General features: G+C 37.8%; 1 protein-coding gene across 1 annotated transcript; it reads left to right on the top strand.

Annotated features, from left to right (window-relative positions):
* The first annotated feature begins 39,620 nt into the window (after positions 1 to 39,620).
* Positions 39,621 to 65,661, top strand: ITM2B (integral membrane protein 2B). Its single transcript, XM_039218030.1, has 6 exons — positions 39,621 to 39,928; positions 59,315 to 59,443; positions 60,941 to 61,147; positions 62,647 to 62,757; positions 63,182 to 63,332; positions 64,914 to 65,661. The coding sequence occupies exons 1-6, from the start codon at positions 39,812 to 39,814 to the stop codon at positions 64,997 to 64,999; spliced, it is 801 nt and encodes a 266-aa protein (XP_039073961.1). The 5' UTR covers positions 39,621 to 39,811; the 3' UTR covers positions 65,000 to 65,661.
* The last annotated feature ends 6,428 nt before the right edge of the window (positions 65,662 to 72,089 follow it).

Here is a 72,089-nt window from a genome sequence, read left to right as displayed (position 1 = left end):
CATTTCTTTACCCATGGTGACTCCAGAAAGGTAGCTAGCCAAAATAAGCAACAGACCACTCCATCTGTGACAGCTGTATTTTAAAACCCAACGGATTTTATTGTTCCCATTTTACAGAGGGAAAAATGAGATTATGAAAGTTTAAGTGAGTTGGTTAAAATTGCAGAATCAGTGAGTGACAGACAGGACTGAGGGTAATTCAGGGATATAATTGCAGTTAAGAACTTGTCCTATCTTTCAGGAATAGATCCCATGGTCATCAAAAGCTTATGAAGAAATGCAAAAGTTCCTGATCCTGGTGGGAAGACCGCAGAACAAAGAAAGCTATTTGTCAAAACTAAGCCTAAACCTGTGGGAAGAAGAGATCATCACGAACTCAAGTAGGTAATAAAGGGTCCTGTACACCATGAAGGATAATGAGGAACTGGGGTAGGCGAAAGGGGGAAGGAGAGTCTCAGATTTAAGGACCCAATGAACCAAGATGCAGGATACTTGGGGGCATAGAAAAGAGCTGATGGCAAATCGGATTCATTTCATAGCCATCTCTACTAGATGGTTCGTGGCTCAATGCCGGGAATTAACAAGATCTGCCAAGGGCAGGAGACAAGGAAGTGAGGCAGAGCACAATTACCTTTCCCAGACTCAAGAGTCTGTGTGGATAACTACAAAAAAACATATATCTGGATAGGCCAAAGTAAGATCAGATTATTTGTGCCTGGAAAGCCAAGCCAGAAACATTGAATTTATTTCAGTAGTCTACGAGGAGCCTTTACAGGTTATTGAAGAGGGAGGAAATATGAAATCTTCAGGAAAATAAATATGTTGGTGGTGGTGCTGTGGTACAAAAGATAAAGCAGAAAAAGACTGGAATCCTAGAGGAAAAGTAGGAAGCCCTTAGCTTGATGTAAATTAGTGGCTTTTCAAACTTCCCTTAGTAGAGAATCCCTAAAAATGAACTCTTGGGTTGGTTGAGTGTCCGACTCTCAACTTCAACTAAGGTCATGATCTCACAGTTTGTGGGATTGAGCCCCTCGTCAATCTCAATGTGGAGTGTGAAACCTACTTGGAATTCTCTCTCTCTTTTTTAAGTTTATTTATTTATTTTGAGAGAGACAGAGACAGAGACAGAGCATGCACATGTGCACTCATGGGAGAGGGGAAGAGAGCAAGCAAGCGGGAAAATTCCAAGCAGTGGGGTTCAAACTTATGAACTCTGAGATCATGACCTGAGCCAAAATCAAGAGTTAGACCTTAATAAATTGAGCCACCCAGGAGTCCATACCTACTTGGGATTATCTCTCTGCCCCTCCCCTGCTTGTGCTCTCTCACACACCTTCTCAAAAATAAATAATAAACTTTACAAATATATATATATAATAATTATTATTTGAAATCCCACTGTATGAAGAAGAAAAAAATAATGGTCTTTTTATTACAACAATTTATTGTATAGCTTTAAACACATACACTTTTAATAAAGTCAAATAAAGATAAAGGAAGCTGATAAAATAGAAAAGTTTTAACTCTAAGGATGATGCAATAGGGTTGCATCTTGTATTACCTTTAGTATCCAAATATCTAATTAATTCATGAATTTTATTCAGGTTTTATAATAGCACAAAAGTTCTGATACACATTGATAAGTACCTGTGTATGGTAAATTTTGTTTTTGTATCTTATAATTTGTCTGCAATTATAGGGTACTCTTCCATTGGACTAGTCTTGAAGGTAGTGTTGTAGGATTTTTTTTTCCTTAACAAAAGTATAAATAGCAAGAAGCCTCCAAAGCAAAAACAGTGCAGAGTAAGATGATCGTGATCGGCCACGGTGTAGGCTTCCTTTGCTACTGCATGGTCACTGTGGCGTGAAGAAAACAAGTGCATGGAAGAAGAAGATCCTGAGTCTGGCCGGGCATTTCAGGAAGCATGGTGTGCCTGTGCCATGGTAGTGGACTCATTTGTAATTTTATACGAGCCGTGCATGGTCCAGAAGGGGAAAAAGAGCAGTATACAGTTTCAGCTTTCCCAATACCAAAGACATTAGGTTTTGCACTTGTGTGTGTATCTGCTGGCATCACAATTCTTTTTACTTGGATTGCCCCCAAGAAGAAAAACTAAGATGGGGAGGGAGGAATGGGGAGGAGAGGAGGAAATACCAGGTATGAGATATTTTTCTAGCCCTAAAGAGTCTCTGTAATTTCTTTAGTAATAGGCATGGGTTGACATAGATCATTTACAAATCAAGGGAACAAATTCCATTTCATGATACAAACATATCCCATATTACATGCCTGATAGTTGAAGGAAATTTGTGTTTAGCAGGAAACTTTTTTTTTAAATTTTTTTATTTATTTCTAGGAGAGAGAGAGAGAGAGAGAGACAGCGTGAGCAGGGGAGGGTCAGAGAGAGAGGAAGTCACAGACTGAAACAGGCTCCAGGTTCTGAACCCACGAACCGCGAGATCATGACCTAAGCGAAAGTCGGACGTTCAACCGACTAAGCCACCCAGGCGCCACAGCAGGAAACTTTTAAAGTGCTAATAATACCCAGGTGCCTGGGTGGCTAGGTCAGTTGTGTTTGACTGTTGATATTGGCTCAGGTTTGATCTCATGGTTCACAGGGCTTGATGCAGCCCTGTGTCAGGCTCTGAGCTGACAGTATGGAGCCTGCTTGGGATTCTCTCTCTCTCTTTCTCTCTCTGCCCCTTCCCTTCTTGTATGTGCACATGTTCTCTCTCTCTCTCTTCCAAAAAAATAAACATAAAAAAATTTTAAGTGCTAATAATACCCTTTCTTAGATTAAAGAAGGCTCTTGTAATCATTGATATTCCAGAGATTTCAGGACCATAAGAAGCAAAGAGATCCTGGTCAATAAGGGGTCATTTACATTTAAACATATTTAGGGTATGTCTTTTGCTATTGTCAGAAGTTTACTTGTTTGTCGGGGCACCTGGGTGGCTCAGTCGGTTGAGCGTCCGACTTCGGCTCAGGTCATGATGTCACGGTTCGTGGGTTCGAGTCCTGTGTCGGGCTCTGGGCTGACGGCTAGCTCAGAGCCTGGAGCCTGCTTCAGATTCTGTATCTCCCCCTCTCTCTGACCCTCCCCTGCTCACGCTCTCGCTCTCTCTCTCTCTCAGAAAGAAATAAAACATTAAAAATTTTTAAAAAAAGAAGTTTACTTGTTTGTTTTCTGTCTTTTTCAAAACATTTATTTATTTACTTATTTTGAGAGAGAGAGCATGTGCAAGCCAGGGCAGGGCCGAAAGAGAGAGAGAGAGAGAGAGAGAGAATCCCAAGAAGGCTCCATGCGCTCAGTGTAGAACCTGACTTCCTGACTTGGGGCTTGATCTCACAACTGTGAGATCATGACTGGAGCCGAAATCGAGAGTCAGATGTTTAATTTACTGAGCCACCTAAGCACCCCTGTCTTCTATGTCTTGGACAGAAAAGCAATCTTTAGGAGTAGAAAAAACATTTACACTTATTGGGATATCTAATTGATATTCCATTTTTTAAAGTTACAAAATTAAAAAAATAAACATACAAAATTAAAAATGTCGTTTTCCTTGAGTTCAATTTGTAATCTTGTTACACAAATTGAGAATAATTCTCTCACTTTTCTTTGATTAATATTTGCTTAGCTCATGGTAAAGAAATTAAATTAAACAATCAGTATCATTTACAAACTTGGATATTTACATCCCCTTAAACATTTTAAACTGCATATATAAATTTAAGAGTCCATTTTTATTCTAAATGTTTTAAACGCCTGCAGAACAAATGTATAACACAATGAGGAAAACCTTCCCCAAGTACTTAAATAACTCTTATAAATCTAATGCATTAAATGCATACATGTGGTTAAATTCTCTTAAACATTCTAATTACTTGGAAAAAAGATGAGTGTCAATACTGACGGGAATAGGGTCTTGGGAAGGAGACAGTGATGTGATAGAGACAAGCTCATGGAAAGCCTTTCAGACTGCCATAGAGCATTGGGACTAAGAGGTCTGGAACACAGGTTCTCTGAAATCCAGGTTATGGAATCCCCACCCCAACCTACTCCATCTCATCTGCTATGAATATTTTGAAAAGTCTCCCTGATTCCTGTTGTTGTTCAAGTGTCCCCAAACCTACATGCCTTCACCCAACCTCCATCTTACACGCTTGACCGCTTGGGTGTAGCTGAGTGGAGTGCAGGGGAAGGCTGCTTCAAGAGATGTGGATTTGGTAGCAATTGTCTAGGGCTTCCCTCGTAAGCAATTCCTGCAATAAATGTTTACAGAGTAGAGCACCACTGCTTGGGAGGTCCCCTGTAGCGAGGGGGCAAAGAGAAGACACTCCTGAAAAAGAAATTATGAAATTCTGTGTCTAACTATGTCTTGGACAAATTAATAAAGTCCTAAAACTTACCTTTTGCACTTAGCAATATGAGAAACCAAGGGCTGGGTTTCTACTCCCCTCTTCCCTCAAATATGTTTCCTTATTTATTATCAAATATCTTACAAGAGAAATCTAGTGCCAAAAATCTACATTTGAATCCTGACAAGAATGTAATGAGGGTTTAACTAATAGCCTAATATATACAGTTTCATTGCAGGGTTCGGATAGAGACTTTTTCAAAGGGGTCTCCCCTCAATGACACAAAAAACTGAATGAATCTTTTTTTTCTCTTTTTAAAAGGGAACTGCCATCTGCCCAGCACTGTGTGATGCACTGGGGAGGTTGTGGGAGGAACTGAGATGATATTCCTTTCCTCCAGACTGTACACTGTAGTTGAGGAGTTGAAACTAACCCACACATAACAACAACTTAAGACCACATACAATCAAATGCTAGGTTGGGTGTGACATTCTGTAGATGATGTGGGAGATGAGAAAGGGGAAGTGTCTGGAAATGGTTGCCGAAGGCAGGTTGGACTTCACAGAGATGCAAAGGCATCAGCTGAATTTCCAAGAATGGGTAGAACTCATACCCCAACCCAGACACAATTTCCTCTGGGTACCTTGAAAGAAAGGTCCGTTAGGGAAATGTTGAAAATTATGGATAAGCTGACTATATTTTCCATAAAAAAAAATCAGAACACATGGTCTGACACATGGTCTAACAACAGGAAAGAATATTTTTAATTGGGGCTGTTCCAGAAAAATCTACAACATATGGTTATTCCATTTATGGGCCAAGAAAATCCTAACTACAATGAAGGGCTGAACTGACCAACCCTAGGTACACAGACATAGCCACTACCATATGAGAATCTCTCAACTATTTCCTCATAGTCATCAGAGTTTATATTCTTCACTTAAAGTTTCTGTTCATCTTTTCATAGAAAAGGTCAGTACTTCAACAATAAAAGATAAGCTGGAAAATTCTGAGAAATATTCAGATTTCTTAAATTATGTTCTTTCATATTCTCTAAATTTACTTAAATAATTTTTGTACTAGGCAGGGCATATGAATAATGAATACAGAAATGTTTCTTGTATCTGGGATAATAAAATAAAATCCTATGTAAAGCATCCTTCTCTTTTTCTTATGAAAAAGGAAATATCCATACCCCTTGAAGTTCCTAGACTTGTTATCAGAGCCTTCATTCATGCTTATAACATATTCATAACATATAGTTAAATATATTTTAAACTACCAAGATTGTTATATGTAATTTTTCATTTTACATCCCTGATGTCTCATTTTTTTTTCTCATCAATAGTTTGCTATCTAAAGTAAAATACATGCCAGAAGCTTCCTTATCCAGTTTTGCAACTAAAAGTCATAGCAATTATTGGAAAAGAAACAGTTTTAAGGACTTGAACTCAAGTCTTGGCAGGTTAAAACATCTTCCATTTCACCTTTTAGCCCATTGCCGAGCTCTGAGATCACTTGCCAACTCATCCTCAATATTATGAAGGAAATGAACATTTTTCTCCTTTTATGGTTAGTGAATACATTGGCCAAGATGATATGGTAATCATTGCTGAACGACAACAGCAAAGCCACACATTTGAACATTTCCCTTGCTTCTAAATCAAAATCTTAAATGTATCTTAAAATACATTGATTTCTGATAAAGCAAAAATACATGTTTTTAATGAGATTTCCTGGACAATAGACTTGTCTTTTTTTTTTTCCCCCACAAACTTCCATTATTATGTCAGGCCTCAAAAAACTTGGATATGCTTAAAGACAGAGCCCAACTTTCATTAGCAGAGTTGTTAAAAAGGGGGAAACACCAAAAGAAACTACAACAGAAAGGAAATGTTTTGCAACCATTAAAACAAAAAATGGTTTTGGAGCACCTGGGTGACTCACTCATTTAAGCATCTGACTTAGGCTCAGGTCATGATCTCATGGTTTGTGGGTTCGAGCCCCTCATCAGGCTCTGGGCTGACAGCTCAGAGCCCGGAGCCTGCTTCAGATTCTGTGTCTCCATCTCGCCCTCTGCCTCTCCCCCACTCACATTCACTCTCTTTTTCTCTCTCTCAAAAATAAACATTAAAAAAAATGTTTTCAATTAAAAATAAATAAAAAATTGTTTCTAGCCTTAAGAAGAAATACGATCTGACACAGGCTACAACGTAGATAACTTTGAAGACATGCCAACTGAAATAAGTCAGATATAAAGAGACAAATTCTATATGATTTCGCTTACATAATGAGGAACCCAGTGTAGTTAAATTCAGAGGGACAGAGGCTCTGGTTGGCAGGGGCTGGAGTTCAAATGGAAAGAGTAGTTAGTGTTTAATGTGTACACAGTTTCAGTTTTGGAAGATGAAAAGAGTTCTAGGGATGGATGTTGGTAATGGCTGCATGATGGTGTGAACCGATTCAATGCCACTGACATGTACACTTAAAAATGGTTAAGATGGGAGTGCCTAGGTGGCTCAGTCCTTGGGTGTCCGATTTTAGCTCAGGTCATGACCTCGTGGTTCGTGGGTTCGAGCCCCGTGTCAGGCTCTGTGCTGACAGCTCAGAGCCTGGAGCCTGTTTCGGATTCTGTGTCTCCCTCTCTTTCTGACCCTCCCCTGTTCACGCTGTCTCTCTCTTTCTCTCTCTCTCTCTCAGAAATAAATAAAACATTTTTAAAAATGGTTAAGATGATAAATTTTATGTAATATATATTTTACCCAAACTTATATATTTTAAATCAAAAATTTAATTATGAATAAAGTTCTAGACATTCACATTGCTAGTTTTCTACCTGGATAAAAATTCTCTTTCCTAGCCCTCAAATGTAGGTCCAATGCTGACAGGTAAATTATCCATAAATCTTTGGAGAATTGACTCAAACCCTAAGTACTCAATAAAAACAGGTGGGCGGGGGGGGGTGGTGGTGGTGGAGGGTGGGTAGTGCTTGTAATAGAGCCAGTCAGTAGAGCCAGTCAGTAGAGCATGGTCTTGATCTAAGGGTCATGAGTTTGAGCCCCACCTTAGAGGTAGAGTTTACTTAAAAAATAAAAATATATAAATAAAAATGTAAATAATAAAAAATTAAAACAGGTTGGTGACATGGTCTAACAGTAGTTTCATTGTCTCTTTGTATAAGTTAATGTCAATATATTTAAGTATCATTTTTAATATAATAATAATAATATCTAAATTTCTTAAGTATTTACTATATACTGAGTACTGGTCTAAGTATTAAAATCTTGACAACCCTATTACATTTTATATATGAGGAAACTAGTCTTAGACACATCATTTGCCCTCTGTCAACAGCTAGTAACCCGTAGATCTGGGATACTAATCACCCATTCTGGCTTCAGGGCTCATGCTTTATTTTTTTTTCCTTAAATAGTTTATTGTCAAGTTGGTTTACATATAACACCCAGTGCTCATCCCAACAAGTTCAGGGCCCATGCTTTAAAGCACTAGTCTAAAGCTAGGTTTTTGGAAAACAGATGAACCTAGTGTAATAGTTACTACTGTTCTCATGGGTAAAGCTCCTTGCTCTATCTTTCATTTCTTCAAACACTTACTAAGTACTTACTATGTTCCAGGTAATATGCCAAGTGCTGAAGATGAATAAAACTAATAGGATATGATCTTATGATCTAAAAGAGAGAAAGAAAAGTAAAAGGCACACAAAGAACCCGACGACTCAGCAATTGCACTACTAGGTATTTATCCAAGAGATACAGGTGTGCTGTTTTGAAGGGCACATGCATCCCAATGTTTATAGCAGCACTATAGCAGCCAAAGTGTGGAAAGAGCCCAAATGCCCATCAGTGGATGAATGGATAAAGATGTGGTTTATATAGAGAGAGTGGAGTATTACTCAGCAATCAAAAAGAATGAAATCTTGCCATTTGTTACTATGTGGAACTAGAGGGTATTACTCTAAGCGAAATCAGTCAGTCAGAGAAAGACAAATATCATATGACTTCACTCATATGAGGACCTTAAGATACAAAACAGATAAACATAAGGGAAGGGAAGCAAATATAATATAAAAAACAAGGAGGGGGACAAAACATAAGAGATTCTTAAATATGGAGAACAAACAGAGGGTTACTGGGGTAGGATTATAGGAGGGAGGATGGGCTAAATAGGTAAGGGGCATTAAGGAATCTTCTCCTGAAATCACTGTTGCACCATATGCTAATTAACTTGGTTGTAAACTAAAAAAAATATATGAATCGAGCTAATACTATCTGTAGCCATGCCTAGTACAAATATGAAGAGAACTTTATAATGTTACAGATATTATGCTTATTATATACATACATATACATATATATCAGCATCTGTATGCTTTAATGAATCAAATAGAAACAAGATCATAGTAAAAGCTCTAAAGAAAACACACACACACACACACAGACACACACACACACAATAAATACCTTACTTCATTTCCTGGAAGATGAGAATGGCTACTGTCACATAAATGCAATTCATTTTATGGAGTTTCCAGGAAAGTTATTTAAAACACATCCTTTTTACTTTTGCCCCTTTCTCTGATCTGATGTTTGGGATGTGGGTGTGATAGCTGGAACCACAGTGGCCTTAATGACACCATGAAACAAACTCAAGGATGAAATCTATATACTGAGAGTAGTGGGACAGAAAGCAGGATCTCAAGTCCCAGTTCACATCCTGAAGCTACCATATTAGCCCTAGACAACTGGTTGAGAGAAAAATAAACACCTATGTGATAATCCCTACTTTTGGATTTTCTCTTACGTGAAGACTTCATTATAATTTATATACTACATTATCCTTCAGACATGAGAAGACAACAATTCCCTTAAGTTAGAAATCCTTGTGTCAGTCAGCAACTGATTATCAGAGATGTAAAATAAAATCTTATTAAATTTAATAATAATAAAGATAATGGCAAGAATAATAATAGTCCCATTTTGCAGATAAGAACATTGAAATCAAAAGACATGAAGTGACTTATCCAAAATGTCCAGCTCCTGTGCAAAATATCCAGAGTCAGAACTAAACCTTCCAACTCCCAACTCAGGTTGCCTCCAACATGGAAAGGAGGTCAGCTTCCTCCAGCATGAATGAGGGTCCCTCTCTGTCAGTGCCCAAACACAGCACATGATATCTCCTTGCCCCAGACTCCCTTTCCCCTGCCTCTCTCCTTCACAAGGTGATCTGTGAGAGTATCCCAGGATAGACTGCTAACTCATGCTTGAAAAGACATATTCCAGCAAACAATAAATGCACAAATATGCAAGGAAAGGTAAGAAGCTACAAGCAAAAATTACTCTAAAACAAAAGTCAACAAATTAAGGTTCCTGAGCCAAATCTGGCCCACTGTCTGTTTCTGTTTAAAAAGTTTTATTGAAACACACACACACATACACACGTACACACAGAAAGTGTGACAAAAAATACTGTCCACATGACCACAAAGAGAAAGGGCTCATTTCTACTTGGCATGGACCACTTTGCCTATTTTTTTCCCTTTGCATTCTCTGAGGAACATTCCAACTCTCTTTTTTTAAGTAAGCTCCTTGCCCTGTGCTGGGGCTTAAACTCATGACCCTGAGATCAAGAGTCACATGCTGTACTGACTGAGCCAGCCAAGCACCCTGAAACATTTCAACTCTTTAGTTTCAGTGGGGTGATACAGAAATAGACGTAGCAACAGAGAAAAGTAAAACAAGTATCTGAAGATACTTGAAGATACAAGATACTAGAGGACAGAAAACACTCTAGATGGTGTACTTTCACTGTAAGGAAACCAGCTAGAAAGGCCAGGTGAAAAGAGTAACCTAGAGTTACTAGATTACCTAGAGGAGAGTAACTGGGACTGGGGGAAAAGGTAATAAGAAGACAAAGTAAACAATAAGCAGTATTTAGTGTACATACTAAAATAGTTGGTTAAACTAGCAAAGAATTCGAGGACATGTGCTTTATTGCCAACGATCCTCTAGCAGACAGACAAAAGGCACAAATAAGAAATACATTTTTCAAGCAATAATTCATAGGAACAAATTAACATAACATGAACAATATGTAAGTGTTAATCAGGGACCAGGCAAAGGAATAAAGACAATAAGATCCCAGAGGTTTGGGGTCCAATCTAGAAATCAAGAAGGGATGAAGAGTAACAAGGGCATTGCAAACTGGGAAGAGCAGTGTCATAGCATGGAAATTGGAAGAAACAGAGTCCCATAAGTTCACTAGAACTTCAGAGGAAGCAAGCATTGACAGTAACTGTTCTGTAGACGGTTATTTACAGATGACCTGGAAGAATTTGAAGGAACACAAAGTGCCTATAGGTTCATGGACAAACATCAAAAAATATATTTCTAAAGTTGTACAAATATGAATTTTGCTGGTTATAGAAAGGGGAATCATTGCAGTTGTGCAGACCCAGCAAGCCAAAGGCTGCACTTCGAATATTTAAGAGGTCAAGTATTTACCTTATTAAAACATAATTAGGGGCACCAGGCTGGCTCAGTTGGATGCGCATGCATCTCTTGATCACAGGGTCATAAGTTTGAGCCCCACGTTAGGTGTACAGATTACTAAAAAAAAATAAATTAAAAAAAGTACAAATTAAAATGTCATTAACAAAAGAGCTCAAATTTGTTACAGAGCACTCAGTGTGTGGGAAAGGGGTGAGAGAGCAAGATACCCCTTAAACAGAAAGTCTGCTCTGCAAAGTCTAATAATAGCAGCTGTCACATATTCTATGCGTCACAGTGCACCGGGCACTTTTCTAAGGGCTCACTGAGGGTCTGCTCATTTCATCCTCACGATCCTGCAGGAAGTGGCTAGTGGTGCTGCTACTCCCAGATCCCAGGCCCCCTCACCACCTGGCTATACCAGTTTTCTATTGCTTTTCAAATAATTATGTAAAATTCTGTGTGTTCCTGAAACAGAGGGACAATGAGTTATACAAATGCAACATAACAAACATTTTCCAACCGTGATCTATCCAGCCTCAAGAATCTGTTTTATTTTTATGAATTTAAAATGAATTTAATGAATTTACTTATAACCTGCCATGCCATGAAGGATTTGTGACTAAAACAAAAACAGGTTTATAGGAAGTAGGCTGTGAATTAGGTAGACTCTACATATGGTACCATAAAAATTGCTCTGGATTTCGAAAATTGTCAGAAATGAGTCATAGAGAAGTGATTAGACTGGACAGAGTTTATTCCCCAGACCTCTGTTTGTTTACAGCTCTGGAGACTTAGAACCAGCCAGAGCCCTTTTTGGGAATCATGACATATGCTCATCTGGGAACTCAGCAGGTATCAATTCACATCCCAATCTGTTCCCTGAAAGATAATGAATGACTTTGTAATATCAGGCATCAAAGAATAAATATTCATTTTCTGACACTCTGAAGAGAAGATAAATTGAAAATGTCAGTTGCATTTTATCCTAACTAGATGGAAATTTGTTTTATTCCTGTCAACCTGTTAAATAAAGAAGCCGCCCTATTTGACAAAAGCACTAAGCTGAGAGCAGCAAGCGTTATAGGGCAGTGAACAATGCCCCCCTTTAGAAACGACTGGTCGTGCTGCGAATGTAATAATAATGCCTGGTCTTTGATATTAGCATCTCCTCCTCTTCTTGATGCCAGTGTTGTTTCAGAGCTATGTTATAAGCTGAGTTCTGCCTCCTCCAAATTCACATGTTGAAGTTCTAACCACCGGTATGTGGGACCTCTCAGACAGTGACTGTATTTGGAAACAGGGTCTTTGAAGAATTAATCAAATCAAAAAGAGGTCATTAGGGTAGGCATTAATCAGTATGACTAATGTCCTTATAAGAAGAGGAAGTTTGGACACAGATAAGCACAGTTCTAATGAAATGAAGATCCAGGAAAAAGATGGCCATCAACAAACCAAGGAGAGAGACGAGGGAATAAGCCAACTGTGCCATCTTCATCTCAGACTTCTAGCCTTCAGAATTGTGAGAAAACAAATTCCTGTTTTTCTAAGCCACCCAGTCTACGGTAGTGTGTTATGGTGATCCTAGCAAACTAATGCACTGTGCTCTCCACTAGACCATAAGTTTGACAAGGGCCAAAGTGTCTGAGTAATTCTCTACTCTTGTGCCCCTAGTATATATCATGGGCTTGGTGTGCAGTTGTTGCTTAATAAACATTGTTGAATGAATAGCTGAGTGTAGCAAGAAGTCTTGGCCCATCTTATTGGAATGTAAGGATACAACCATTACCAAAAATTAGCAAAAGAAACTTTCTCCTTTAGTCAAAAAAACTCCTTTATATTCATATTTTTGGAAGGACGCCCATCCATTCTGAAAAATAGAGAACACTATAAAGGAGGGGGAAAAATCACCTAAAACGCTGCCAATTAGAGATGACCACTTTAACATTTAACACTTTCTGGCCTTTTTTTCCGCCTAAACATATACATATTTTAACACAGTAGAGTGATCCTACACCACCTACCATATGTCCTATTTTCCCTACAGTGTTAAAACTTCTTAATAAACATTTTATATGCTTATGAAATGTATCATATCATATGTATCTTTCATAATTGAAATCCTCGTCATTAGACAAGACAAAGCTTCTTCTTTGTGTGAAGACACTTTACTCCACTTTTCTGAATTCTTTAAAGGATGACATCATAGCACTACATAACTGATTCAAAGGGTATGGCCATTTCAATCAATGGTTAGGGCCTTTCATACACATTCTTCTATTGCTTTGTGGAAGAAACGAGCTGATTTCTATTTTATAAGCAGTCCATGAGATTTCCCACCATGCTTTACCTTTAAGTATGATTTTTTACAAATCTTGTGAATTTGATAAACTAAAATGGCATCTGGGAGTCATTTAATTTTTCATCCTTCAAATATTAATGAAGCTTTCTATTTTCCCATGCATTAGCCATTTATAATTGTGCATTTTGAATGTACTGCATGTGCCTTTTGAAAAGGGGCTTTTGAGGAAGTAATTTCTAGCAAGGCCTCTACTACAATATTGCCTGCCCTTCCACAGAGGCCTCTACTTCTAAGTTAATGAAACCAACACATCCTAAAGCTGTCCCAGAATCTTATGAGCTGCTACACTGTAATGAAGTCTTCATTGTTCTGAAGAGACAGAGAAACTTGTTCCAATTATTCACCTCTTACTAACCAAATTTTGATATATCAAGTGCAAGTGCATGTGAATATATTTAATCTAGCTGTCTAAGTATGCAATCGGTTTTCTTTGTGGAACGAAAGTTCTCACTTCAAAGAAATGGAACTTTTAGAAGGAAGGCAGGTGATTGATTTCCAATACAATGTTGGCATAAATGCATCTATTCCTCAGGCACATTTACTGAATTCAGGAGACAAAGGAAATTAAGAAATACATATACTCTCCAACTGATTTATTCTAGAATTCACACCCATAGTGAAACAAAATCCTATGCCTTGGATAAACCTGTGAAGTCTTCTAATCACATACTTCTATGTTCAGACAAGGAAAGCACCAACAGTGAAATGTTTGTTAAAGCAGTGGTTGGTGGCAGAGCTCTGTTTTAGAAAGAGAACAGTTAGAATTTGCAGAGAAATTGCGGATGCTGCACAGGTTGGGGGAGCCCGCCAAGTATAGTGAAGTAAAGATATGCAGGTTTGAATCACTTAGTTTGCTTCCCTTCCACACCCTCACTTAGCTAATCTGTACCCATTACAGATGCGCTCCGTCTCAGAGCCACAGAGGAAGAGGGGGCCTGGGCCTTTCCAAGGAGAGTCCCTGCCCCTCCCTTCCCCATCCTCTCCCCTCACACCTCCGGACGTCATCTGTCTCTTCGCTCTCTTGTGTTGTCATCCATCCCTCTCCATCTGTTCTCAGACTAAAAATACATTCAACTTTCCTTTTCCTAAAGAAAGCTTCATTCTAGGCTTTCCTAGCTGACATTACCCTATGTGTCTCCTTTTCATACTGCTTGAAATGGACACTTTGTTTTTCTTTTCCACCAATTTCCTACCCACACACATATATTGAGGTAGCTGCTACTCTGACTCTACCCCCACCTCTAATTAGGTTTGCCTGTTCTTGAACTGCGTATAAACGGACTCATACAGTGCACCCTTTTGCATCTGGCTTCTTTTATGCATTTATTCTTCTTTAAAATTATGGTAAAATGTGCATTACATAAAATTTGCCATTCTAACCATTTTTAAGTATACAGTTCTGTGGCAGTAAGTACATTCACATTGTTGTGACATCATCACCACCACCTGTCTCCAGAACTTTTTCATCTTCCCAAACTGAAAGTCTGTACCTGTTAAACACTAACTCTCCAATTCTCTCCTCCCCACCAGCCCCTGGCAACCTGTAATATACTTACTGTCCCTATGAATTTGCCTATTCTGGTGTCTTCTGTAAGTGAATTCATACATTATTTGCCCATGTGTGACTGACTTATTTACTTAGCATAATGTTTTCAAGGTTCACCCATGTCCTAGCATGTATCAGAACTTTATTTCCTTTTTGGGGCACCTGGGTGGCTCAGTCGGTTAAGCATCCACCTTTGGCTCAGGTCATGATCTCATGCTCATGGGTTCGAGCCCCACCTTGGGCTCTGTGGTGACAGCTCAGAGCCTGGAGCCTGCTTCAGATTCTGTGTCCACCTCTCTGTCTGCCCCTCCCCTGCTAGTGTTCTGTCTCTCAAAAATAAATAAAACATGTTTTTTAAAAAAAGAACTTCATTCCCTTTTAATGAATGATATTCCACTGTATCTTTGTATCACATTTTGTGTATCTGCTCACCCATGGATGGACATTTAAGTGATTTCCACTTTTTGGTTACTGTGAAGAGTGTTATATGAACATTGGTGTACAAGTAACTGTTTATATCCCTGCTTCAATTATTTTGAGTAAATACCTAGGAATGGATCCTATTGCACTTCTGTTTAACTTACTGAGGAATTGACACACTATTAGTCCAGTGGCTGTGCCACTTGACATTCCCACCAGTAATGCCTTTCTCCACATCTTCACCCACACTTGTACTTGTTAACTTTCTTTCTTTTTCTTTCCTTCTTTTCTTTTCTTTTTTGTAATAGCCATCCTACTGAGCATGTGGCGGTATCTCCTTGTGGTCTGATTTATGCATTTATTCTTAAAATGCTCTCTGTTTCTGATTCCTGTCTTCTTATTGGCTCTTTATTCATTTTTCATTCTCCTTGGCGGACTCCCCTAGCGGCCTCTTCGTTGTGAGTTTCCCCGGTTCCTCTCCAGCCTCTCCTGCTTTCTTTGCACATGGTCCCTGGAGATTTCATCCACCCCCGTACTTCCATGGTGGAAATATCAAACCCATACTGAGAGCTCTTAAATCTGTATTTTTTCCAGTCAAGACCACTCTCTGAGCACTGTATTCCCTTTAAATCATCACCTTTGGAAAATAAAAGAATGTGAAGTTTGAAACTTAGTTGAAAACATGGACACAATTAATGTTCTTCGATGCTGGTAAATGAGATTAGGGAAGGAGGAAGAAAGGAAAGATTTCTACATTGTTTTAAAAATTGTAGTAAAAAAACACTTAAAATTTACCATCATAACTTTTTTTTTTTTAAAAAGACTATTTTTACAGCACCATTAGTTTCAGAGCAAAATCAGTAGAATATACTCCCATATAATCCCTGCCCCCAAATATGCACAGCTCCCCATTTAAAAATACCTCACCAGAGAATGTAAACTGGTACAGCCCCTCTGGAAAACAGTGTGGAGGTTCCTCAGGAAACTAACACTAGAACTCCCTATGACCCAGCAATAGCACTGCTAGGAATTTACTCAAGGGATACAGGAGTGCTGATGCATAGGAGCACATGTACCCCAATGTTCATAGCAGCACTCTCCACAATAGCTAAAACATGGAAAGAGACTAAGTGTCCATCAACGGACGAATGGATCAAGAAGATGTGGTTTATCTATACCATGGAATACTACATGGCAATGAGAAACAATGAAATCTGGCCATGTGTAGCAACATGAATGGACCTTGAGGGTGTTATGCTGAGTGAAATAAGTCAGGCAGAGAAGGACAAATATCATATGTTTGCACGTATAGGAGGATTAGGAGGAACTTAACAGAGGACCAAGGGGGAGAAGAAGGGGGGAAATGGTGGGGGAAAGGGAGAGAGGCAAACCAGGAGAGACTCTTGAATGCTGACAAAAACTGAGGACTGATGGATGTGGGGGGGAGGGGGGATGGGCATGGAGGAGGGCACTTGTGGGGATGAGCACTGGGTGTTATGTGGAAACTAATTTGACAATAAACTATTTGTAAAAAAAAAAAAAAAATACCCCACCAGAGTGGTGCATTTGTTACAATCAATGACGACCTATCTTTATATGTCATTATAACCCAGAATCCATAGATTACATTAAGCTTCACTGTTGGTGTACATTCCGTGGGTTTGGACGGATGTAGAATGTCATTTGATATTTGGTGCATATAATGACATTGGTGCATATATATGTCATTATATGCACCACTACAGCATCATACCAAGTGGTTTTACTGCCCTAAAAATCCTTCGTGCTCTGCTTATTCATCCCTCAGCTCCTCCTAACCCCTGGCATCACTGATCTTTTTACTATCTCCACATAGTTTTGCCTGGTCCAGAATGTCATGTAGTTGAGGTCACATAATACATACCCTTTTTAGATTGTTTTCTTTCACTTAATAACACATATTTATGGTTCTCCCATGTCTTTTCATGGCTTGATAGCTCATTTCTTTTTATCACTAAATAAAATTTCATTGTATGAATATACCACAGTTTATTTTTCTGTTCACCGACTAAAGGACATCTTGGTTGCTTCCAAATTTGACTAGCTATGAATAAAGCTGCTATGATCCTTTGTGTGGACATGAATTTTCAACTCATTTGGGCAAAATCAAGGAGCGCAATTTGCTGGATCATATGGGAAAGACATGCTTAGTTTTGCAAGAAAATGCTGAAGTGTTTCCCAAAGCATCTGTATCATTTTGCATTCTCACCAGCAATGAATTACAGTTCCTTTTCCTCCACCTTCTCACAGCATTTGGTGTTGCTAGTGGAAAAAAAGAATTCATAAGTCGGATTTCATTAAAATTAAAAATTTCTGCTCTGCAAAAAACACTACCAAGAGAATGAGAAGATGAGACTGGGAGAAAATATTTGTAAAAGATAAAGCACTGTTATCCCACATATACAAAGAATTCTTAAAACTCAACAGTAAGAAAACAAACAACTAGATTTTTAAAAAGGGTCAGAAAATACCTCACCGAAGAAGATTTAGAGATATAGAAGCATATGAAAAGATGCTCAACATAATATGTCATTAGAAAATTGCAAATTAAAACAAGATGCTAAGTGCAGTGACACACTTACTAGAATGGCCAAAATCCATTGCAACCATTTTTATAGAGCTCAGTAGTGGTATTGTTTGTATTGCTGTGCAGCCGATCTCCAGAACTCTTTTCACCCTGCAAAACTGAAACTATGCACCCATGAAGCAATAAAACCACATTTCTCCCTCCCCCCAGCCCTTGGTAACCACCATTCTACTTTCGGTTCCTATGTATTTGACCACTTTAGTTTCTCACTATAAGTAGAACCGTACTGTACTTGTCTTTAGGTGACTGGCTTATTTCACTTAGTATAATGTCCTCAAAGCTCATCCATGTTGTATCACGTGACAGGACTTCCCGTGTTTTTTTAATTAAAAAAAAGTGTTAATGCTTTCACTTAGGAAATCTATGCTGTGTTGGTCCTTTACCTCCATTACCCCCAAACATTCATTCCCCATCCTTCCCTCCTACTGAGTCCCAAGAGGCTGACCTCTGTGGATTGCCTCACCCTTGCCCCATAATTTCTGGTTGGGTTTGGCTAATGGAGACTGCAGAACATGAGGTATTTTTTTGTTCTCCCACATAGCACTCCCTTCCTGCCTCACCCTTCTTTTAGGCAGCGCCTGCTCTTGATTCTTCTTCCCCAGCACTAGCTCACTTTAGGCTCCCTTCACGTCATTCCCTCCCTCCACCCTCAGCTCCCACCCACCTCCCTGCCCCCTTCAGGCGTTGGCTGGGACCAATTTCCTGTTGTTGTCCATCCCTGCCTGCTTCACCATCCCTTTTTTGTTCCTGTAACCTCACTCATACCTTGGCAAATAAAATCTCTTTATTAAAGTCTCCTCATTAAACCCTTCTGAGTATGCCATCTGTTCGTATGACTCCTGCTATGATCCTGAATCAGACTCATGCAGCTATATAAAAAAAAAATTAATGTGTAGAATGCTAGGAAGTGAAAAATAAAAATCTGTACCTACCTCATATCCCATTACTCCCTTCTATTCCATGTACAGTTATTGCCATTTTATTTGTTGTTTGGGTTTTTTTTTGCAGGGTAGGGGTAGTGTCGACCTTACCTTGAGCTCACCTTTTGGGTGAACTCTGACTCATCTCAGATAAAATGTTAAATCCTTCTCCCTTGCTGGTAACTGGTTCAAAAATCCAGGCCTAACTCATCAGCATAGGGTATTTCCCTTTCCCAGAGGAATGGCCTGAGAAAGGACTTCTTGAGTCACTGCCATGATCCAGTTCAGACCAATGAGAATCCCAAGGGAAATTTGCTGGGGGGTTTCCTCCTAAGAGTACCATGCCTGAAAGTGAAGCCCAGAACTTCTAGAACCAGTTTGAGGAGTCAGCAGAGGAAGCTGAGTCAGGAGAATCAGAGCAACAGTTCAGCAGGTTAAGCTAATACTAAGCCCAACCAGCTTCCATGCATCCAATTATGGTATCTGATAAATTTCATGGTTTTCTGTTTACTTGCAACAAAAGGATCGTAACCAAGACTTGTATGTACTGTAGAGCACACATACCCAAATGGAATCGTATCACAGGTATTATACAGCAAATTGCTTTTTTCACAAAATCATGGAATCCTGAACATCCTTCCACGTAAGCACGTGTAGATCAGCTTCTTTATTTTAAATACTGCATAGTATTTTGTCAAAAGGAAACATAGTTTGTTCCTTCTTTTCCTACTGAAGGATGTTTAGGTTGCTTGCAGTTGCTCCCTATTACAAACGTGGGCAAAATAACACATGCTTTGGTGTGCCTGTTTTATTATTTTTTAGTTTTTTTAAATTTTTAAATGTTTATTTATTTTTGAGAGAGAGAGAGACAGAGACAGAACATGTGGGGGCGGGGGGGGGGGCAGAGAGAGAGAGAGACACACACAGAATCCAAAGCAGGCTACAGGCTCTGAGTTGTCAGCACAGAGCCTGACATGAGGCTCAAACTCAGGAAACACAAGATCATGACCTGAGCCGAAGTTGGATGCTTAACCGACTGAGCCACCCAGGTGTCCCTGGTGTGTCTGTTTTAATATGTACATAAGTTAAATTCCCACTAGAATTGCTTGGTCAATAAATCTGAGGATTTAAAATGTTCGCAAATACTGCTATAGTGCCTTCCAAAAGGTTACACCAGTTTACATTCCTACTAAGAATACATGAGTTAATTATTTCTTTACACCCTTGCCAACATTGGGTATGATAAAAAATTTAAACCTTTGGTAATCAGATAAAAATTACATATAATCAGTGTATTAATATTTTTATTTATGAGTGAGGTCAAGGCATTTTTGTGTTCTTTTCCAGTAAACTACTTATGTCCTTTTCCCCACTTTCGGATTTAATTTTATTTTTCTTATTGATCTGAAGTAGCTCTTTTTGTATACTTTTAAAATAGCTATTTATTACAGATGTTATAAATTTTGTTCCCCTACTTTTGTTAATCATTTTCACTCATTTGTGGCACATTTTAATGAGAAAGTTTTATGCAGTATAATGTATTAATTGATGTTTACTGTCATTATTTAAGACTCTTGATTTATGTATAGAGTCCTTCCTTCACTCCAAGATTATTTAAGTTCTCTAATGTTTTCTTCCAGTAATTTCAAGGATTTAAATTACACCTAAATCTCTGATCCAGGTGAAAAGTTTTTACTCTACACAAACCTACACTCTTAAGTTATTTTGTTGCTGTGAGTACATACTAGTATTATCATTTTCAAAAAGCCAGTCACAGATATATCTTTCTATGAAAATCTTAAAAACAAAAGAAAAAAACCAATAACAGATGTAATTTGAAAAACACCGATATGGTAAAAGAATGAAACTAGGCTTCCCATATTTTACTTTGAAATGTGAAAGAGCACCATAAATGAGCCTCTCTCTGCTATGTCTAAATTCTTCTTCCATGTGTACACACTGTTCAGCACATGAAGACTTCCAGCCTGTTATTGGTGACCACCCCTCCCTAGGCTCGATATCAATCCACAGAAACAAAGGAAAAAAAGAAGTCAAGAGAAAAAGTAACAGATATAGTAAGAGGCAAGCATAATAAGATATAAGTAACCTGTTGTAACCTGTTAAAAGCAGAATCAACAGTTTCATCAGGCAGCAACTCTTCCTGACTCATTGGGACTGCTGAATAGTACGATTCATTTCTCGACTTCCACTCCAAAGAAACTATTCCAGGCCCGCAGCCTCTCTAGTCCATAGCCTAGACTGTCTCCACTTTGCACGAAGTTAAGAGCACAGGTTCTGGAGGGGTGTCTGGGTGGTTCAGTAAAGCGTGGGATTCTTGGTTTCAGCTCAATCACGATCTCACGGTTCCTTGGAGCAAGGAGCCTGCTTGGGATTCTCAATCTCTGTTTCTCTCTCTGTTTCTCTCTCTGTCTCTCTCTCTCTCTCTCTCTTTCTCTCCTTCCCTCTCAGCCCCTCTCCCTCTCTCTCCCTCTCTCAAAAATAAACTTAAAAAAAAAAGCACAGGCTCTGGAGGCAGATTGCTAGATTCACACTGGACTCCGGCACTTATTAGCTGTGAGACCTTGGCACATTGCTTGAATATTTCTGGGTCTCAGTTTTCTCACCTGTAAAATGGAGATAATAAAAGTAGTACTAACCTTGTGTAGATATCCTGTGGATACATTACCTAATATACCTAAAGCATTTAGCACAATGCCTGGAATATAATGGTGCTGAGTATATATTAGCTCCTATCTTTATCAGAGACTAAAGTAAGTGTTTCTGAGCTACAAGTCCATTGTAGAAGTCCAAAGGAATATCAGAAAGTTAGGAATTATAGGACATTCCAATTTTCCTGTTGTTTGACACGTTTGCAAAGATCATGCAAGGTTTCCCTTTCTACTTTGTTAAGCTATAATATATGGATAATTAGTTTCTTGTTGTAATTAACTGCTAATTGTAGAATGCAGTAAATATGCAATTTGAGGGCTACTGTTATTAAAGGGGTTCTTATTCACTTGACTTAAGACATGTTATTTCTTCTCCAAATGACTCAGTGCTCTACTCACTACGATTATGCTGTGAAGTTAGAGAGAGTTACTAAATCATTTCAAACCTATTCATGCTAAAAAATGTCTTACTTGGTAAACAGTGTAGCTGAGGTACATTTTACGATAATACTTCTTCTCAGCAGCTCTATGTAGTAAGCGTTTTCTAAAATTGTCCTATGAAGTTTCTCTCTTATAGAAAAGTAAACTAAAACTTTCCAAGATTATATTAAAGCAGGGATCATTAGGGCTTATTTTGGGAACCTGCCCTACCATATCTATATGTCGGTTTACATTTTTTTTTTTCAAAAAAATGTATTAATGCAATTGAAATGCATTTTATTTATTTTGCTATTTGGTTTATCTACTAGGCTTTTATTACATTTTTTGTTTTCAAGATCAACAAAAAGATGTAAGTAATTTAATTAAAATAAGTAAATTAATTTAATTCTTTAATTAAAAACTTCCTGCTGTTATGGGTGTAGTATCTTCTCATAACTCTGAGGTTACTGATTATAGCTAATTTAAAATCATATTTGCTCTAGTAACTATTTCCTTGGGCATTCATGCTTTTATTTATTGGGTTTGGTGCCTGATGATTCCTGGTTTGCTGTTTGTAATTCAGCATCCCCTGTCTGTGGGAGCTGGTTCTGTTCCTGCAAGGTTGTCTCTGGTCATTGTGGATAGGCCAAGGTAGAGCTCCCCATTTCTCTCCCATTCCTTCTGCATTTCACTTCTCTCTGGAGCATTGTTTCTCAAACTTTGTTTCATGATTGTCCTCCAAAGTAACCTTTGTAGACATTTCCCCCCCAAATCACCACTTAAGCCCAATGAGACACCACAGAGATGGCCATCTTATTGCAATATCTAAATTCCTCTTTCCCCACCCTCCCTGAGAGTATTATCACATACCTCAGCTGAAAATGCACGCTTTGAAGAATGTCCCTGCCTTTCCATACCAGCTATGCTGGAGGGAAATGCTCTTGCTGCTTTCTGCTTAGAAAAGATTTGCCCGGAGAACTTTCCTGCTCCTTTATCCAATGTTTCTGAATTTAAAACATTCCTCTCTCTAAAGTCTCTGATATACTAGGGTTGTTGTTGTTGCTGTTATATATTTCTATTTTAAAAAAAAATTTTTTTATAGTTTATTTATTTTTGAGACAGAGAGAGATAGAGCATGAGTGAGGGAGGGGCAGAGAGAGAGGGTGACAAAGAATCCGAAACAGGTTCGATTCTGATTGACCTGATCGACCTGATTGACCTGATCAACCTGATCGACCGCCTGATGCGGGGCTCGAACCCACGAACCATGAGATTTGACCTGAGCCAAAGTCTGACGCTTAACCAACTGAGCTACCCAGGTGCCCCATATATTTCTATTGATAGACTTAATTTTTTTAGAGCACTTTTAAGTTCACAGCAAACTGAGCAGGAAATGTAGCATCCCCACAGAATCCCTCCTACTTCACACCCAGCCTCTCTTGCCTCAACATCAGTATGCACATTGGTTACAATCCGCACTCCTTTTTAAACTGAGGTTCAGGGGCATCTGGGTGGCTCAGTGGTTAGGCATCTGACTCAGTTTTGGCTCAGGTCATGATCTCATGTCTTAGTGGGTTTGACCCCCACATCGAGCTCTGTACTAGCAGCATGGGGCCTGCTTGGGATTTTCTGACTGAGTTTTGTTATTTTCAAGCAATAGAATGAATTCCTCTTCATCTTTATAATTTTTATAATTTTGAGGAACTGGGCCAGGTGGGCAGAGAGGGCTTTCTTTGTGCCCTCCATCTCCAGTCAGGCTCCTAGAGAGTTAATTCTACCATGATTTTTAAAAAAAAAATGGGATAGGGGGCACCTGGGTGGCTCAGTGGGTTAAGACTCTTGATTTCAGCTCTGGTGATGCCCTCACACTTTGTGAGATCCAGCCCTGAGCCTGCTTGGGATTCATTCCCTCTCTCTCTGCTCCTCCCTTACTTTCTCTCTCTCTCTCAAAATAAACAAACAAACTTTTTAAAATGTTTATTTATTTTTTATTTTGACAGAGACAGAGAATGAGCTGGGGAGGGCAGAGAGAAAGAGAAATGAAGAATCCCAAGCAGGCTCCATACTATTAGCACAGAGCCCCATACAGGGCTCAAACTCGAGAACCATGAGATCATGACTTGAAATGAAATCAAGAGTGGGACTCTTAACCAACTGAGTCACCTACGCACCCTTTAAAGTAAATAAATAAAGTTAAAAAAATTGGTGGGGGCCATGGAGGAATTAACTTCCATTGACTGTTATTGTAAGCTATACCAATGATCTTCTAATTTTAGCTCAATAATTCTTCTAAATACTAAAAGGCAAGCAAAGTATTCTTAACTAAATATCCAACATTAAAAAAAAAGTAATCTCTATGCCCAATATAGCTTGACCCAGAGATCAAGAGTCGCATGCTCTACCAACTGAGCCAACCAGGCACCCCTAAATATTCAAAGTTTTCAATAAATAATATATATTAACCTATGTGTGATAAAGTAGAATGGCTATTTTTATGAGTTCTTTTTTTAGTGTATTTTATTTTTGATTGTTGAATTTATGATATATTTAATTTATATAGTAAATTAAAATTGCTTATCAATACTATACATTTAAGCAATTTTATAGAAAAAGGACCACAGAGCCCATTACATCCTATTTCTATTACTCCGTATTCACTTTTAATCTTTCAGTATACGTGAACATATATTGCACAGTTCTAATATTTTATGCATACTATTTCTGTAATGTTTTGTTACCCAATATGTATGCATGTCTACTTATATTTACAAGTCTATAATATGCCATTTTTACTACCCATGTAATTATTGGCCAGAATGGAATCATCATGTTTGCTGACATCTTGTTAGTATTAAGAATGGTTTTCATTGTGTGGAAGAGTATGAACACCATCACGCAGCTTTCTAAAACACTTAACCCAGTTCATAGCGCACCATCAGCCCCACCAACACTGGGTTCAAGATTTTAATTCATTTGGAAGTTCTTAAATTGAGACTTTTTTTTTTTTTTTTTACATTTGTGACCACATTTTCCCACGTAATGACTTCCTATCTGTATTCTCACATGTATGAAAGTGTTTGTGGTAGATTGTATTTGACTAATCTGTCTGGAACAACCAAATGGTCCCATACCTTCTTATTTGACACTCCTCTCACCGAGCAGTAAGAGCTCTGCTTCTTCTCTAGATTTAGAGGCTTTGTAATTCTGGCCAAAGTGACACTGTGTGACCTCCAAGGCTGTAGAAAGTTCGGGTTCTAAAGAAGTGTATCAAAAAATACATCTTGTCTTAAAACTCAGCCACCTAGCTGTGAAGAAGCCCAAGCAGCCTATAAAGTGGCCAATGTGGAGCCAAACAGAGTGCCTCAACCCATAGTTCAGTTACATAGACAGACCCAACTTGCCAGCCATGTGAGTGAGTCATGTTTACGCACTAGCACCAGACTAGTCACTCTTGCTAATGCTGTTGGCAAACAGGAATATGACATCCCTGCTGAGTTCTGTCCAAATTAAAGATTTATGAGCAAAATAAATGTTTTGTTTCAAACCACAAAATTTGGGGCTTGTTTGTTACCCAGCAACAGATACAATGTGCATGTCTCTTTTAACCATGTATCAAGTGTAATTTGAAATGTTTACATGTACAGGCATACCCGGGTGGGGGTGGGTGGCCGGGTGTACTGTGGGTTGGATTCCAGATCACCGCAATAAAGTGAAAGCAATAAAGTGAGTCAAATGAATTTTTTTGTTTCCTAGTGCATATAAAAGTTTTGTTTACACTGTACTGTATTCTATCACGTGTGCAATAGCATTATGTCAAATATAAATACATATTTTAAAATTATTTTATTTTTAAACAATGCTAACCATCATTTGAGCTTTCAGCAAATTATAATGACTGCTCACAGATCATCATGAAAATATAATAATAATGAAAAAAATTAAAACATCACGAGAATTGCCAAAATGTGACACAAACACACAAAGTGAGCAAATGTTGGAAAATGGTGCTGATAGACTTGCTGACACAGGGTTGTCACAAACCTTTGATTTGTAAAAAAAAAATTCACTATCTGTGAAGTACAAGAAAGCAAAGCACAATAAAACAAGGTATGCCTGTATTTGTCTAATTCTTTATTTGGAATAAGTCCCCCCCCCTTTTTATTTTAAATCAAAAAGAAGTACAGAGAGGTGAGAGGCAGTATAGAATAAAGCATGAGGGCACTCTGGAATTAGACTGCTTGGGGTCAAATCCAGGCTCTGTCTATCACTAGATATTTGTCAACAGATACCTTGTCATCTGTTAAATGGGACTGATAATGACAACCATTTCAAGAAGTATTATGAGGATTAAATGAGTTAATGTATGTAAAATACTTAGCTCAGTGCACAGCCAACAGTAAATCCTGTTTTATGTGTTAGCCATTCCTAACAGTTATACATTTTTACATATGACTCTATTCTGGTGTTTTTTAAAAAATTGAATTGTGACATACACATTTTTTTTTTACCTTTTTTAAAAAACATTTTCTTTACTTTTATACTTGGTATCAGCTGGGATTTTGGTTAGTAAAGTAACAGAAAACTCAATAAAAACTGAATTAAGAAGGAAGGAAGCGGTTTAACTAACTTAATGAGAAGTCTTGGTTGGACAAGATCTGCTACTGACCAGTGTATCATTTCATTGATGCCATCAAAGATCCAGATTCTATGCAGCTCTTGGATTTGCTAACATTGGCAACAAAGTGTCTAGGTAATTCCAAGCAGGCAGGTCCATAGGAAGTAGGCAGGCCATCTCCTCTTTTGATTCTCTTATAGGAGCAAGAAAGGTTTTCTTCACAGACTTACGTTCACTGGCAAAATTTTTTATGTACCCAATTCAGAAAAAAATCCCTTGCCATGTATCGTTGGAGTGGGAAGAATGTTGGACCATCAACCACAATGTTTACTGAACTTTCTAGCATATACAACTTGTTTTGGTAAAATATACTCCGTTTCATCAGTAGTTCTGATTTCTTCTCTGACTCAGGTATTTATTATTGTTTTTTACTTTTTTTATATCTTTATTTTATTTTCAGAGACAGAGACAGAGAGTGAGCAGCGGAGGGGCAGAGAGAGAGGGAGACACAGAATCCGAAGCAAGCTCCAGGCTCTGAGCTGTCAGCACAGAGTGCGACACGGGGCTTGAACCCACAGACTGTGAGATCATGACCTGAGTCGAAATGGGACACCCAACCGACTGAGCCACCCAGGCATTCCTGACTCAGGTATTTAAGAGAATGTTCTACACTTTCCAGATGGCTGGTTACTTAAAAAATTTTTTTTATTATTGTATTATAGATGAAATGATATGTAGAATTATGGTCTTTTGTTTATTATTCATTTTTGAATCTCATTTTACTTCTCAAGGAGAAAGTCTATTTTTTTCTCTCTGTTAATTCTACTCATTTCATTGTTCAGCTATGTAATTAATTAATTGTTTAATTGATCTGCCATTTTGATAGTGGGACTTTAAAGTCTTCAATTATGAATATATTTCTATTTATTTCTTCCTGTATTTCTGCATTAGCTTTTGTTCTAGGCATTTGTTTGCTTTATTTCTTGACTACAGATTTCATGTTGGTATCTTATGTGTTATTATAGTTTTTACCATCACATAGCAATCTTGTTTCTCACTTGTATTGCTTTAGTTTCAAATTCGTTTTACATAATACCATAATAGGAACTCTGCTTCTGCTTTTTTCTCTCTCTCTTTCCATTTTCTTTCCCAAATTTATTTTTGTTTTGTTTTTGGACAAACATGTTGAAACTCAGACCATCTCTAAATAGCTGTCTTATCTTCCACTTTGATAATGAGGCCAATAATAAATTTTAGTTTAAAAAATCACAAAAATACCTATTGCTTATATTTTTATGCCTATTCTAATTTCCTAAAACTTTGAGAGCCTATGAGACCCTGAAATTTGCATGTTTAAATAAACTTAACTTTGCAAACCAGTTTGTGTTTCATTATGGAGTATCATCAATATCATTATGGTTAATACTATATTTTCTGATAATGAAGGTGTTTAGTTGAATATAAAGATACTACTTCCAATTTTTGCCAAAGTCAGTAATGCCACAAAGGTTATTTTATCATCCATTTTTCCATTCAATAGTATTTTGAAGGCATTACAAGTAATTGTATATGGAATTCTCCAAATAATGAAAAACATTTGGATTGTCTCTAAACAACTGCAGGCTTTTAAATTGTTCTCTAAGTGGTCCCGTAAGGACTCCTAGAGGAGTTCGGGTATCATGTATATGAAAGAGAATGGAACACATGTTTATAGTTGGCTTAAAAAAGGCCCCAAAGAAATCAGATCCCAGAGCCTATAAATATTAACTTGTTTTGAAAAAAAAGTCTGCAGATGTGTTTAGATTAAGGATCTTAAGACAGGGAGATTATCTGGTGGGCCCTAAATGTTATCATAAGTGTCCTTATATGAGACAGGCAGAGGGCAATTTCACACACACACACACATACACACACACACACACACACACACACACACACACACACAGGATGGGGAGGACTGAGGGAAACAGGCAGAAGAAGAAGAAGAAGGAGGAGGAGGAGGAGGAGGAGGAGAAGAGGAAGAGGAAGAGGAAGAGGAAGAAGAAGAAGAAGAAGAAGAAGAGGAAGAAGGCCTTGAAGTTTTGAATGATGAGGCCACAAGCCAAGGAATGTCAGCAGCTACCAGAAGCTAGAAAAAGCAAAGGATGGATTCTCCCCAAAGCCTCTGGAGGTAGCAAGACTCTGCCAGTATCTTCATTTCAGTCTAGTGATACTGGTTTAGGACTTCTGGACTCCAGATTTCTGACAGAATAAATTTCTGTTGTTTTAAGCCATCAAGTTTGCGATATTTTTTAGAGCAGCCATAGGAAATGAATACAATCCCAAACAATAATATATTTTCAGATATCAGAAGATAACTTTAGTAGTGTCCTATGCAATGACAGCAGGGTTCCTGGATAGAGTAGTAAGGGCCAACCTTGGTATCCAATATGAAACCAGAAGGCTGTATGGAAGTAACCGAGTGGTAAATAAGTTGCCTTCAGACCCAGGAGAATATTCTGCTAGGTTCCTAAATAGAATCAGCTTAATTATCTAGTTAAAGAGAATATGGAAACACTCTAGCTTCAATAAAACCCAGTTGAACAAAACACTGTGTATATAAAATACCAATTGAATGAAACATACAAATGGAATGCAGCTATACAGGTAAGGTGGGTCCTTTCTCTGCTCACAGATTCCCTGTTTGACAGTGTGTCTTTGTGTTTGGGTTACTTTAGAACCAGCTGGGGGGCCTACGGGCACTGGAGACAGATGCAAGTCCTTCCTTGTTTCTCCATCACTTTTTTTCTTTTTTTAAGGTTCCTTTCTTGGTCTTGCTTTGTTTTTAAAACCAGGAAAGCAGCTTGCATTTCCAAGGTCATTAGCTCTTCTCCTGGTCGCTTCTTTTCAGCACCATATTGTTTTGTTTTTCTTTAACCTAGGAAAAAATGCGACCACAAATGTAATGTTTATCTTTCAAAATAGCAGCTGAAAAATGCACAGGATGTGTGAGACTAAAACCGCTCTTTTGGTTTCCTCTCTTTTTTGTGTGACTTTCCTCAGGTTCCTCCCAGAGGGAGCCTGCTATAAGTAACATTTTTCTGTTTGGCTTATGGGGAAAAGTTCCCCCAGTGAGAGCGGCATCACCTTAGGAACATAAGTTGGTGTACTCGGTGTCTTTAGGCTCAGGCTTAACTGCATTTCAGTGATGTGTTATCTTCTTCATTGTGTCATGACTTCAAGTGAATTAGTCTTCATTCTCTCCTCAGTTGTCTGAAAATAATCTTGGGTCGTAGATCCCAGTGCTACTGAAATATTGACTTTTCTTGGGAACTCTATAAGAAAAACTTCTTGGAAATCTATCTTCGACCAATTTAGCTGTTTACTTTCTTTTTCGGTGAATTCCATCAGACAACAGGATTTAGTAGTTCAAATTGTTGCCTCACAGGACTATTTGTTCTTAATGACACATGTCCTTTCTTCCTCTTCGAATTTCCTACACCCTCTTTGCTCAATTCCCTCTTCCTTTATTTCTACATCTTTGCACAGTCTTCTACAACCATCCACCTGCTTGCTATTGATTTGGGACCTTTCTCACCCCCATTATTTTGGATTTGACTTTTATAAAGTATAAAGGGACCGTGGCAAGCGTTTTTCAAAAAACTGATTTGAATTGCTCTGATTAGATGCCATTAAGACTCCTTGTCTGCAGTACACATATGTTTGTTTCTATTACATTCACTCTAACCCTTCATAAAATTAATTCTGGTCTCTCAGAATGATGGCCATGTTATTTCTTGGTAATGACTACAACACACTGTTTTATTATGCCTCCAACATATCATCTTTCTCTTTGCAGAATGTAGTTAATTCATCTACAGAAAGAAATGAGTTTCAAGGTTTAAAAGTTGAGAGAAAGGCAAAACTGGTTATGGTGTATCTGGAGAAGCATGCTTCATGGGTAGTTTGGCCCACAGCACTGAAAGGTGAGGTATTGAAAGAGTCACTACCAGGGATGCTTGGGTGGCTTAGTCAGTTGAGCATCCGACTTCAGCTCAGATCATGATCTTGTACTTTGTGGGTTCAAGCCCCGTGCTGGGCTCTGTGCTCGCTCACAGCTCTGAGCCTGGAGCCTGCTCTGGATTCTGTGTCTCCCACTCTCTCTGCTCCTCTCCTGGCTTGTGCTTTGTCTCTCTCTCAAAAATAAACATTAAAAAAAAGAGTTACGACCACATGGTCCCCATCTGAGTAGTGCATAGCCACATCGAGGTAGCACTCCTCTTGTTATCTTTTTTTTTTTTTTTTTTTAAGATAAGCCCCATCATGAGGCCTGAACACAAGACCCTGAGATCGAGTCCCATGCCCTACTGAGCGAGCCAGCCAGGTCTCCTATTGCCCCCTCCTTTTGGTGACTTAAGGAGCTTCAACTGAGACTATACTACCTTAGGAAAGTTCCTAAGTATACGGGCATTTCTAGAATGACTAGAAATTTTTGTTTCTTTTCTATTGATGGGAGGTTTATTTGCCCTTCTACCTGTTTTGTTCTTTCGGGGAATGTCTTACTGCCTTGGTCCTTCAGTTCTTCTATGCCTAAAAAACTGGCCCTGAGTGAGTACTGAGAAAGGGGAAGAGAGATTCTTTTTTTATTTCTTTGGAGTTTTCACTGAGGAAACCAAAGGCAGACCACTTCCTTGGTATATCTTTTAGCATCTTATCAGATTTTCTTTTATGATATTTTTTTCTCTCTGTGTGGTCTCTTAATGCAAATGGTAGTTAAACATGCTATTTCTGGCTTAGGTCAGGTATTTTTTTCCCACAGTGGATTTTATAGGCCTTTTATGCAATGTGATCAACCATCCCCAAGCATATCCTAAGGAGAAACTTCCGTGTTGAGTATACTTCACATGCCTGAATTTCCCCTGGCCTTCAAATTTGTATATCCTGAATCAGCTCTTATTTTATCTATCTGAAACATCCTTTAAGGGAAATTACCAATTAAAAAAAAGAAGTTTTTCCATAAATATTTGGATCTAGATTCTTTCAAGTTTTAAAAAAATCAAGCTTTGTCTCCCTTTGCTTAAAATAAGCTGAAGGTGAAGTAGATGAAAGATTACACAGAAACTGCCTCTTTAGATGTTGTCTGCCTCAAAGTACAAACAATTTTTCTCTTGAGTATAAGACCTCTCTGTTATGCAATAATTTGAAGCATAACAGAAGAAAGTGGATTACACCAGATTCAAAGTAAAAATCCAAATAGGTTTCTCCAGCTCTGGTGGGCTTATTTGCATTTCTCATATTCTTTCTCAGGTTAATTAAAGTGGTCTGGGACCCAGGCAGATTTGTCCAGTATGGACTGGGGAATAAATAATTCCTTTTGTATCTGAGGGCTTTGTAGGGAGGAATCTGTAACAGGGAGGCTCTTAAGCTCATTTCTTTAAGACCTCTTTTTCTTGTCCCTGGTGTGGGTCACATAGCACAATGTATTTTTTACATTTTTATGTCACCAGGAGCTGCTTTTGTTATAAGCTCTCAATTTCCTTTACCATTATCAGCTTACTAAAGAGATAAATATTTGCAACAGTTTTTAGCATCAAAATAATCTTAAAAATTTTTTTGGATAGAGAGTATGAGGGCAGAAAAAGAAACCAGCTTATTTCACCAGCCCAAGGATCTTGCAATTATCACCAAATTTAAGAAACTCATTTCTCAAGTATGTGCCCTACCTAGGAGTGCAGTCGCATGCAGACTGATCTAGGTAACATAGGTCAACAATGTCAGTCGGTTCTAAGTGTTTCTTCGTCAGTAACTCATTGTGAGGCCTTTCCTAGGTCTTTGTGTCTATCAAGAGTGAGGAATACAGGGGACAGTTTGAGGTAGGCATAGACTGTCTGTTGCTCTAGGACATGATCTCTGAGTAAAGAGGAAACAGCCTTCTCATCAATATCTATGGCTGAAAGCCATCTAGACTGGAACCTACCTAAAAGTTTTGAAGACTAAGTGTGACAAAAAGCCCTTACTATTTTGTGCTGCTAATTATGCTGCTTTATGAATGATTTTTTTTTGTTGGTTTGTTTAGTAACTATTGGCAGATGCAGTATATCTTGGGGTTCTAAGATGGAAAGGTCACTTTAGTGATCTTTGACCACAGTTCCACTGTCCACAATTCTGCAGGAGACCAAAATCATTCAAGTTTTTCTTTGGTTTTTGAATATTTTGTTTAATAATCATAAGAAAAGTAATTTTGTGGTGGCTTTTAAAAATAAGTCTGTCTAAATAACCATGACCTTCCCATTAGATTGAATTGCAAACTGGACTTCAATTTGCAATTCTTGGACTAGGCAGAAAAAGAACTATCAGAACTTCTTGACGTTTTTTTCCAGGACTTTGATTCTATTAGTTAGAACACTGAACACAAGGCAAAGTCCTCTGGCTATTCAGTCTGAAAACATGAAACTTCACATTTATGGTTGTCAGAAATTTAAGTGGTCCAAGCCAGCCATGTTTGTTTTTTGATTTCCTGCCCAGTGCACTTTTTCTACTTTGACTTAATTTAAAAAATTTTTTTAAATGTTTACTTATCAATTTTTTTTGAGAAAGACAGAGTACGAGCAAGGGTGAGGGGGTGCAAAGAGAGAGGGAGACACAGAATCTGAAGCAGGCTCCAGGCTATGCTCTGTCAGCACAGGGCGTGAGGCAGGGCTTGAACCACCAAACAGCAAGATCATGACCTGAGCCAAAGTCAGATGCTCAATGACTGAGCCACCCAGGTGCCCCTTGACTTAAATTTAAATTGCACATATATTTTTTTAAAAATTGCACGTATATCTTAAATGTAATTAATGAGTATGTGTGAAATATAAGATATAATATACAAACATATTTAGAGATGTGGAATGTCAAACCCTGATTAGAATATCTCACTCATTCTCATACAGATTCTAGACAAAAGAATTTTTAAATTATTTAGCAGTTAAGTTTACAAAATATTTCTGGGAGATAATGTATATTACCATATGTTCCACTAATGAGTGCAGCTATACTTTAAACTATTTTCAGAGTTAGGATTAAGTAATTTTCTACATTTCAACAAAGTATCAATAAAGTATAGAAAATAATTTCAATAAAGTATAGAAAACAATTTCAATAAAGTATAGAAAATAAACATTTTCTATATTTCAATAAAGTATCACAATGTTAGAAAATTTACCAGAATTCACATAAAGTTAGCATTGTTTTTATCTCCATGTGGGGAAAATGTTAAAAAACAAGGGAGAGAAAAATTTTTAGTGATTACAGGGAGGATTTTAATTAGATCCTAAGGTAATTAATACATTTTTTAAAAAATCAGTGTTTTTTGTTTTTGTTTTTAGAGAGAGAGCTAGAGTGAGGGAGAGAGAGGCTATTAAGCAGGCTCCACGGTCAGCTCGCTGCAGGGTTCCATCTCATGACCCTGGGATCATGACCTGAGCCAAAATCAAGCTGGATGCTCAACTGACTGAGCCACCCAGGCAGTCCTAAAAATCAGTGTTAAACGAATGTGCCTTCAGGTGCCTTTTATGTGTGTTCTATTATATGTATCAGGTTTATCTCCTTTTAGGACGGTGCACAAAAAGATGGAATTAATGGTCTGGAAATTTAGTCAAGCATCTAAGAAACCCACCGAAAGAAATTTCGTACTACTAACTTCATATTCCTTTTCTGTTATAACAAAATGGCATTAAAAATGGCAAACTTTCTCTGTTAATTAAAATAATAATTTTAATTGAAATAGAAGGAGGGCAAATTCCTATACTGAAAACCAGCCAGAATAGAGTGACAGAGCACTGGGGACATAAGTCTGGCTTGGTAACAGAGGGCCTTGAAATGCACATTGTGTGGATAGCAGGGGGTTGTGAATTATATATGCAGTGATGACAGAAATATCAGTGCCTCCTCCCACAATTCATGTTGCCAAAATAATGATTATGATAGTAGCAACAGTCTCTTGGCCTTCCCCGGGTGAAGCCCAGTATGACATTTGGTAAGATTTAACTGGAGTAGGGCAGGCTTTTTATGATATTTGGCCAGGCTTTGTGCTTATGTCTTTTACTTTACTTGACTTATACACACACATGCTTTCTATTATATATGATCAATAATGTCGGTTTATACAGTACCACTTCTTTGAACATAAATAAAAGAGCCCTATGACCCAGCAATTGCATTAGTAGGTATTTATACAAAGGATACAAAAATGCTGATTCGCAGGAGCACATGCACCCCAATGTTCCTAGCACCACTATCAACAATAGCCAAGTTACGGAAAGGGCCCAAATGTCCATTGACTGATGAATGGATAAAGAAAATGTGGTATCTGTATACAGTGGAATATAACTCAGAGATCAAAAATGATGAAATTTTGCCATTTGCAACAACGTGGATGGAGCTAGAGTGTATTATGCTAAACAAAATAGGTCAGTCAGAGAAAGACAAAAATCATATGATTTCACTTACATGTGGAATTTAAGAAATAAAACAGGTGAACATAGGGGAAGGGAAGGAAAAATAAGATAAAAACAGAGAAGGAGGCAAACTGTAAAAGACTGCTAAATACAGAGAACAAGCTGAGGGTTGCTGGAGGGGAGGTGGGTGAGGAGATGGGCTAAATGGGTGATGGGCATTAAGGAGGGCACTTGTTGGGATGAGCACTGGGTGTTGTATGTAAGTGAGGAATCCCTAAATTCTACTCCTGAAATCATTATTACACTGTACGTGTTAACTAACTTGGATTTAAATAAAATTAAAAATTAAAAAGAGTATTAGAAATTTATGTAATTTATTCTTATTAAGGAAAAAAAAGAGGGAAGATGTTTCAATGGCCTGGAAACTTCCTTCTTTCTTATTCACCCAGAGTGCCAATCAATCTTTACAGAGCAATCTTTTTGTTTTGTTTTGTTTTGAACAGGTTATTTGCATAAATTTTCAGCAATTTTCTCAGAGAAAAATTCCACACTACTCATTTTCATACTATGGCGGGAGATGTATGGCCCCATCCTCCCTATCCAGCTGTTATACCCACATTACTTGGCATGTACCTTCCACTGGAGGCCCTTTACTCAGTGCTTCCTCGCGGTGGTCTTGGTGTCCTTGTTCATGCTGTTTCCTTCACTCAGGCCGCTCTTCCTCCTCCTTTCCCTGCATCCAAATCTTTTTCATTCTTCTAACTGAAATCCTGTCCCTTCTATGAAACTTCACCAGCCCACTCCACATCATAATGGACTTCAACCTCATCTTATGAACAGCTGGCTTATTCGAGTATTTCTGGTAAAATATGAGGCATGGTAAAGTTTAAGCAAGACTAGGGTTCAGGTCGTTTGAGTGGATGCTGACCACTGTGCCTCTCTGTGCCTCTCTGCTATTTCTCACTCTATCTCTGTCTGTCTCTCTCTCTTTTTTTTTTAACTTTTTTTTCATCTTTTCTCTCTTTTTTTTCTCCCTCTTTTTTAAAGGTGAAGGGACATAGTTCAAATGAGGATGTACTCGGAAAGCCATGCTGTGGAGGGGGAAGCCATTGATGACCATCTATTGATGGTCCCTGGAGGATGGAAGCATCCAGTGTGGGGCATATCCAGTTGGTCCACCATCAACACAACACAATCCCACATGCCACAATCAATCAGGTCAAGAGCACTGCATTTATTGTTAGGGCAATTCCCAAAAGTATATTATAGCCTGAGATTCTGAGAGGAAAAAACCAAAGCCCTGTAAAACTAATTAAGTCAGTTCATTAAAGAAAATGACATGATATAAGATAAAATAACTGAAAAACATATATGGTATCGAGGTAGATAGGTGATAAGAAATATAAACTTGGTAGGTAAGACATTTAAAAACCAAAAATTATCTAAAGTTATGGAGAGAATAGTGCTTGCTTAAATCTGAAGAGAGGCAAGTTGAAGTCTTACCAGTGCCAGGAAGAAATACTTCTTTTTCTTTTTTCTAAAATTTTTTTTAGAGAGAGAGAGAGAAAGAGAGAAAGAGAGAGAGAGAGCACCCTTAAGTGGGGGAGGGGAGAGAGAGAGAGAGCGTGCACCCTTAAGAAAGAGAATCTTAAGCAGACTCCACACTCTGCATAGAGCCAGGCTGCACAACCCTGGGATCACGACCTGAGCAGAAAACCAGAGTTGGAAGCTCAACCAACTGAACCACCCAGGTGCCCCTGAAGAAATATTTCTTAAATAAAATCTGAGACAAAGCCACAAGATGCCCAGCCAAGCCCACATTGGGTTAAGAGAGAAGATATCAAGAGCACATTTCAAAAGGCATACTTGAGTGATGTTGTTTCACTGGGGGCCCAAATTTGCAAAAATTTCCAATCCTTTTGCTAAATCTGAAAGAGAATGAATTGAAAGCATGGAGATGTAAACAACCTAAAAAAAGAAAATCCTTATCCAAGCACTTAGATAAATCTAAATGATCTAAGATTCTTATATACTTTTTAAAAAATGTTTATTTATTTTTCAGAGAGAGAGAGTGAATGAGCAGGGGGAGGGACAGAAGAGAGAGAGGGAGAGAGAGAATCCCAAGTAGATTCCTTGCTGTTAGCACAGAGCCCAGTGAGGAGCTGGATCCCAAGAAACCATGAGGTCATGACCTGAGCCCAACATCAAGAGTCTGATGCTTAACTAACTGAGCCACCTAGGCACACCTGATCTTGAATTTAGCTCTCTATGTTTTGTCTTCCCTGCTGGTCTTGTTTTTTTTTTTTTTTTTTTAAGGTTTTTTTTTTTTTAAATAATTTTTATCCTCAATGTGGGGCTTCAACTCATAACCTTGAGGTCAAGAGTCTCATGCCTTATGAACTGAGCCTGCCAGGTGTTGTCTTTCTCCCTGGTTAAACAGAAAAAACAAACACCAACATCAAGGTGAAATGTAAAGCAAGGATCACTTTTAAAATAGAGTCTCCTTACTCTCTCAAAATTGATATGAAAAAGGAAAAAGAGGTCTTCTAGGACCCCTTCTACTTACAGAGGTTAATGGTTACTTACCAGATGTTTTTAGCTTTCTTTTGTTGAGTCATCAACTATTCTCCTCCCCCACTCCTTAGTTTCCAGGGTCAACAGGGAACCTTTTATTAAATCATGGGACTGCATTTGCTATGTTTGGTCTTGATCCAGCTTCTTTATTATCTCTGCTGTTGTTGTGCACTACACTGTTTTGTAGACACACCAGATAAAATGGGGAAACAAAACCGGGAGACTATTCCCAGACTATTTGCCAACTGATTTTAAACTGTTGCTGGGTGCTGGTACGCAAAATAATAAATGGTGTTTTATTCCTAAGTCTTGTAGAATAGAAATGGGGTGGGGGTGTATTAATTTCTGATTCTGTCAAATGCCTTCATTCTTCATTTGCCTCAGTTTCCTAATTTAATAGTGTCCAGAATTTTGTTTTTTTTCTTCCCTAATTTTATATAGTGCAAATGCCTTGAATATTTTTCCATCATCCCATCATAACAAAAAGAGAGGGAGGAAGGATATATGTATAATCATTTATAATCTTCCAGATCTTGTTCTCAGAATTCCTTAGTTTTCAATTGTAGTGTTTCAGGAAATCTATGAAACCATGCCAGTAGTTCACAAAGTAAACCTCACAGAGTTGATCCCTCAACAAGTGAGGGTCAGGGAGTATCAGTAAGTTTCTGCAAGATATATGCCTAGCTGGGGTCAGAACTCACCAGAACTGGAATTCAACTCTTGGCCATTCTCAACGGAACTCTTAATTTTCACTGGAATTTCAGAATGCCTAAGCAGACTTAAGGGCAGACTTAAGGTTTGGATTGTGTTTCTCTGTCCAGTATGACCTTTGGAAACATATGATCTAAAAGATTTGACAACCTTGGGCTGTTTCACAGGGATTTGGGGTCTGATTCTACAGAGTCTGAAATCTAACCTCCTTCTGGAAAACAGCCACATTCCCAAGGCCCTCAGCCTCAACCTACATCCTTCACAGTTGACCGGGGTCAGATCTGACACAGCTGAACATTCTACACTGTATCCACATCTCAGGTAGAACCAGGACAGAGTGGGGGTGGGAGAAAGGTACAAGATCAACCATTTGTTCAAAGGGCTACACAATCATTAACCCGGTAACAGTTCTGGCCAGCATCCTCTCTCACATTAATTATAAGAAAAATCTTTTCAAAATGTAATTTTGCCTTATCTTTAATGTTTTTTAATTTTGCAGAAAATTATTAAAGACGCATCGTTGGGGGCGCCTGGGTGGCTTAGTCGGTTAAGCGTCCGACTTTCGCTTAGGTCATGATCTCGCGGTTCGTGGGTTCGAGCCCCGCGTCGGGCTCTGTGCTGACTGCCGGCTCAGAGCCTGGAGCCTGTTTCAGTCTGTGACTCCCTCTCTCTCTGACCCTCCCCTGCTCACGCTGTCTCTCTCTCTCTCTCTCCTAGAAATAAAATTAAAAAATATTAAAAAAAAAAAAGACGCATCGTTGAGTACCTTGCCTTTGAATCACAAATCACCCAGTATGCACGTGGGTTTTGTTCAAATCTGCACCAGAATGGAACATTTTGTTTTAGCAACGTGAGAAGTAGAAATACAAATCTGCCAAGAGTCTTCCCCCAAATTGCTCTGGGACTAGGCAGGGTAGATATTGACCTTCCAAGGGAGGGGGTGAAGACAAGGCAAATCTGAGTCAGGTAACGCCCTTGGGTGAGGTCCCAGGAAGATAAAAGTAGTCAGATCATAAGGATAGAGTGTATTAAACATTTCGGCCCTCCACTGGGCCGGTTCCATAATATAGGGAGGAAATGGAGGTGTGGACGCCCAAAAATTCCAGTCTTTAGACTTGCGGAGGGGGCAGCGAGCAGGAAAGGGCCTGCCTGTTCCTGCCTGAGGTTAAGCCACTGTTCGCGGCGAACCCAGCAAAGTTCACCTGATTTCGTTACAAACCTGCAACATTGAGGCCGGAGGCAAACTGGGTGTAAACGAACTCAGAACCGGAAAATCCAGGCCCGCACCCAACTAGCGCCCGTGCCCCAACTAGCGCCCGTCCCCCCACCTCCCCCGGCAGGATCCTGCGTGGGACCTAGGGAGGGGGCAGAGTCTGGCGCGGCGCCCGGCCCCGCCCCTCCCGCCCGCCTCCGACCCCGCCCCTCCCGTCCGCGCGGCTCCGACCCCGCCCCCGGGGGCGCGAGCCGTCTCCGCCTTCGCCCGGGAGCTGTGAGGCTGCGGGAGCGCTGCTGCAGTAGCCGTCTCTGCTGCCGCGGCGCCGCTCGCCTCCCCTCCGCCGTCGCCGAGCCGCTCCCGGCCGTGGAGGCTGCAGCCGAAGCCAGGAGCCGTCAGCCCTCGCCTCGAGCTCGCCGTCGCCCTCCGAGGGCGCCCCAGGCCGCGCCATGGTGAAGGTGACGTTCAACTCGGCTCTGGCCCAGAAGGAGGCCAAGAAGGACGATTCCAAGTGCGGCGAGGAGGCACTCATCATCCCCCCCGACGCCGTCGCGGTAGACTGCAAGGTCCGAGGGCCGGGGGGCGGGTGGTCGGGGGACTGGGCGCTCGGCGCGGCCGGTAGAGCTGCGCTGGGCCCCTCACGGCTCTGCGCGTCGCGGTGGCGCGGGGGGGCGGGCGAGGGTCCCCGGGAGGGTCCCCGGGCTCTCCTTCTTCTGAGGTTGCCCCCTTTCTGGTCCGGCCGCAGCTTCTCCCTTTGTAAGAAAGTGCGTGTGCAGGAATCGGTGCTTAACACGGGATCGGGGGCTTGCGAGGCCTGGAGAGAGGGATCGAAGATTAGTGCCGAGTTCACGGTCGTTGTGCAGTCGGGGGAAGGTGCGTGGGGTCGGGACTGAGCTCGTTCCACCTGGAGACCAGCGGCGACATGCAAAACAACAAAAACAACAACAGAGTTTGGCACTTCCTCCCAGTGTAAATAATATGCCTAAAATGGCTGACATCATTACAAGCCTAAACCTCTGTTGCTTCCTACTTTCGTTTCCAGGCTGAACAGCACTTGGACTAAGTCCAGCTGCTGTAAGCCTCTTAATTTTAAAGGCATTTTCCTTACCTTCTTTTTCCATGGCCCTTCGGTATTGGCAGGTGAACTTGGGGTCTGGAGATGGGGGCTGAAGAGCGGGTGACGGGAGAAAGCGAAGTGAAGATCTTTTCAGAGTAGCCTTTGGCTACTGATTTTATAGTTAAAATAAGTATTCCTGGTAAAGATTCGTAAATACTGTGTACGTGTTAGTGTAAAACCGACAACTGGTTTTTAAATTATATAAGCGTTTTTATGAGGACCCCTTATGCTAAGTGAAACTAAACGGGAAAAACTAGTCCACGTCCCTTATAAAATTCTCCTTTATTTCGCATAATCTCTTTTTTTAGTCCTCATTAAAAATCAGGAATGGGACCATAATTGTGGTAGCTTTTAGCGGCTTACAATAATAATTCACTTAGAATATGATTATAATAGTCTCAGAAGTTAAAAAGGAAAGGCTCATAGCCTATTTTCTATGAGATCTTCTTTGGGCTGCAAAAATTCAGTCTTGTAGAAATTAGATGTAGAACTTATTTATGCTGCACAACTTTTTCCTTAGCATTTTTCAAGACCTGTTATCAGTAGGGCACACTTAGTTTTAACTTAAAACAACCCAATAACTGTGTGCAGGTAGGAGTAATGTGTTATTTTTCATACGGTTTTAGTGAAAGTTACTATTGAAAAATATGGTACTGACATACTATAAAAAATTTGAGATTATGTGAATCTGGATGTGCCTGTACTTATCTTTTTGGAAATGTTCTAGTTAAAAACAAAAACATCAGGGGTTGATTTTTAAATGATTTTTGCCTTACCTTGAAATAGGAACAGTGAACTGATTCCCTAAAAGGATTAGGAATTTTGGTAATGATATTGTTTCTCTGAATCCATTGCAAACAGTCTTGGTCTGAAAGGAAAATGTTTGGAATGTGCAGAGGGTAATTCCAGTAGCAAATTATTATCTTAGCTCTGTGCTTATCTAACATCGTACCTAAAATAGATTGTCAAGTGCCCTGTCATAACAGTCTCAGATACATGTAGAGATTTAATCGTATTATGTATCTTTTAAAAATCTTATAAATATAATTCCTCCCATTTAAAAAAACGGAGGGGGAAAACATCAAGTGATGTCACTTCAGAGAGCTCTTCTCTGTTTCTCTGTGTTGAAGGAGATTTGAAACTGAGTGAAAGTCAGAACTAATTTACTAGTTTTAAATTTGATTTTTAACATTTTGTCATTTCTGAAATGTTAACCTTGTTTCCAAATTCTTAGGATTTCTCAGTTTCACCATACGCTAATTTTGTTTTCACAGCAGTTGTGAAAAAGTAGCCATTGGTAGCTCTGTGCTTTGTTTTCTCTTTTCTATTTCCCAAGATCCTATATCCAAATAGAAATACTGGAACCAAGCTGTGAGGGTCAGAAGATTCCTTTGTAACCACACAGCAGTCAGGGATAAATAGGTAAAAAAATGACTAATTCTTTTTCTAGCAATAAGCTCAAAGACTTCTTTTCTTCCGTGAGTGACAAAATATTGCTCTCCGTTGAAAGTAGAATCCTTATAATCAGTCACTTAACGGTAAATGAAGACTTTGCTTAGTAATAGACATTGTGAAAGAACTCCTGATCTGCATCTTAGCTTGGGCTGTGGTTACATAATGTGCTCTAGCTCCTGGGGGTGACTTTATGGTAAACGGTAACCACTGAGTTTGACTGCCTGGCTTCTGCACAGAATCACCCTTCCTTTTCCCCCTAGGGCATTTCCTTGCCTGCTGGTTGGTTGAGAGAATCAAATAAAGCTAATTATGGACCAGAACTCCTGAACAAGACATTTTTCATACCTTTAAACCCTCTTGGATCACAATATCCAAAAGACATTTGTTTCTCAAAATGTACAGTTAAAGGTCACCTGCCCTGATGTCATTTGGATTCTGGTTAAAAAATGCAGATTCTGTTAGTTTAGAAACTACCAAAGAATTCTGATCTCTCTTTACTACTAAGAATGTTGATCACTCCAGTCATCTGTCTTATGTAACACACATTCCAGTACTTTAATGTTGCTTCTGTCTTTTGCTATTTCTTTAGCTTTTTTTCTTATTGCAGGTTCCATTGTCCCATTTTTCAGTCTCGTCTTTTCAGTAGCTGTCAGCTCCCAACAGCCATGTCTATTGATTGTCTGAACTAACTTGCTATTTACTATTCTTTCCCTACATTTTCCCCTTAATTTTTCACCTTGCTCTGCCTGTCCTATTTGGCTCAAAGCTCAGAGATACAGAAATAGCAGAGTATGACCTCTGTTCCATGTAACAGGTGAATTTGAAATTGCATGCATGTTTTATGTTATAGGCAGTAATTCATTCACTTATGTTTGTGTCTATAACTTTGAGCTTTGGAAAACTGTTACATATGTGCAAATATCAAAGAAAATACCTAATGTACTGAGTTAGAAGTCCCAGTTTTGCTTTTATATAACTGCTTGAGCTTGGGTTTAAGTTTTTCCTTTTCTTTATCTGTATGATGAGAGGGTACAACCACATGACTCTTCCCATTTTACAAGTTGATGAAGATGTTAGGACTGCATAATTATATTTGGCAGGAGTTAAATTGTTTTAATTGTGAAAAATAACAACTACCTCTCACCCTAACCAGGCCGTGCTCTTCTTCCCCATGTTTAGCATGTTACATTCCTTCTGCGTATTAAGTAGCAGTGGGTCAAAGAGAAAAGAAATGGACCAATGTATTATGTAATAAACTAGATTTTTATTTTGGGTTACCTCACGATTTATGCACGCATGAGCAAGGGAGAGGGGCAGAAGGGGAGAGAGAGAGAGGGAGAGAGAGGGGGGAGAGAGAGAGAGAGAGAGAGAGAGAGAATCTGAAGCAGGCTCTCAGCTTGGAGCCAGATGCAGGCTCAGTCCTATGACCCTGTGATAATGACCTGAGCAGAAATCAAGAGTCAGACACTCTGCCGGCTGAGCCACCCAGGTGTCCTTTGGGTTACCTTATTTGGGAGCAGTAGTTGGTAACAGCATTTTTTTGGGTAATGCCTGATGATGAAGCACCCTTCCCAATATCAAAACTCAGAAAGCTTAAATTTGCTTCATAGGTATCTGTGCAGCTGTACTGCTGAAAAATAGTGTTGCCTCTCTTCTACCCTCCATCGTAGTTCTAGACGTAAAAGGGAGAGTAAAGGAAAGGGCTTGTGTAGGAGAGAAGGTGCGGCAGGATGGAAGTGGGAAAAAAAGTGCAGGAATACTACCTCAGTTAAGTTCTGAGTTACCTATTACAGAATGGCTATTTGGACTTAGTTCTTTGCACTTTCTGGTGTTTCCTGTATGTATAAATAGGACTAAGGGGTTTGGTAATTTAGCTTTGTGGTGATGGTAGTGGTGGTTGGTTTTTTGGTTTTTTGGTGGAAGTGAAGGGGAAGGAGGAACATAAAATATATGACATTTACTGAAATGTGTTGACCTTTAGAGATCAGGAGCTTGGTTCTTTTTAAAGAATCTATATACCATTACCTAGTTGTGTAATTTAGTGTTTGTTAACAGTGGCCAGTAAAAACTTTATATCCTTACATTTTGGTTCTCCAAGAGGTTATTTATTGATAGTTGAAGTGTGAAGGTTTACTACTGGGAGATAAATTAATTGCCCCGTGCATAGCACGTGACTTGGCAGACCTGACCCCTCCCCCCACCTGCCTCCAGTTGCTGGTGCTACTGCAGAGGGTGGACAAGGTTACGTATTGTGCATTTGGAGGACGCATTCCCTGCCTGGGGTCTTCACGGTGTCACCTTAAACATATTTTGTCTGACTAAACAGAGGCAAGTATACTATCCTTAGCAAAATGATAAGGTCATAAGATGTTGTAGAATTCAGCTCTGCCGTGTAAGAGGTTTAAGTGAATATAAGTATTTTTTTTAACCAGAAATATCTCTTAGACCACATGGTACAGGCTTAGTTATAGGCGATTTAGAATTTAACTTACAAAGTTTTCATTATATGTTACTAAAGTTGGACTTGCTTTAAACTTTAAATGTCATTTCAAAATGTAGTAAGTAGTAATTGTGGGACATTTTATTTCTCTCCTCCTCTATCGTATCATAACTTAAATATTTAGAATGCCTGTTTAAAAGGCATTTTTCTTTTCCAAAAGGAACTACTTTCTGAATTCATATTAAAACCAATGCTACTCGGGCTGCTTTGTTTATCATAGTGTGAATAGAGAAGATCCAGAAAATATTTATGCCTTTTCAAATAGAGAATCGATGAATTCATCCTCCCAAATGTTTTAGGCAAACTTAGGTACCTTTTAGGTAAACTTGGCAATTTTTATTAGAGCTTAGACTGAAGGAGTTAAGGACTTTGCCATCAAAAGTCTTTCAGGTCATAACTCCTGCCTATTTTAATACAGGATTTGACAGTTCTGAATTTCTCAATTAGGTGGTTTTTGTCCAAATAATATAGAAAATAGTCACACTGGAACTAGGTTTTCAAGGAGCTTATGTGTAAAGTTATTTCCTGGCTCTCAATATCTTTGCACAAAACATAACAATGAATGTCTTTTATAGGGTAGACGACTAAAACTTGGTAATTAGAAATTTTATTACAGATATGACCCTAAGAACATCATTAAAAAGTCATTTAGTTTTGATGATCCCCTTTAATTAGTATTTATGATACATATTCTTAACAGCTTTAAAGATACCTACAATGTAATCTTCTTTTATGTGTTACCAGCAAGTGCATGAACAAAATTATTTTAAACAGTTGAAGATTTTTTTTAAGCTCTTTAATTGATTTGAAGGGAAAAAAGAACTCTATGAAGTATTTCTGTAATTCTCCCATTTGAGCAAAAAATCAAGTAAGAATGAACATAGGTTTTATTCTTACGCAGAAGAATTTTAATCTTGAGTTATAGAAATGGAAAAAGTATTCTTGTTTATATGATAAGAAGGATATTCTAATTTTTCATTTAATGTATTACTTTTTAAAGTTGAAAAGGTTCCAGCAGTAATTATAGGACTTAGATCTAGTGTGGGTGTGCGTGTGCGTGTGCGTGTGCGTGTGCGTGTGTGTGTGTGTGTGTGTGTGTGTGTGTATCAGAAGAGAAAGCCTGGGGGCGCTTGGGTGGCTCAGTCAGGCGTCCAACTTTGGGTCAGGTCATGATCTCACAGTTCATGGGTTTGAGCTCCACGTCGGGTTCTGTGCTGATGGCTCAGGGCTTGGAGCCAGTTTCGGATTCTGTGTATCCCTCTCTCTCTGACATGCTGTCTCTCTCTCTCTCTCTCTCTCTCTCTCTCTCAGAAATAAATTAAAAAAAAAAAAAAAAAAGAAAGAAAGAAAGAAGAGAAAGCCTGAAGATTTTCAAGTTAAATATCTAGGAACTTTATTTGGGAAATTGACACTAATTATGGTATTTGATATTGGAGATTTAAAAATATTTGCATAAACCTTTTGGCATAGTTGAATTTCTTTAAGAAATGAAGTTTTAATGGGTTTTTGTATATTTGAAAGTTTGTTTTAATGCCAGCATTATTATTATTTTCTATTTGAGAGAGAACTCTTCATGGGTGCATGTGCACGTGGGCTCAAGTGGGAGAGGGGCAGAGAGAGAGAGAGAATGAGAATGAGAATCCCAAGGAGGCTCTGTGCTTATCAGAGAGTTGGACTTTAACCAACTGAGCCATCCAGGTGCCCCCTGCCAAAATTATTTTTAAGAATTTTTCTGTTTTGGGGCACCTGGGTGGCTCAGTCAGGTTAAGTGTCCGACTTTGGCTCAGGTCATGATCTCACAGTTCAGGGTTCAAGCCCTGCATGGAACTCTCTGCTGACAGTGTGGAACTTGCTTTAGATTCTCTGTCTCCCTCTCTCTGCCCCTTCCCTGCTCTGTCTCTCTCAAAAATAAACATTTAAAAACAATTTGTCTGTTTTGCAGAATGTGTTAAGATTAAAGCCTAAATCTTAAATTGTTTTCTTTGCTTTAATATGATTATCATTAAATCATATTATTAATATTAAACATATCATTAATATGTTTAACGTTTTTTAATATAAAAATCAAAAAGGTGAGTTGCATTGTTAAGTAAATTACTTGGATCACTGTAGCATCCAAAAGAAGACCCAGCTTTGTGCTGGGAAAATGATTTCCAGAGTCAGTCTGTCTGCATCTGCATTTCTTAAAATTCATTTTCTCAGCCAACCTTTCTAGCATTTCTTTTCTGCAATATATATACTATCCTATCAGTTTTTAGCTTTCATTTTATAGCTTTCTCCTTCAATTTATTTTTTCCTTCTTTCATCCTGTTGCCAAGAACGTTTCCCAAGCGAGTCATCAGTATTAGCTGGGGCAGTGATAGGCCTTTTAAGCAGAGATCACAAACTCAATGCCCCCTGGGCCCAAGCAGATGAATTACTGAAGCTGGGCTTTTTACCTATTAAATAAGTACAATATTCTTCATTTTCATTAAAAAAAAAAAAAAAAAAAAAAGGATCCAGTGTTGTTCGATTCTCCAGTTTCTAAAGGCAAGGTAGAATCAGGGTTTTTATTTGAAACCTGACTTCTAAATATAAACAACTAATTAATACAGGAATTTCAGGCAAGAACTGACAGCCTGCCGTGGGCCACTGTTTTAGTCTCCTTTACAGTGGACAGCAGGCATGGCAAATTATGGCCCATGTGTTCAGATGTCGCCTGCTGCCTGTTTTTGTATGGCCCATGAGCTAAGAATTACTTTCACATTTTTAAATAGTTGAGGGGAAAATCAACCAGTTTCTCACTTTTTGCCCCAGTTGCCTCACTCAGTAGAAGGGTACGGTTCAGGAAGCTATTTGGTCTGCTTACTGAGAACTCAGACTAGGCAGGTCTACTTTAGGGTTTAAGTCCTATATCTTCCCCTCACTGTGACACTTCAGCTTTCTGTGTCTCGTTTCTTCTTCTGCAAAATTGGGAGTATGATAATCTATAAAAAGTTTATCACTGTGCCTGGAGTAAAGTGAAAGTAAGACTCAATAGATATTAGCCGCTGCTGTTACTACTACCATTACTGTTACAACTACAACTGTCACCGGGCTTAGCATTCCTTGGATTATTAAACAGCTATGTGATGGGAGACCAGATGTAGTATCTGTCTGGTTCTCCTGTTTGCTTTGATTCAGCTTTGTATATGTCACTTGTTTTAAGGAAACTTACCTTGAAGATTTCTGAAAGTAGATTTAAAGATAGAAGTAAAGTTAATGAAGCAGAACAGTTATTAATTCCAGTTTTTTTTTTTTTTTTTTAATAGACCAGTGCCACAAACCGAAAGCCATTTTCGGATAGGGTGAGATCCTACTGGCAAAGGTTAATATTGCAACCTGGATCTGGTAACTTGCACAAGTCAGAAACCTCCCCAAGTCTCAGTTCCCTCATTTGTAGAATAGTGTGATGACACCAGCCTTCTAGAGGGTTGTTGGGATGAAATTAATAGTGCCTGCTACATAGAAACTTTTTACATGCTAATGCGTTTCCTCCATCCCTGTCTATTAAAATAAAGTCCCACTTTTCTCCCTTATCATTCTTGTTCTGGAGTATTACTTCTTGTGTTTACTATTATTGTTTATCCCTATGTCCCATGTCAGTTACATAACAATATTATTATTAAATCACTCTCTCCAAGGTATTCTGGTGAGGATTCCTTTCTATAACATAAAACCCTTAGCATTCGGTAGTTGCATCTATTTTCATAGAAAAGTGGGTATTTCTCCATTACATAAAGGATGTTAATAGAATTTTATAAATTTAACTTTGGGTTTTACCAAGTAATAGTTTGTTTTAAAATGCAAATAGTCCTGCCCTGTCACAGAGGAAACCACTTTTTAAAAATCATGCTATAATTATATACAATGCAGAGTTTGAGTGTGCAGTTATGTAATTTTAAATATATGCACCTGAATAACAACCCAATTAAGATAGAATGTTGCTGTCAACTCACAAAATTCTCATGTCCTTGTAGAGTCTCCTCCTCTCTCCTTAGAGGCAACCACTATTCTAATTTCTATCTTTGAAGATTAATTTGAGGCATTTGGGTTCACTCTGGCTTCTTATGGTCTTTTGTTATCAGAGTGGCTGCTAGGCTACATTCTGCCTTTCTGAAAATTAGAAAAGGGTGCCCTCTGTGGTTTTGGTGAGCAGAGCACAGGCTGGATTCTGGCTCCACTGATCTCCTTGGCTTGGTATCCTTGTACTCAGAACAATCTGCCCGCCTGTATCTGATGACCCTAGCTCCATGTTTGTATAAACCAGTGGTTCTCAAACTTTGCAGTCTCAGGACCCTTTTGTACTCTTAAAAATTGTTGAGGATCCCAAAGAGCTTTTGATTTATGCAGGTTATATCTGTTGATATTTACTATATTAGAAATTAAGACAATAGTATCAATATAATAATACACCTATATTACCATAAATGATAATTTTATGAGTACTAAAATTTTCCAAATAGCCAGAATTTTTTTTTACTTTGTATTCATGTTAGTTTACATATAGTATAAAATAACTAGAAATTTTTAAGAAGATTAAGGGTAACACTTTTACATTTTTGCAACACTCTACAGAACAGCTTAGTAGGAGACTATTAATAATAGCTGATTCTCACATCAGCTTCTGTGGTCAGCTTATTGTTCTATTACACATTCAGCTTCTGGAAAAGTTTATTGTACGCTAGTCAGAGAGCGAAAATGAAAACAAAACAGTGTCTTGGTTTTTTTTTGAGGATAGTTTTGACCTGTGGAACCCCTGAAAGAGGGTCCATAGACCACATTTGGAAAACTACTCTCCATTATTTGCTTATGCTGCTGTTCATGATTTTTGTTTTGTTTGTATTTTTTTTTGCAGTTTTAGCTTTCACCTACTGGCTTCCTAATATGGAAAGTGAATATTTAGCCTTTTCTATATGTTAACATGTTACAAACACAGTCTATTCTTAAGGCAGAATTATAATAATTTCTGGTTAAATTGATATTCCTTGCTTTTGTTGTAACTGACATAAACATTATTTACATTATTTACACCTGTCTATTTCCTTTCTCATACAAAATTGTTTTATTATTCCTAGATTTTTTTTAATGTTTGTTTGTTTTTGAGACAGTCAGACAGAGACAGAGCATGAGTGGGGAAGGGGCAGAGAGAGAGGGAGACACAGAATCTGAAACAGGCTCTAGGCCCTGAGCTGGCTGTCAGCACAGAGCCTGACGCAGGGCTCGAACCCACGAACCATGAGATCATGACATGAGCCAAAGTGGGACGCTTAACCGACTGAGCCACCCAGGCGCCCCTCACTCTTCGTTTTAAGAAGAAAGTTGATATTCTTATTAGGAGCAGTATGAACTCATAAATCAGCTAGTGGCAAAAGAACTCTATCTTGGCCACTTTATCTGTCTCTGGTAAGGGCTATGATTAACAGTAAATAGCAGTTATGTATAATGCTGTTGTTTACAAACATCTGGTTACTGTTAGTGTAGGCTTTTCTTTAGATCTCACTTCATAAAATAGAAAATTCTCTTCAGTGGAGAGATGCTCTGCTTGTCCTTAATGATATAAAGTGATTAAGTTGTGATCCAGCACTAAAAGCATTTATAGCCAGATTTTTTTTTTTTTAGTTGTGACCTATTTTTTTTTTTTTAACCTGTACCAATTTATAAAATCCAAGTAGTCTGGTTCAGATTTCATAACTTTTTTTACAGTAGTTAAGTTATTATGCATTGGTTTAGAAATTTCACTTTTTTTGTTTCTGTATTGCTGCTCATGTAGGATTTGTTCACTAAAAAAAGACATTAATGAAAGTCTGTTTTGTAGACATTGTAATTTTTTATTAATTTTGCGCTTTTTTTAAACCTCTCTCTAGTCCAAGTACAAAATAATGCAGTAACTTTATTATCCATTTAATGCCAAGCACTTGGAAAACTCTTCCTTTTTCTGTGCCAGACACAACATTTGTCATGTGGACTTTATCATCATAGTTGAGATTGTAGCAATCTTGTTTGAAAAGTCACATGAAAAAGCATGATTCAGATACTAATTTCAATGAACAAGACAAAATGCAAGCAAAAGCTTGATATTTTTATAGAATTTAGCTTCTTAGCCATAGATTTTGTGTTCTACATATAGCAGAATATATATTTGGTAATTAGTGCTATAAATAATAAGCAGATTGCTGGATCATGTCTTTTTGTTTTTTAAGTGTTATTTATTTAGAGGGAGAGAGTGTGCCAGCGGGGAAGAGGCAGAGAGAGAGGGAGCGAGAGAGAATCCCAAGCAGTCTCCCCACTGGCAACATGGAGGCTGGGCAAGCCAAAGCGGAGCTCAGAACTCAGGAACCATGCTGAGATCATGACCAGAGCCGAAACCAAGAGTTGGCCACTCAATCAACTGAGCTACTCAGGTGCCCGGGATCATGTCTATTTGATTCTTTAATCCTCAGGAAAGAAAACCAATATAGGAGTTGGGTGAACAGAACATAGACAAATAGTAAATGAGTGGCAGTGGTATTCTACACAACAGTGGTCTCCTGGAGCAGTTGCCTACATAACTTTTTTGCATCTAAGAATATAGGTAAGAAAGCATTTTTGGAAAATGCTTTTTTGTCATTTTAGAATTCTTCCTGGAATAAGAAGTGATTTACTTTTCCCCTCTGGTACTATAAAGTCTTCCAGTTGGCCTTTTCAGTATTATTGTAGATTGCTTTGTATTGACTTCAACCTCAGTGGATACTTGTTTCAGCTTAACCTTCCCTAGCTAAATTAGATGGTGGCAGGATAATAATAGCTATCATCAATTGAGCACTTACTGTTTACTACATACCAAGCCATGTATATATGTTTCACATGTATTTCCTCATTTAATCCCTACAATAACTGTGAAATAGGTGCTATTATTAATCCATGTTTATGATGACATAATTGATTTAGAGAGGTTAAACTTGTCCAGGAATTTCCCATCCTCCAAAATTCTGACATTTTTTGTCTGCTGTCTTTTCTTTTTTGTCTTGTCTTACACCTGGTTTATATTTTTTCCAGCTTCTTTAGTATCATTTATTTGAGTCTTAGGAAAAAACCCTGTACTGTTCCTTGTAAGTTGGGAAAGGAGAGGAATTTGAGTTTACTGGAGTATTATTTGCATACTGAAAACTCAGCTTTTTTAGGTATATGGTTGTGTTAATGTTGACAAATGTAGTTGTATAATCATCACAGTCAAGATGCAGAATCATTTCCTTATCCCAAAATGTTCTTTTTTCATATCACTTTGTAATTGTCTCTCACTCCATTCCTAATATCTCTTTCTAAAGTTTGCTTTTTCCAGAATATGGATGGCATTATAAGTAGCCTTTTATCATTCTCATTGTCTTTATGTTTTCAGGGAACTGGGAGTTGTCTAGAACAGGTCTTCCTGTAGCTCTTGGTCCGTGGTTTTCTCTAGGCTTGTCCAGTTTCAGCTCTTGTCTGTCACCAATTTTGGTTTGCTGATGCCATCCATATTTGGATTTATTGTTTGTAAGAGAATTCCTTATGTCATTTAAAGCATTAAGCTTTTTTTTTTTTTAAGTTTTAAATTTTATTTTGTTTTAGAGAGAGAGACTGAGCAGAGGAGAGGGGCAAAGAAAGAGAGAGAATATCTTAAACAGGCTCTATGCTCAGCATGGATCTGGACTTGGGGCTTGATCCCACAACCCTGAAATTATGACCTGAGCTGAAATCAGGAATCGGATGCTCAATTGACTGAGCCACACAGGTGCCCCAAACATTATTCACCACAGTAATTCGGTCTGAAGCTTGGAAGTCAAACTCCTTTATATGAGGAATGGTTTAGACTGGTTGTTTTATAAAATTAGGTTCTCAGAGAGAAACATGCCTAGTCAGAGCAGGAAACAAAGATCAAGTTTAAAAACTAAGCAGTACAGTAGAAAAGAAGGTGATATGTTGGTCTTCAGCTGGGGAGAAAAATGATGAGAAGTTGAGAAAACTAGAACATTGAGGAGAAATTCATTTGTAAAAATTTGAATCATTAGATTAAAAAAAAATGTTGGCAGCTAATTCTGTATTTTGGAAAATAGAATATAGGCCAAACACATCCCTGGGCAGCTGGCCTGTGTAAATCTATATTTATCTATATTATCAAATGTGTTTTAAAAACGTACGTGTTTCTAAGTAGCCAGATCTATTTCTGCAGGTTCAGTAGTTCATGCTACTTTGAGTTGAATTAACTGTACTTATTCTTGTCTGTATTTCTGTCTTGTTTTTATACTTAAAGCATTTTTATGCCTTTTTTCTTTTTCTTTCCTTTTCCTTTTCTTTCTATGGTAATGTAATTTTTAACCCTAAGAGATGTTTTCCTCTTTAGTATTCTGGTTCCTAAAGCTTTGTTATTGCATTTGCTATAATAAATTGCATAATAGTATATATGGGAACTTTGGAAAAAATGTCTCTTCATTCATCCTATAAAGAAGGCTCAAATGGAAGTGCCTGAGGATGTGAAGGGATTCGTTAATATAGGAAGAGTGTAAAAATTGTAAGAAAACCCTTGTGTTTTGTCTGAGTTAAGTTGATAATGGAAGCAAATTTACTGAAGCCTCTTAGGGAACTGACTGAGGTGACCTAATTTTGAACTAATTGAAGTACCAGAACAGAATTTACCCTTCATTTTGCTTAAAATATAATTGGTTAAGTAATTGGTTAAGTAATTTTACTTCATCATATGATGATAAAATTTATTGGAACCAGAAATTAGTTCAGTGAGAGAATGAGAATGCTTCCCAAAACTGTCTTTCCGTACTTCTGTGGTGGGATGATTATAGGCCAGCGTGTGCTTCAGTGTCTTCATTTATAAACTGGGGTAAAAACTTGAGGTTTTAGGAAGATTAATGAGATGATAATTGTACAGCACCTATGGGAGCTCTTTTACCTTATCAGCATAATTTAAGGTGCACCAGTTTTATTGTAGTACAAGGAGAGGAAGTGTCTCTGACTTGTTTTAAATTAGGCCAGGTAACCCTCTGTAGCCTAGCAAAGAAGCTCTTGTTCATGGTGTTTTCCTTTTTCTTGTTGATTTTTGTTGTTGTTGTCCTTTAGTTATGAAATAATCCAAGCATAGGGAACCAGAGAATGTGTGGTACCATTGAATATGTTTTTAAGTCTTAAATATCATATACTGGTAATATCCAGCTTGCCTTTTTTAAAAATTTGGCATTATGTTTCTGTGATTTATCTCCAAATCAACTATGTGAGTTGATTTCATTTAAATTATTATCGTGTGAACTTAAATACTTTATTCTCCACTTGATGGACATGTAGGTTATTTCTAATTTTTTTCTTTTTGACCATTCTGCAGTAATCATTTTTAGACTTTTATGCACATGTATATAACTTCATCTAGGGCCATATTTAGGAATAGAATTGCTGGGTGAGTGTGTGTGTGTGTGTGTGTGTGTGTGAATTTAATTTTATTAGATTCTGCCAAATCGTTCTCCAAGCAGTTGTACCTGCCACCTATGTGAAAGTTCTCAATTCCCATTACTGCACATGTTCCCTAGCATTTGGAAAGCATTAGGCTTTCTTTATTGCCTGGTATATAAGGACTTGGTTGATTTTTTTCCATATTGAAACATAATTTACATATAATAAAATTTGCACATTGTATGTGTATGACTTGACCGAATTTATGGTAATTGTATCAAGTTGTATATCCCTGCACCATCAAGATATGAAACATACCCATTACCTTAATTTATTTCCTTCCACATGTTCAATTTCCCTTCACCAACACTTGGCCACAGCAACCACCGAGCAACTTTTTGTCACTTAGATTTGCCTTTTCTAGAATTTCATAAAAAATGGAATCATGCAGTAAGTAATCTTTTGTGTTGGATTTGTTTTACTTAGCATATTTTTGAGATTCAATATGAATATATCACAATTTATCCATTCCTCATTTAGTGGTTTTTTGTGTTGTTCTAGTTTGGGACTCTTATGAAATGATGGTATGACTAGTCACATATATAAATCTTTGACTCTGTTGATTTTTAATTACTGATGTTCATCAGTCTTGCTGAACTTTAATTAGTTTGATTATTCTGCTTTCTCAGATTTTCTAGACAGTGATATCATTTACACATACAAAGATAGTTTTGAATTCTTTATTTTCTTTTCTATTAATGTTTATTTAGTTTTGAGAGAGAGCCCAAGCAGGGGAGGGGCAGAGAGAGGGGGACAGAAGATCCGAAGCAGTGTCTGCAGTGACAGCAGTAAGCTGGATGTGGGGCTCGAACTCATAAACTGTGTGATCATGACCTGAGCCGAAGCTGGGTGCTCAACTGATTGAGCCACCCGGGTGCCCTGATAGTTTTGGCATTCTTTTTTGTAATCTTTATATCTGTTCTTGTGCTTGTCAGTTGTGTACTAGGTAGGATCTCTAGGCTAATGTTGAATGGAAACTTTCGGTTTTAGTGAGAAGCCATCATAATTCCCTGACTTGAAACATTATGGTGTAAGTCTAAAGTTTCGCCCTTAAATATGAGGTTCGCTGTGGGTTTTTGATCATTAGCCTTAGTTACCTCTTGGGGCACCTGGATGTGTCAGTCAGTTAAGCATCTGGCTCAGGTCATGATATCAACAGCTTATATGAGTTTGAGCCCTGCATCCGCTCTGTGCTGACAGCTCAGAGCCCAGAGCCTGCTTCAGATTCTGTCTCCCTATCTCTCCCCATTGCTTGCGCTCATGCGTTCTCTCTGTCTAAAATAAACATTAAAAAAATTAAAGAATTTTACCTCTTTCTAGTTTGCAAAGAGATTTTATTACGAATAGGAGATTGAGTTTGTCAAATGCATTTCTGACCTATTTTGAGATAATAGTGGGGTTTTTCTTAAATTTCATATATGTGGCTTTTTCTTTAGGCTTACTCTGTACAGTGTCAATTTAATCATTTCAAATACATGTTTAATAATCACTTAAATTAAAAACTTTTCTGTCTTCAGTATATTTTAATCCTTTCTCCATAACTCAGATTCTAATATGGAATGTCATTTATCTGTCATTTATAATGTTAATTTGGACTATAAATTGCTTAAGGTATGAGCCATGTCTTAATCACATTTGAATTTCCCACGGGATCTAGCACAGTACTTTGCAAATAACAGGTCCCTAATAAATGTTGAACTGGGCTAAGTACTTAGGGCTGCTTTTCTTTGTTAAATAGCCACAATCTGTTGTGTGTCATGAATTCTTATGTTGTCCCCACCCTTCATTATCATGCTGGCTGCTGATGTAACTTTTATGGGTCATTAGAAAAGTAAATGACCAAGCTTTAAAAACAAATCTAAATTTCATTCACTCATCAAATATTTGTTGAGTGCCAACCAAGTACTAAACTTGGCTTGGAGCTACCAGTGATGCAAAATGAATATGAATGGATACTCACAAGAACCTTATAGCCTAGTAGGGAGAGAGAAGATCTGTATGTGAATTATTCTAATGCAAGGTAGAAAACGATCACTAGAAGTTAAAAGGAAAAAAAAACAGTAAAATGGACTTTGAAGATCTGATAGCTCTTTTAGGAAGTACATGACTGTGGTACACGGACTTGGATCTATAGTTTGCCCACTCAAAGACTTTTAGTTTCTGATTTAAAAAAAAATTTTTAATGTTTATTTACTTTAGAGAGAGAGAGATAGCATGAACAGGGGAGGGGCAGAGAGAGAAAGAGACATGGAATCTGAAGCAGGCTCTAGGCTCCGTGCTGAGCTGTCAGCAGAGTCCGATGCTTGAACTCACGAGCGGTGAGATCAAGACCTGAGCTGAAGTTAGACGCTTAACCGACTGAGCCCCTCAGGCGCCCCATTTCTGATTTTTTAAAAAGTTTGTTTATTTTGAGAGAGAGACAGAGGGAGCAGGTTGGGGAGGGGTGTAGAGGGAGAGAGAATGAATCCCAAGGAGGCTCCGTGCTTTCAGCACAGAACCACACAGGGCTTGAACCCATGAACCGCGAGGTCATCAACTGAGCCAAAACCAAGAGTTGAATTCAACCAACTGATTCACACATGAAGGGCTGAACAAATGACCTGTGGATAAGTGAAGCATTTTATAAGTTAAATTCTTTGAGAAATTTTTTTGTTTTATGGTCATAGTCCATAAGTGTGATTTTTGAGGGTACATGAGAATTTAAACTCCATAGCATAGTATACAAAGGCTTTGCGATCCCCGTTACCTCTTTCTTCTTTTTTTTATATCTTTTTAAAAAAATGTTTATTATTTATTTTGAGAGAAGGGGCGTGCATCTGAGTGCAGACAGGAGAGGGGCAGAGGGAGGGAGAGAGAGAATCCCAAGCAGGCCCCATGCTATCAACGAAGAGTCTGATGTGGGGCTTGAGCCCATGAACTGTGATATCATGACCTGAGCTGAAATCGAGTTGGACGCTTAACCAACTGAGCCACCCAGGTTTTCCTCCATTCTTAGTTCTTATACCTTCCCCACCATATTGGACACTCAGCCATAGCACATGTGGCCGTTGGAGATGTTGTGCATTCTGGCTTCATGATTTTATTCATTCTTTGCCCAAAATATAATGCCCTTTAACTCTGTCTTCCATGTGGGTAATGAGCATTTATCCTTCAACATTCCACTCTAGTATTATCTCCTTTGGGAGCTCTGCTCCAAACATTGTCGTCCCTTTTTCTATGCTCTACATTCTTCTGTTAGAACCCATATCATGTTTATGTTCTCTTTGTATATTTATTTTCCAGGCTGGTCTGAATGATCTCTTTCTTGTCAGAGGCTACATACACCAGTGCCTAACACAGTTTTTGGCACCTAGTAGACATTTATAATTTCTTAAAATCATTGTTTGCTGACCAGTTAAAAATGATATATCAAAAGACCTGGAAATTTGTCATCAGCTTGACAGTTGGGGTTGCATATTTTTTCACAAGTGTCGGCCCATACTCTTTGGATATTCATTTTTGTGCTACTAGAGAAGAGAGTCTGCCAAGCAGGGTGTGTGTTGTACGCACATTTGACTGTCTAAGCAGCTGATACCAAATGTTTGGAAATGACTGTTGCCATCTGTCCTTTTAATCCCCCCCCAAAGCCTGTCTCCACCCTAAAATTAATTATGCTAGGTACTGTTTATTCTCTCCTTACATATTTATATCAGACAGGGGCTCAAGCAAAATACTATTTTGTAGTACAGTTGTCTTAAGTATATGTACAGTACATGGACAAGCTCACCTACTGCAGCAAAGTGTAATGCTCTCACAGTGTCTGATCCAGTCTTTAAGTTATAAGGCATTTGTTTTACATTGTTAAGTTCTATGTTTAAAATTTCAGTTCACCTAGGCACACGCTGTCTGACTCTAAATTGTTCTTGGTTGACTGGGACATCTGGGTTTTGGTTTTTTCTCAGTAGTGTCAGGTTGAAATTCTTCATCTTAACATTGAAAACATAACCTTAGCTTTCATTCTTTCTTAGCTGTATTCTTGCTGCAGCCATATCTAGCATTTTTCATACAGTTGTTGTTTGGTACACCTTTAGCTGTGGAGGTGTGGGTCAAGTCTATTTTCTCCCTTAATCCATTCTATATTGAGTTTTCCAAGTAAAGATCAGAGTCATATATTTGAGAGGCTGTACATAATATACTAACTAGAACATCTTTTATTAATGTAGGTTTCAAGTCAGTTGGAGCTTTTCTTTTGGTGTCTGTACTATATTTCTTGAGCCTTGAGTTAGATAACAGTAGCAACTAATCTCATTTGTCAGCTCTTTGACATGAACCTAGGTACAAATCAGAAATTAGCTGTAAATCTGAAAAGTGACAGAGTAGTTTAACTGAGTTAGAAGGGCAAAGGGCATGTTTAAAGGACTGTGGATATTGTAACCCCAGATGACATTCTGAGGCTAAATTATTTCCTTGAGTGGATCAAAATAAAAATTCTAAGTAATTTTTATAAATTTTTTCCTGTTGACTCCTCATTTTTCTACTGCTTCTATCTTAAAAATGAAAACATTCGTCAAACTTGGATTTTTTTTTTTTTTTACAGTAGGGCAGTGGGATTATGAGATTATTTCTGGATAAGTTTGTCCTATTTTTTAAGACTCCAATTGTTTAGAGAATTTGTTTCATATTATTTGTTCTGTCCCTTGTTTTCCCATTACTTTTTCTTGTGTATTGTTAGGATTGACTTTATACCTGGTGTGAAATATTAACCATCTGTAGCAGATTAATACATAACTTTATGGTGTAATATAATGTACACTGAAGGCTCAGCACCGTAATATCTCATGACAAAGTAGCCTTTCCTGAATTTTTAAATGTTAGAAGGTATTTTATTTTTTTTCCTTAGTTTATTGTCAAGTTGGTTTACGTTTAACACCCAGTGCTCATCCCAACAAGTGCCTACCTCCATGCCTATCATTCCCCTTCCCGCCCCCCCCCCCCACCCAGCACTCAGTTTGTTCTCACCATTCAAGAGCCTCTTATGGTTTGCCTCCCTCCCTCTCCCCAACTATTTTTCCCCTTGTTAGAAGGCATTTTAATCACCAAAAATAGTGTACAGAAAATAGAAATTACAGACTATGTTATTGTTTTAGAAGTATGAGTAGCAGAGGTGTTGAGAATCAGAAGGCAAAACCCTCCCAAGAGACTGATAACTCAGGTCAAGAGGCATTGTGGTGAGTCCTGGCACCACAACCTAATAATTCCTGGGTTGATACTGATTAGAGACCTGAGTCCATTGGTCTTTATATCATTGTTTTTAAAATGATAATCCTTTTTAGGCTTCTTTCAATCTTGACCTTTCTATGATTCTCACTGGATATATGATACTGACCATTATTGGTCTTTTTCATATTTTAGGACCCAGATGAAGTGGTACCAGTTGGCCAAAGAAGAGCCTGGTGTTGGTGCATGTGCTTTGGACTAGCATTTATGCTTGCAGGTGTCATTCTAGGAGGAGCATACCTGTACAAATATTTTGCACTTCAAGTAAGTGGAAAAATGCCAAGGACTTTTTTGCCTTTCCTTCACATGTATTAGAAAATTGGCCCAAATTTGTTCTAAGCCTGCACTTTTTGTCTGTGGCTTTTAGCCAGAGTGGTGGTCCTGTTTTAAAGTTGTGTGTAAAAATCTGCACATAAGTTTGCTGAGCCTTTTAGATAGTCAGTAAAAGCAGAATAACATTGTTTTGAAATGTTGTTGACTAAAGAGTATAGATTATTAGATGGTTTTTCAAAATTGACTAACCTTCATTTTCCTACTGTAATTAATGGCTGAAGTATAATATTATTAATTGTCAATTGAGTAAATGCAGACATCAAATGTTGTCATGTTGATAGACTGTAACTTGATAGCCAGTTTGGACTCCCCTACAGGAGCTTTTGCTGTTGGGCCCTGAGTTTATTGGCACTACATCTCTCTGCCTCTGTCCCAGCTTTTGTTGTCTTTTTAAGAATTGTTTGACTTCAGCAGTGATGTTGAAGTAATTTAGGATGCACATTGTTTTATAACTTAGAGTGTTTAGTAGTAACCCCAGTGGGTTAAGACACAAGATTTTTCTTCTGATGATAATCATGATTTATGATCTCTGTTTTGTGATCTGTTTCTCTTGGCAATAATTTCATAGATTTATATTTTTAACATTTTAAAATTTGGAGAAACTGTTGACAAGTAGATTTAATTAAACTAAGGAAACATTCTGCCATAGGATGTATACATTTCATGCCCATTTTCTATAATTTTCAAGAAAATTGCATGTTGATAGACATTACTGAAATGCTAGTCATCTTTTTCAATGCTGTTTTTTATAGGAAATATATTTGATGTAGAAAAAAACAGTTGGCCATTCCCTGTCCAGAAATATTTTTACCTTAACATATTGTTTGCTATATTCTCCTCACCTTTGTGTGGATTTTTAATAAACAGTCTTTATTGTGATTGCTGTAATCGGTTAGGCTGCTTGTTATTTTCTGCTTCATTGTAATATATTTTAAGAAAAAATCACAACTACCTGTGTTCCTATAAAAATTACAGAAAAACAACTCCTTTTTTTGGCTAATATAAAAATCATTTAATTAGTGAATCACATAAAAAAAGTTTTAAAAGTATATTCTTTCAGAAAAAAATTATTTCTGAATATATTCTTTTATAAAAATAATGGCCTACGGGTAGAAATAGGCCTATGTATTTCTTCAAATTTACTTGTCACCAGATGAATAATTGCTTTTATATTCTATTTTTGTCGACTATACAAAGTAAAGGAAAAATCAGGTACTTTCTCTTTCTGAAACAATCTTTTTTACAGTACTTCAAATCCCTATCTTAAAGAATGTGTTAACTGTGTAATTAAACTGTCTGACTTGTCATCTCAAAGTAAGAGTTTGCAAGCAAAATGCTATTTAGATACTGGTGGCAGCTTAAATGATGCTTACATTTAAAAACCCGTCTCCCTCTGAATTGCTGAAATAGCGTTTAAACTCTCTCTAGCCAGATGACGTGTACTACTGTGGAATAAAGTATATCAAAGATGATGTCATCCTGAACGAGCCTTCTGCAGATGCCCCAGCTGCTCGCTACCAGACAATTGAGGAAAACATCAAGATCTTTGAGGAAGATGAGGTTGAATTCATCAGTGTGCCTGTCCCAGAATTTGCAGATAGTGATCCTGCCAACATTGTTCATGATTTTAACAAGGTGAGCCAGGTGTCTGGAACTGAAAAAAGAATGCACATTCTTTAATTTATGCTTTTTGCAGTTTTAATTTCAGTATTTGCTGATTTATTCTATTCAGAGTTTACTTTTTACTTATAAAGAAAATGGACTTGGGTTTCTTCTGCCTTGCAAGATAACAGCATTTGATGGGCTCTTTATCTGAAGCTGACCCTCAATGAACTTGTCCTTCTCCCGTGTTAACTTTTCTTCCCTTGGCTGTGTCTGCCTTAAGGCCCACCTTATGGCTTCTTCTCCTTGCTAGTAAATTGCTAGTATTTCTTATGTACCCTTATTTTCCTAGTTAAAAGGAGATTCATGTTCCCATTTCTGTGTAGCATTTTCAGATACTAGTAATTTTAGTTCTCAATCATTTTGTTAATCTATTTTTAAGTTCTCATTTTACATTTCCCCCTAGTTTTGAATATTGTTATGTAATGCAGAAAAGGTGAAGTGAGAATACAGTACTATCCAAAAAGTATCCAAAATCCTCCATCTGTTTCCAAAATTTTATCACATTTCCTTAATTTCTTTTCTCACATTTGACACTTGACCCCTAGACACTTGAACTGCTATCTCTTCTACATAACATCTACATAACCATGTAATTTATCATATCTAAGAAAGTGAACATGATAATATGATATTATTTAATATCTAGTTATTAGTTACATTCCCCCCAATAATTTTTGTCTCAAGAATGTTTTGTTTTCTTAAAAAATCCAGAAGTTTACATATTATCTGTGGATTTTGCATCTATGTTTGTCTGCCAGTTTGAATATTCAAGCATATCACTGAAACTAGCTTTGCAAATATTTAATGCCTGATAAATGCAACTGATGAGTGTTTATAAAGTAGTTTGAAAAATTATATATCTTCAAGGTAATAAGCCTATCCAAAGCAAATAGTAAATAATAGCTAACACTGAGCTCTTAGAAATCTGTTTACATGATTTGATTTAACTCATGTTAATCCTCAAAACCATCCCATGATATAGTCCTTCTCAACCAGTTTCATCTAAACCACAAGAATGTGGAAAATCGTTTAATTGATTGGTTTCAGTTTCTCTAAGGATGGTAGTAACTAGTACTGTTCTAGATGTGTATGACAGAAGTTAATACTAACATGTTTGTAATGGATGGATACCTTGGAGGGCATTAGGGTTTACACGTGAGGAAACTGACTATATCTCTTAATCAGATGATAGGTTATTTGCAATTAATTTTAATAATTTTTTGTTAATCACTTACAGAAACAAAACCCTGGTAAGAATTTTGTTTACTAGTAGTGATAATTTTTTCTTTCTTGTTAGTGCCTTCCATTCCTATCCCACCAAATACTTCATTTGACTTCATTTGTTGAAATGCAAGTGATTTACACATTTTTATGCCAACCCATTTTAGTGGTACAAATTATTCTTAAAAATCAGTTGCTATTTGTGTTACAAATCTCAATCTAATGAAAATGTATCTTTTTCTTTCCAGAAACTCACAGCCTATTTAGATCTTAATCTGGATAAGTGCTATGTGATTCCACTGAACACTTCCATTGTTATGCCACCCAGAAACCTACTGGAGTTACTTATTAATATAAAGGTATAAAATGTTCAAATATTTCTTATTAATAATACTCTTACCTTAGAATTCATGGTTGAGACAGTAGCCCTGTAAGTGCCCAGCTTACTGCAAATACAGCTAAGAATTTTATAAAGAGGAATTAAGATGCGTGGTTTTGGGTTTTTTCTTCTTATATTTTGAAATAAAATATAATTTCTTAAATTATATCTGTTTTTCCTAACAGGCCAGATAATCAATAGTAGACTTTTAGGAAATATGATCTGTGTTGCAAACTATTCAGCTCGCAGACAATATGTAGCAAATGGGCATGACTGTACTGCAGTAAAACTTTATTTATAAAAACAAATGGTGGAAACTAGTTTGCCAGTCTCTGTTCCACACATTTCCTCATCTGTTCAATGTATGTTTTGAGGTACTCATAGAATATATTTTCCAAACGTAGGCTGGAACCTATTTGCCTCAGTCATACCTGATTCACGAACACATGGTTATCACTGATCGCATTGAAAACGTTGACCACTTGGGTTTCTTTATTTACCGACTGTGCCACGACAAGGAAACTTACAAACTGCAACGCAGAGAAACCGTCAGAGGTAATACTTTTTACTGTTAAAGTGCTTGCCAGAAAGTTTGTTTCACTTCATTGTGTTGAACCTGGATTTAGATGTAGGCTGATATTGTTATCACATGCTTGCCACCACTGAGAAAGTAAAACTATATTGTATCACCATACAGTGTTTCTAGATTCCCAGAGAATCATCTAACATCTAAACCCACTCTTCTCAGAGAGACTAGGCGAATGTGAAATGGCAGTGCCTTGAGATGCTGTAAGCTTGCGTTCCAGGTAGTCACCCAGTCCAGCCTTCCATCCTGTCACTGGTTCAGTCTCACTGTGTGAGAGTTTTTTTTTTCTAAAATTTTTTTAATGTTTTATTTATTTCTGAGAGAGAGAGAGAGACAGTATTAGCGGGGGAGGGTCAGAGAGAGAGGGAGACACAGAATACGAAGACAGGCTCCAGGCTCTGAGCTAGCTGTCAGCACAGAGCCCGATGTGGGGCTCGAACCCACGAACCATGAGATCGTGACCTGAGCCAAGTCGGACGCTTAACCAACGGAGCCACCCAGGTGCCCCTGTGTGAGTGTTCTTATCCACAGGGCCTCTAGAGGAGCCCTTCAGGTGTGCACTTAGGGATCTGGATTCTAAACAGAGAGTTTGCCTTTTGGATCACGTTGAAGATAATCAGGTTAGATAGAAGGGAATTTGGCTGAAGAATTAAGAGGATTGACACAAGTAATGTGGCTTTGCCAAATCATTTAGTCTTTGATTTTTTTTTTTAACCTGAAAAACAAGAATGACAGTATCATTCCCTTTCCTTTCAAGATCTTTGTAAAAATAAAATGAAAGTATATGTAACAAAGCTGTAGAAAGTAAGAAGTGCCACTTGAAGGGGTGCCTGGGTGGCTTAGTCGGTTAAGCGTCTGACTTTCGCTTAGGTCGTGATCTTGTGGTTTGTGGGTTCGAGTCCCGCGTCGGGCTTTGTGCTGACTGCCAGCTCAGAGCCTGGAGCCTGTTTCGGAGTCTATGTCTCCCTCTCTCTCTGGCCCTCCCCTGCTCGCGCTGTCTCTCTCTCTCTCTCTCCTAGAAACAAATAAAAATATTTAAAAAAAAAAAAAAAAAAGTGCCACTTGAATCACTGTAGTGTGATTTCTTTGGAATTGTGTCACCTTGTAAAAGTGCTTTCCTGGCCTTTTGTTAGCACCTTAATAATGTCCTCTCACCTTGAGCTGATGAGTCACCTGAAACCTACTGCTTGATTTCTTCTTACAATTTAAAATTATCTTTATGGTTGATTTTTTTTAAAAAAAGCCAGACTTACATATAATGAAATTAACCTTCTTTAGTGTATAGTTCTTAGTTTCAACAAATCACTACCACAGTTAAGATATAGAACATTTCTAGTACAAAGTCATAAATTTATATGTGGTATTATCATTGTTACCAAGATCTCTTAAGATATTTAGTTCAGACAAGAGAGGCAGACTGTTTTCTCCAGTGTTAAAAAATCAAACCATAGACGTTCATATAATATTTCTATATGTGTAAATAATAACTATGAAGATTAGTATGAATTACTAAAGAACCAGAAATTTAAAAACTTTTCCCTCCCAAACAGGTATTCAGAAACGTGAAGTCAGCAATTGTGTTACAATTCGGCATTTTGAAAACAAATTTGCTGTGGAAACAGAAATTTGTCCTTGAACAGTCAAGAGAAACATGGGAGAAAAATTTAATATCGCAGCATAACCCCACCCTTTGTATTTTGTGCAGTGATTATTTTTTAAGATCTTCTTTCATGTAAGTAGCAAACAGGGCTTCACTATCTTTTCATCTCATTAATTCAATTAAAACCATTACCTTTAAAAAAAATCTTTTCTTCTTTCCAAGTGTGGTGTCTTTTATCTTGAATTAGTAGTTGTATGAAGTCATAGCTAATAATACACTTCACTATAGATCTTATGTATTAGGAAGAATTTGAATTTCTTTAAATCATTTATCCAGATTTTTGCATTTGAATTATGCATTTTTCCAGAGGAGGGGTTATCTGAAGAAAAATCATATATATGCATACGTAAGAATGGACCACAGTGACTTATTTAGTAGTTGTTAGCTGCCCTTCTACTTAGTTTGTTAGAGCATTTGAGCACACATTTTAATTTTCCTCTAATTAAAATGTGCAGTATTTTCAGTGTCATATTTAACTATTTAGGTATGATTTCCACCTTGATGTTTTAATATCCTAGACATCTGCTGTAATAATATTTTAGAAAATGTTTGGAATTTAAGAAATAACTTGTGTTACTAATTTGTATAACCATATCTGTGCAATGGAATATAAATATCACAAAGTTGTTTGACTAAAAGACTGTGTGTTGTTTTTCCCCCTATAACAAAACCAAAGAGTAATTTGGTTCTTTATATCTTAAGGTAATCTATGTAAAAGAAGAAAATATGTCTTAAAAATTCAGTTCGCTACATACCATGGGTAAAATTATAGATTTTTAAAAAATAAAAACAAACTTTTAAAATAACTAAGTTACATTCTTCATGGATACTATTGAAGTAACATCTAAGACTCAACCTTGAAAGATGCTGTTCAATACATTTTAAACTAATGCTTTTGTAGTTAATGGAGGGGCTGTTATTAAACCTAAAGTTTCCAAGAAGCATAAAATATACTGCTTTTCTGTGAATGCTTCCCTCCCTCACAAATGGAGCATTTCGAGTTACTGTTGTGATTCTCTTATATTTCCAAGGTTACATCCTATCTGAAGTAATTCAGAATCCATTACCTTTTTAAAATATCTAAGAGTAATTTCTCTGTTAAATTCCTAAGGTAAAAAAAATTTCAATTCTGAATTTAGGAAGTCAAAATTTTTAGTGTCACAAAAACCCATATATGATCTGGTGTAGGAACCAACCAGTTCTAGTCCAAAAAGATATTATTTGATTCCTGGCTCTTAATTTTATTTCAGTAGTACTGTAGGAGCTTTAGGCTGGCTAGTCAGATATTCAGAGATTGAGAATTTATTTTAGAAGAAAATATATTCTGATTAAATGAGAATTGTTTTTTTCCTACCTTCCAGGCTCTAAAATTTCATGTTTTTTAGGGGGCTATGAATATTTAAGAGCACATTATATATTCATTCAGCAGATACTTACTAGCATCCTTTTTAGGCCCAGCACTAGCATTAAGTGTGGAAGATAGATCAGTGAAGAACAACTGCTGCCTAAAGGGGACTCACAAGTCTAGTGAAAGGAACTGGTAAATAGCTACCAAATTGCAATACAGTTGTGATTGGTACTATAATGAGGAAGAACAGGCCCAGGAACTCTGGGAGAATTCAGGAGAGACAATGAGATATTTGAGATATGAAGTGCAAGGTTCATGGAGGACCATTTTGAGGATTTCATTCAGTAGATCATGAGCTGCTATCGAAGGTTTGTATTTTAGTTTCTGTTTTCCCACATATAAGAGTAATGCTATATTCGGATAGATGAACTGCTTGTAACAGCCCCCATCTGTGGCTTCAGATAGTCGGAGTTTATAAGCTTTTATCCTACTCCATTGTGGCTGGGAGGCTCTGGGCTCCCAGGGACACAGACTTCTCCATCTTGTATGTAAGTGTCAACTCCAACTCCTCAGATTTCCCACAGAAGGACAGAAGTTAGAGTGGTAGATCCTTCAGGGTTTTTATGGCTGGGCCTGACTGATGGGCTTACATGTTTTCTGCCCATTTCCATTTACTGGAGCCCAGCCATATGACCCCAGGCCAATGGTAAATAAAGTGGGGAAATGCAGTTATCCTGTGTGTAAAGAAAGAGAACCAGATGATTTGCTTAACATCCAGCATTGTCTTTACCACCAGTGGACAATTCAAATGAATGAACAAATGAATGAAACAAAAATCGCCAGAAAATAATGATCATCCACGGTACCTTCACCCAGAAATAATCATAGCAAGATTTTGAGTATGTATGTTTACAACTTGTGTTATCTTACTACAATATCAACATGCCCTTGGTGGATTTGGAAAATATATAAAAACACAAGGAAAGTAGAATATTGTATATTCCCCACCAAGAATTTACTGTTTTTTGGTTATCTTGGTTATGTGTCTTTACTGTTTTACAGTCATTTCCCTCCACTTATACGTCATAAGCACTTTCCCCTACCATTCAAAATTCTACATTTTAAAGGCTGTATTACATTTATTGTAGATGTACCATAATTTTTAGTGGCTTCTCTTTCATTGAACATTTGGTAATTTATGACATTTTTGCCATTAAAAACACTGAGATGTGTTTCTCTTAATAAGCTTTCTATGTATATATCCATGATTATTTCCATCTGTTCTTGTAATTGTTTTTCCTTTTGCATTTGCTCTTCAAAAAATTATTGAAGTAATAGATACAAATAGAAATCAAAGGGAACTTAAAAAAAAAAAAAAAGGCAGTCTCCTGTCTCCTTCCCTATACCCACATCAGACTCTTAACTGTTAATTCTGATACTTAGTATTTTTCTCCTTCTCATAATACAGTATTTCTCATACCTTTAATACTATTTTAAATATCTCTTTATGTTTTCCTTCCCAATCTATACTTTTTGTTTCCTTTTCTTGCCTTATTGCATTAATAAGGATCTCTAGCATGACACTGAGAAGTGATGAGAGGCAACATCTTTGCTCTGTACTTGATAGTGGGAAGGCTTCTAGTTTCTCACCATTAAGAGTGGTGTTGGCTGTAGGTTTTTTTGTAGACAGTCTTTATTAAGTTGAGGAAGTTCCTCTCTACTTCTGGTTTACTGAGTTTTTATCATGAATGGGTATTGGAGTTTGTCAGATGGTTTTTCTTCATTTATTAATATTACCATGTGATTTTTCTTTCTTAGCCTGTTGATGTAGTAGATTATATGAATTGATTTTTGAATGCTAAACCAGCCTTGAGTACCTGGGATAAATCTCACTTGATTATGGTGTTATAATTCTTTTTATGCTTTTCTTGATTTGATTTGCTAATATTTTGTTGCATCTGTGTTCAAGGGAGATTTGATCTGTAATTTCCCTGTAACGTCTTTGTCTGGTTTGGATATTTGGTAATGCTGGCCTCATAGAATGAGTTAGAAAATATTCCCTCTGCTTCTTTCCTCTGAAAGAGATAGTAGAGAATTTGTATCATTTCTTTCTTAAATGTGTGTTGGTAGAATTCACCAGCGAAGCCATCTGGGTATGGTGTTTTGTGTTTCAGAAGGCTAATTAATGATTCCATTTCTTTAATAGATACAGGCCATTCAGATCATTTTATTCTTTTGGCAGATGTGTCTTTCAAGGACTTGGTCCATTTCTTCTAGGTTATCAAATTTGTGGGTGCAGACTTGTTCTTAGTTTTCCTTTCTCATCTTTTTAATTTCCATGGAATCTATAATGATGTCTCCTCTTTCATTTCTGATATTAGTAATTTGTGTCCTCTCTTTTTTTTCTTAGCCTGGTTAGGCACTTAACTGATTTTTTTAACTTTTTTTAAAGAAGTAGCTTTTGGTTTTGTTGACTTTTCTCTGTTGATTTCCTGTTTTAAATTTCATTGATTTCTGTCTGATTCTTACAGTTTTCCTTTCTTCTGCTTACTTTAATTTGCTCTTCTTTTTCTAGTTTCTTGAGACTTAGGTTATTACTTTTAGATCTTTCTTCTAATACACTTTCTATACACTGCATTCAGTGTATAAATTTGCCTCTAAGCACTGCTTTTGTTGCATCACACAAATTTTGACAAGTTGTATTAACTTTTAGTTCAAGCTACACAGTGGGCATTGTGGTTTGAGAGCAGACATTGATTTCTATTCTTTTAAATTTTCTTTTTTAATTCTTTTAAATGTGCCAAGATGTGTTTTATTGCTCAGAATGTGGTCTATATTGGTGGATGTTCCATGAGACCTTGAGAAAAATATGTGACCTCTTACTCTTGAAGTAGTATATAGATTGGTGGTATTGAATTTAACTATGTCTTGGCAGTTCCATTGTGTAGTGGTGAGCACTTTGGACTCTGAATTTAGCTATGTCTTTATTGATTTTCTGTCTTCTAGGCTTGCTTTTTGTTACTGTTTTAGGTTTGTGGTTTTTGAGAGAGGGGTGTTGAATGGCCTCCAGCTATGATAGTGGAATAATTTCTCCACTATTTCTCCTTGAAGTTCTATCAGTTTTTGCCTTGTGTAATTTGATCTTCGTTGTTAGGTACATACACATTAAGAATTATGTCTTAGACAATTGACCACAGTATCTTTATGTAATGCTCTCCTTTGTCAGTGATAATTTTCCTTACTTTGCATTAACATCTGTCTGAAATTACAGAGCTCTTCCTACTTTCTTTTGAGTAATGGTATCATGGCATATTTTTCTCTATCCCTTTACTTTTAATCTCTATGTGTCTTTATATTTAAAGTGGGTTTCTTGTAGACAACATATAGTTAGGTTGGGGTTTTTGACCATTGACATTCAAAGTGATTATTGTAATTGGATTAATATCTGCCATTTTCATTACTTGCTTTCTGTTTGTTGCTCTTGTTCTTGGTTCCTATTCTTATCTTTCACTCTTCTCCCTTTTGTGGTTTGGGTTGAGCATTTTCTATGATTCCATTGTCTCATCCAAGTCAATACTAGTTTTTTTCTCTCTGGGTCTTTCTCATTAAAACCTGAGGAAGAACCGTGGTTTAGTCTCTTGTTTTCTTACTATTGAACATTGTTAGGCTTTTATCTTACTGAAAAAGTATTAATCACAACTTAAAATTAAAAAAAATATTTACTGTAGATCCCACACTTAATTCTTCCAACCTTCTATTGTAAATTAGTCCTGAGAAGCAGAATGGGTGCCTGAGAAGCAGAATGGGTGGGAATAGGCTCCTGAGAGCTCAAAATCCATTCCTAAAAGGCATAAAGCAAGATAGTCCTAGCTCTTTACTGCTTACATTTGTAAATAATTTGATGGGGTTTCTATAATCATTTTTTAAACTTATGTTTATATTCATGTTTTGATTGTAAAAAAAAAATCACATAGAAAGTTTGATGGTAAAAAAATGAATGCCCCCCTCTTTATACCATCCTCTTCTCTAGCCCCATTTTCCAAGGGAGACTATTGTTAATAGTTTAACATGCACATAATTTTTAGATGACTTTGTTCTTACCCTAGAGGTAAGAAGAAGAAAATGTCTTCCTCTGGTCAGAAGGACCGTGTGGTTTTACGTGTCATGAGCTCTGTGTTTGAGAAGCCTGGGTCAGAACTTCATTCTCTGCACAGTTTCCAAGTCATCCAACTCCCAACATCTTCTAGTTGATCTTCTGCAGTCATGGTGTAACTCACTTCACCACATCTACTTCTGCACCCCTACAATTCATTCGTTTCGCTGTAGTCACCACAGTCTTTGCAAAACACAAATTTGATTTTTTTGTCGCATGCCCTGCTTCAAACACTTTCATGGCATCCCCTGGCTGGGATGAAGACCATAGTTAATCCACAAGAACTAGTCCCAACCCAGCCTCTCCAGCCTCATCCTTTTTTTTTTTTTTTTAACGTTTATTCATTCCTGAGAAACAGAGGATGAGTGGGGAGGAGCAGAGAGAGGGAGACACAGAATCCGAAGCAGGCTCCAGGCTCTGAGCTGTCAGCACAGAGCCTGATGTGGGGCTCGAACCACAAACCATGAGATCATGACCTGAGCTGAAGTGGGACGCTTAATCAAATGAGCCATCCAGGCATCCCCCCCCCCCTTTTTTTTAACGTTTCTCTAGCCTCATCTTAAGAACACTCCCTTTTGCTCTTTGCATTCCGCCACACTGGCTGCCTTGGTAAATGCAATTTTCCCTTTCCCTCCCTTAAAATTTATTGTCATCCATTCCCCATTGTGTCCTTTACTTAGCTTCTAGTCAACTTTCAGAACTTAGTTCAAATGCACTTTCCTCAAAGAAAACCTTTCTTGAAGCATTAGGAAAGGTTCTGTTTTTTATATTTTGTCATTCTTGCTTAATATAGTTCCCTCACTAGACCCTTCAATATATATAGGATGGCTGGCACATAGTTGGAGGTTTTCATTATTTATTGAGTGGACTAATCCTTCCCTCCTATACCACCCTAGTCTTGCCCACTTTGCCCTTTATTCTGGATAGTATATTTCCCAACCAGTTGTCTATATATCTCTTCCAAAGTCTTTGCTGGCTTTCTCCAAAAACCTATTCATTCTGGATCCTAGTGAGTTGACAAATATAAATCTGATTATGTTTTTCATAAAAAAAAACATACAGGGTGTACTATTGGACTTAGGAAAAAATACAAACTCTTTCCAAGCTCTAAAATTCTGCCTTGGGTACATTTCTGTTCACCACTTAACTTTTTATCCTAACCTCTTTCTGCTCCAGCCTTCACGTAAGCTGGTGGCCCTGCCTGAAACCGTTTTTTTCTCTGCTTGTCACAACCCCTGCCTCCACAAGCAGAAGATTTAGTTAACTCCTACTCCCCCTTCAGATTTCAGATTAAACATTTTCTCAGAGAGGCTACAATGGCTGTCATTATTTCTTTTAACTCCCATGTTACTTTATTATCTGTCTCCCCAAAGCCTTTCATTAGACCATCACAAAGCTTATGCACCATCATACCGTATCCTCTCTACCTGGCACATGACAGGTCTTAACGTTGAATGAAACAAGAAACTAATTTCTTGGTCAGCTGCATCTAAAGAGGAAAAAAAGAGTTCAGTATCAACTTCATTAAAACTGAAGTATGTTTTAGCAGGCAATTTTCAGCATTT

The sequence above is a fragment of the Hyaena hyaena genome, unplaced genomic scaffold (assembly GCF_003009895.1).
Source record: "Hyaena hyaena isolate Hyena2069 unplaced genomic scaffold, ASM300989v1 scaffold_728, whole genome shotgun sequence".
Classification (NCBI taxonomy): domain Eukaryota; kingdom Metazoa; phylum Chordata; class Mammalia; order Carnivora; family Hyaenidae; genus Hyaena; species Hyaena hyaena.
This window is presented reverse-complemented; position numbering and strand designations above follow the sequence as displayed.

Excerpts from the sequence above, each read along its gene's own strand:
- ITM2B (XM_039218030.1), top strand. The coding sequence starts at position 39,812 with ATGGTGAAGGTGACGTTCAACTCGGCTCTGGCCCAGAAGGAGGCCAAG. Across the intron at positions 59,444-60,940 it reads ACAAATATTTTGCACTTCAA|CCAGATGACGTGTACTACTG; the intron begins GTAAGTGGAAAA and ends AACTCTCTCTAG. Across the intron at positions 61,148-62,646 it reads TTGTTCATGATTTTAACAAG|AAACTCACAGCCTATTTAGA; the intron begins GTGAGCCAGGTG and ends TTTTCTTTCCAG.